Raw genomic sequence first — 71925 nt, 5'->3', positions numbered from 1 at the left:
TTCAAGCGAAAACTCAAACCGTGTGCGTGTGTGAAGGAGTGGGACTGAAAATGGCCAAAGAGGTGTTGGAACTCAATGGTATTGATGAAAAAGAATTTGCCCAAGCTGTTTACACGAACCTCGAACTGAGGAGGGGAAATTTAGAAATATAATCTTGGTTGGGGGCACAAACCGGGCCAAAACGCTTTTATTGAAACCGATAAGTTTTATCTATGAAAGATTCCTGTTCGAGAACCCCGCAGGTCACAAATTTGGTTGGGGCGGCTGCAAGGATAGGACTGTATTCCTTTTACAAGATTTTAGGTGGAACCTTAAGCTCATTAAATGGTCAGACTTTCCGCTTTTGCTTGACGCAGATGGTCAAACTACCCGCTCCCCGAAACTTGTACAGCGAAGACATTGTCATAAAAAAACAAATTTCTATTTTCGCAACCAGCGTAGCTGAAATACAGCAGAAAATGCCTTACAATCCTCGCAAACAGAATAGGGTGAGGGAAGAAAAGATGATGCACTCCCGCTGGAGAGTGTTCCGCTTTGACCACGAGTTTGCCCAGGAAGATCAAATAAAAGTGCAGCCGTGCCCACACTGTTTCGCCCGATTGATCTTGCGATCGTAAAAACAGTTGGGATTATAACTTTTTGACATGCGTTACCATGAGTTACCCCACGCGTTACCCCATGAGTTACACCAATTTGTAAGGTTTAGCAGGCAAAACTATATAGTATTATATTTTATATATTATTTTTTTACAAAGGGGTTACGCAGTAACGCGTATAATTTACGCGTATAATTTACCTTGGAAAACCTTATGAAATGAGGTAACTCATGGGGTAACGCGTGGTAACACAACCAAAATTTTGTTTATATTAATAGTAGGAAAGCTTTTTCTAGCCTTTTTGATTGAAAAAGGGGGCTCTGCCATGCCAAAAACTATATTATCCCTTGTTTGGAGTTTAAACCAAGACCTGTTTGAACTATAAAAGGTTTTTGGTTCTATGAATTTTCACGACACTCAGTTCCTGCCTGTCCAAAAAAAAACAACTATGCTATGTTTTTTTCTGGCCGGGAAACAGGAGAGTTTGTCGTCCGGTGGGAAATTAAGAAGGGTTTGCCTAACTCTTTCGGAGAATTGTTCAAAGCTTTCATGTTCAATTTGGTGATCCAGGGCTTGTTGTCGAAGTCTCTTCTTGATGTTATTGAACAAATTCTCAATGGGATTTGGATCCGGTGATCGTGCAGGAATTTTGAAAACTTTTACCTTGTGTCGGTCGCAAGCGTCAAGTGCAACTCTTGAGTTTTGCCTGGGGCAGCCGTCTTGAAGGATCCGTCATGCGCACGGTTCAACACTTCTCTCTAACGATAAGTTTGATCTATGAAAGATTCCTGTTCGAGAACCCTGCAGGTCACAAATTTGGTTGGGGCGGCTGCAAGGATAAGACTGTATTCCTTTTACAAGATTTTAGGTGGAGCCTTAAGCTCACCTTAAACTCCTCGTCTGTGATTGTAGCCATCTTTTTACCGGTGAGATCTGGTGATGGTTGATTTGGTTTGGACAAGTAGAAAATTACAAGCAGTCTCAACTTTGATAATTTTGAGGTGAGAGTTACTTATTTATGTTAAGATTTATTGATTCCTTTTCAAAGTTATTTTCAAAAAAGATAGCAGCAAGCGTACACGGGTACATCTACCTCACTTGCAAGTTATGAAAAATATAGCATTAAGCTTGTCTGTTATATATATAATCAAAGAAGTATTGAACCTTCAACTGCACTCATATTTTTATAAGCATAACGTTTATAAGCATACTAAAGCTCAAATTTCCAGAAAAATTAAGCATATGCTAGACATACCTTGAGGCTCAGCCAAAGAAATTTTTAGAATCATAATGTCCTAAACTTCAGGAAATAACAGAAGAATGAAGAAGAGAATTACAAACAAAATTGATGATTTTATTTTGTTTAATCTCTTATAAATAACACAACTTGGTCTCTTTAGAATATCTTTCTAAACTTACAATAAGCTATTCGTTTTTGTGAACGCAAAAATCTTTACCCCCCCCCCTTCATAATTTTTTTACCAAGCATAGGGTTAAGCATAAGTAGAGGCTCAAAATTGAGCTTTACTTAAGTATAGTGAGCTTCAGCCGCAATTTACCGTATGCTTATAAAAACAAATGAGTGTATTCAAAAAATGTACTAAACAAAAAGAGACAAAACAATACCAACGAGAGGACACAACAACACAACATGCTCAGGATGAATATTCATGAAATGAAAAACAGGTGTGTATCAAATGATGACAAAAGATCTAAACTATTTGTACAGAATTCTGATGTAACAGAAAAACAGAAATAGGACAATGGTGTATTCTTCGGAAGTATCTCAAAAGCAAAAATGCACAGGATGATCTAAATCGACCAAAAGGAAAGAAGCAACTCAATGTGAGAAATATCCTGGATATCCAGGCTGTAAATGAATACCTCTGTACATGTTTTCACCACCATGTGCTGCTCGGTTCGCGTTTCCACCACCACGTGCTGCTCAGTTCGCGTTTCCACCACCACTATGTGCTGCTTGGTTTGCGTTTCCACCACCACAATTAGTTAGGGGAATATAGAAGATTTACTCAAAGAAATTTAAAATTCATTGCTTTGTTCCCTTTACAGAGAACACACAGGAGAGGATGAATCAGCTGAAAATTGAAATTTGAATACTTCTGTGCAAAAGAGAGACACAATGCAATCTCAAACCAATTAGCTGGTGCTGGTTCGTTATTGAGGAGCTCATCTAAAAGCTCACTTTCTGCGTACAATCTATTCATTATATATTTATTATTATACAATGTATAGCAATGTGCCCTCCCGGTTATTACCATAATGGCTTTATGGCAACTCCTGAACTTGGGCACAGGATGTACGGTATATTTATCATAATATTTTCATATTTATATGGTGAAGATCAGAGATCTGACCTCAAGGAGAGAAAGTGTTGAAAATACTAAATAAAATAAAGATTTTCATAATTATACGTTTTTTTCCATTTTTTTAAATTTTTCTAAATATATAAATCAAACCAATCAAACATTCTGTCAAGAAATGAGAATTTTATGGAAAAAGAACCAACAAACCAATAGACATAAAGTTTAAAAAGCCAAGCAGAAAAACACAAACACCAAAAACCACTCAAAAACCCAACCAATGCAATCTGGAGTCCCCGACTTGGGACAGGCGCAGCGGCTTTAAACATGTTTTAAGGACGTCTATATATTATTTACTAAGTTTTAAAATGCATTGAAATTTTAGAAAAGTATTTAAGTTCAAATATTTATAAATTATACAAGTATTCATCCAAACTATTTTGCATTAATAATGAACTTGAAAAATTAATCAATGTGAGAGCCGCCCCTCCACGCGACCTCAAGTCCACCAACTTATATTGGTGGTCCTTTTTTAGTTTAAATTTATCAGTAGGGAGCAAAATGAATTTACATTAATAGGGATGCACACATGAAAGTTTTAAATTTCGAAATAAATCTCTCATTTTTCATTCAAATAGTAGAGAAGTCAAAGTTTGGGACAATACCTTTTAATTAAGTTCACCTAGATATAGAAATATTACTCAGTTGAGGTCTTTTCATTTGAAAAACCTTTAAACAGTGATTTCATTTACCACAGGTGATTCTCAGGTTTTAAGGTACAATTTAATTTATTGTGACCATCTCCTTGTAGGTATGTAAGATCAGAGAGAGGATAAACTTAAAAATTTTAAGTTTGGTTTGATAGTTCAAACAATGTGTGTAACAACCCAAATTCAAAATTCATTCTTCTAATCCTACTACACATTCTAGAAACCTTACACGTCCATTCAAATACAACTCTATCAAAGGCTCCAGAAAATATTCCTTTTCAACAATCTCTTCTTCACTGACCTCATCCAAATCGTAATAAACATAGAAATCAGGATTTTCCATGTTTTACTTTCCAGATCAATATCTGCAACTTCTCCCTCCCACCACTTATCAACATTATCCTCAGAGTAAAGAGTAGAGATTTTTACATCAACAAAATTTGAAGAAACTACATTTACTAGAGTCAAGTCTCCGTTTAAAAAATCCTCATACAAGTTTGCAGTTAAAGTGTCTTTTCCTTCTGAGTCACAGTCATGATATTGAATTAAAAATTTAGGGTTTTTGACTGCCCGCCCTACTTGTTGGATAACTACACCCTTGTGCCACCCAACTTCGTCATCTCTTTCTGTGTTGTGGACAACAAGCTTTCGAATCAAATCAGAGGGAGAAGAAATAATTGGTGAATGCAAATCATGAGTTATATCACTATTTTCAGAGACTTTCTGTTTTTTGGAAATATTTTTCTTAGTTTTTGTTGCAGGTCTTTTTTTACTTTTTGATTGATCGCTGCTTGTCTTTCTTGGCTTTCCGTTTTCCTTGTGATTTTTTATTTTTTCCCCATTCATTAGTATCCCTTTTTTTTTTCACAACATCGTTAGACAAAATGACTGGTTCAGAAAAATCAAGATCTGGGGTTATCAGTTCTGTGTTGTTTTGAGCTTCATTTTCTGCGATTATTTTCAACAGATTGTTTTTTAGTTCTTCTATAGTTTTATTTTTTCCTTGCGAGCTAAGGAAGAAAAGTGTCTATCACATTTTGTTTGTAATACTTTATTTCTAAAGTCCAATTGAATTTTCAAACATTACCCCTTGATTTTATCATTTTCGAGTTTTTCTTTTAAGTTGGCTAAATTTTGAGCTTTTTGCTCTTTTCACATGCTGCTTGCTTGCTTTTCTCTACTTTTTTATTGTGAATCTGTTGTTTTCTCTGAAAGTAAAGCCTTTTTTGTTCTTTGACACTAATTCTGGCTCTTTCCATAACCACTTCAAGATCAGACACTGAGAGACTATCCCTCCAGGCTTTTGTTTTATTCAGATTGAACATGATGATACCTTCATAAGCCATATCAATCGCTTTAGGTTTAGCACGTTTGAGCCAATCAAGCATACTCAGTTTCTTTAAGTGCGTGTTGTCACGCCTCAGTAACTTTTTACTTTGCAAGAAGACGCTTCTCGAAATTGTATATTGGAAGTTCTCATTTTGTTTACTAGAGATGTTTACTACTCAATTTGTTAAACAAGTCTTTTGTATTAAATTCAATTAGTGCTGCATACTGTAAAGAGAAAATCACAAAACGTATTTTCAAACATGGAAAGGGAGATTATATGAAATGACCACTCAAAAAGGTAGGGTACATACTTATACCCTGTCTTCCGCTAGTCAAATCTTAAGATATTTCAATTTTTTTTTGGTCATTCAGGTAGCCAATTATTTAATTTTTACGAATCTAACTGGCGAACTCAAAAAATATATTTTAAAAGAGTCGAAAAAAGCTGTTTTATGTCGCCTAATTGCATTATCATGACCTTTGTCCCTCTATATTTGACTGGAGTCAATATTTTTTTTGTGTTCGCCAGTTTGATTCAATAACCTACACATCTATAGAATAACTTGTGAAAATATATAAGCATAAAACAAAAAATTAGGGTAGCGGAACAGCCAAAATATCGAAAAAATGTATGTTTTTTGACTTAAAAGCCATTTCCTGGAGTAAATAAAAACAATAATACAAATATTTTTAAAGCAAAAGTAACTTCGTCATATTATTTGTCGATAGCTAAAAAAAATAAACCAAAAAATAATATGACTCAAAAGTTATAGGGTTTTCAAAATTGCTAGTAAATTGATATTCTCAAAGAGATGAAAACGCACTTAAAGCAACTGAGTACCAAATGTTCTTTCATTCAAAGTATTGGATGTTGGCACAGCCGCTGCTTCTTGGCAAATTTCCTCTGAAGGATTATCATATTTGCCCCCGACTAAATGGTCTGCTGACATTCTTTTAGAGACCACTGTGAAACTGGCAAATATCATTTCAAGCAAAGGTTTTGTCATGGACTCATCATGTTCAAATTGAGAAGTCAAAGACTCAAAAATAGCATCTTTATGAAGGTGTTTAGGAAAGAGGCTATCAGAGCCAAATAAAAAATCAGAGGAATCAACAATCCATTCTTCAAACTTTTTAACCATGCTTTGGTAATTCTTAGACATGTTAAGGGCAGTTTTAGATTCTTCCATTTGTCTCCTAAATGGATCTGTTACCTTTTTGTGTATCAGCCCAAAGCTTTACAAGCTACAATCAAGTTCAAAATATATGGGACTTTTTTGAAATCCACACAATTCTTTAGAAAAACCCTTCTCCCCAGTCTACAAAGCTGGTTCCTGCGCAGAGGAAAAACAACCACCACAGCTTTGTAGACAGGGGGAGGATTTTCACTTGTTCTGAGCTCAACTAGATAGAAAAAGTCTCATTATATTATGCACTACATTGTCTGAATTAAAAAAAAACAAGCAACATGCTGAGTGGACCTACCTAATGATTAACATCATATGAAAATAAGAAAAAAGTGACAATAATTGTACAAAAATTCAGAATGGAAAAATAAAGCTTGTTTGTTGAATAATGTAAAATGGTAAAAAGGAATTTCCCCAAATACGAAAATCACTTAAACCATTCAGGCCCAAAAAAACCTTTTAAGCTGTTTTTGGCCCAAATTTGCCCAAAAAAATTTTCCTTAAAAATCTGGCTCCGTCACATTTTGGGCATTGCCATTTTGCATCATTGTGCAAAAAATCAGAAAAAAATTATGAGTCAACATTGAGAAAAGCTATATTTTCTTATTTGGTTAAAGGGAATTTCCCCAAAATACGAAAATCCGTTGTTTAAGGCGATTAAGAATTTTCCGGGAAAAACCACTTCAGCCATTCTTTAAAGAATCTTGCCCTCCATCTTTGTACAAAAAATCAGAAAAAAGTAACAACAGGATTTTGCACAAAGTCCAAAAAACTCTATTTTTAGGTAGTTTTTGGCCCAAATTTGCCCAAATAATTTTTTTCTCAAAAATCGGGCTCCGTCACGTTCTGGGCATTGCCATTTAGCATCATTGTGCAAAAAATCAGAAAAAACTAATGAGCCAATCCTGAGAAAAGCTGGTAACAGACGGACGGACGAACGAACGAACGAACGAACGAACGAACGGACATGGGTTAATTTATAGAACCTCTGCCATTTTGCATCATTGTGCAAAAAATCAGAAAAAAATTATGAGTCAACATTGAGAAAAGCTATATTTTCTTATTTGGTTAAAGGGAATTTCCCCAAAATACGAAAATCCGTTTTTTAAGGCGATTAAGAATTTTCCGGGAAAAACCACTTCAGCCATTCTTTAGAGAATCTTGCCCTCCATCTTTGTACAAAAAATCAGAAAAAAGTAACAACAGGATTTTGCACAAAGTCCAAAAAACTCTATTTTTAGGTAGTTTTTGGCCCAAATTTGCCCAAATAATTTTTTTCTCAAAAATCGGGCTCCGTCACGTTCTGGGCATTGCCATTTAGCATCATTGTGCAAAAAATCAGAAAAAACTAATGAGCCAATCCTGAGAAAAGCTGGTAACAGACGGACGGACGAACGAACGAACGAACGGACATGGGTTAATTTATAGAACCTCCACCGGGGACCCGGAGTTAGGTCCAAAATTTTGAAAGAGCTTTCCCCACCACATGCTAATTTTTTTTTTTAATGGCTTCCATGGCTTCTTCCCGCCAGAAAAAAAGCCGTGTGCTTGCATAGCAACGAAATTAGAGTCCCTAGCAACAAGATGGCAGACTAAAAATGGCGGGAAAAAATGTAAACAAAGAGTAATCTAATCCTTTCTGAAGAGGTTGTGGAAATTTTACAAACCTTTTACACGTAAAAAAAATTCAATAAATTTCTCTGTATTTGTATATAACTAAAAATTACAAATGGATGACACAAGTGATTTAGCTCTAGTTTAGACGGCCCACTTTTTGCCCTGCCTATTCTAATTGTTAGAGCAGGCAGAAAGTGGGCTCAAAGTTTGCAGTTAAAACCTTTGCTGGGAAAAGATTGAAAGAAGTCATTGCATTGACGTCAAAAGGTGGCAATGCATCGACTTTAGACAGCCCACTTTATGCCAACTTTAACTCACAATTAGAATAGGCAGGGCGAAAAGTGGGCCGTCTAAACCAGAGCTTATCGCAATGCGTGGTCAACTTAAATGCCTCTACCCCTGTACCGAACCGACAACTTGAATCGTATGATGCTGCCCTTGGACGTGACAGTGATTCCCAGGTTTCCACAACATCAGCGCAAGGGTTAGACATCAGCGACCCTGCAAGAAGTTCCCGTTCCAAGAATCCAAACAAAACAAAATGAAAAGATGAAAATAGCAATAGGAACAAAAAGAAAAACCCACGTGAAGCATACTTGATTACATACTCTCAGGCTGATGTTGTGAAAGTCCCGGGACGCGAGCACTTTGCCAATATGGTGGACCAAGAATTTGACCGAAATGATTCTGTTTCAGAGAAATGGGTTGTATCAGCGGAATTGGCCGAAATCATGGCATTCACTACCACCTCGCTTTGAAACTAAAAAAACCACGACACTTTAAGGAAGTTCGCAATACAATCAAAATATAACATTGATCTTGACTTTAAAGAATGGCATAGTAATTATCATGCCTTTTCATATGTTGTTAAGTTTGATTCCCACTGCGTAACAAGTCCTGGACACGTTATTTTGTCAAACTCACCTAGAAGCACCTCCGAAGCGAAGGAAGAGTAATGTGCCACCCAAGTTAGGCCAGGAAGATGTGGGAAATATCATCCGAGAAAATAGTATCAAGTCGGTTAAAGAACTGTTCTCTCTAGCCGCCCATGCCCAAGCAAAGGAGGGTAAAACTGATTTGAGCGGGTATCTTTATACTCATCCTAACCAAAGTTTTATGACCAAGCAAATTTCAACAGTAGTAGGTATAGAACTGGTTGAGGATGAGGCAATCCGTGAGAATATTTCAAGGCTTGAAATTTTACGTCAAGCAAAAGATGGTGAGTGCGCTAAACATCCTGTCACTAGGGAAATATGCAACGGTCTTTGGCTTTCCAGTGCATTGGAGGTGCTACGATTGAATGATTTCTACAATTACGTGCTAGGTTTACAGAGCTTGTACTGAACGCCCTGTGGTATGGCAGAAGCAAAGACTATAATCTGATGATACGTGGAAAAAGTAATTGTGCTAAGTCCTTCATGTTAATGCCGTTGATTAAAATCTTTGATTGTTTTATGACACCGTCCCCTGGAAATTATAACTGGGTGGGTGCTCCTGAGAAAGAAATTGTATTCTTGAACGATTTAAGGTATGAAAAGGATGGGGAACAAAAGGTAATGGCATGGAATCTTTTTCTAAATCTTCTTGAAGGTTTCCCTGTCAATATTGCCAGGCCTAAAAATCGATTTTCAACGTACCTCCTTTGGACAAAAAGACAACCCATTTTTTGCAACTGTTGACAAGAAAATTGTTCGAATTATCAAAGGAGAATTTGATGAGGGGCAAACCAACCAAATGGACATGCGGTGGAATATTTTAAGTTTCAAACATGTATTTGACCGAGCTGCTGCCAATTAGAACATTACTCCTTGTGGGGAGTTGGCTTGAGGCATAATTTACTTCTATTGCTTGACCCATAATTAATTTTGCATAATCTCCTGTTTTCCGAAAACTATTGCGTTTTCTTATAATTTCCCTAAATATCGTGTGTTTTATAATTTTCACAAAACTATGGCGTTTTCTTATAGTTTCCTGAAACGGCTGTGTCTTTTATAATTTTCCTAAGTTCTGCGTTTTCTTATAATTTCCCTAAACAGTCGTGTATTTTATAAATTTCCAAAACTTCATAGTTTTCTTATAATTTCCTGGAAATGTTCGTGATTTTTCTAATTTCAAAGATCGGTTGGCTTTTTTTAGCTCAGAGCCAAAGATGGAATTCTAAATGCATGGAATTCTAAATGCATAGAATTCCCTCCTAAAGAATTTGAGCCAAAAAATTGTTAAAAATAGATCAATCAAGCAATATTAATAAAAATGTAAATAAACTTTGTGTCTATTGGTTTGTTGGTTCTTTTTCGCATAAAATTCTCGTTTCTTGACAGAATGTTTGATTGGTTTGATTTATATATTTAGAAAAATTCAAAAAAATGGAAAAAACGTATAATTATAAAAATATTAGTGCCTTTTCATGTTTCATCTTTATTTTATTTAGTATTTTCAACACTTTCTCTCCTTGAGGTCAGATCTCTGATCTTCACTATATATAATCATAAATAGATAAGATATGTAATATCTGTCATTTTAGAAAAAGAAAAGTATTGATATATATATAACTCAAACTGATAAAAACGAAAAAAGTTAAGAATATTTTTCTTTATTATGTATATTTACGATTTTTTTGGTATTTTTAATTTTTTAATCATTCCGAAACAGAGTGTAATTTAGCAAAAAGTTAAAGGGAATTTAAATAGTGGTATGTGTAAGAAAAACAGATCTGAAGTTTTCAACAATTTCTATGGGTCTATTGCAGAGAAAACAAAACAACAAATCCCTAGGACTGCTAAAACATTTTCAGATTATTTAGGTGTTCAGAAATTATACTCTATTTATCTCAACAGGATTACTCCTGAATCTGTTCTTAAGTTGATCAATGAACTTGACGGACTTAAAGCTTCAGGCCCATCCAGTATCCCAACTTCTTTCCTAAAGATGATAGCTCCTACAGCAAGCACTGTCCTTGCGCACATTTTCAATTTTCTATCCATGAAGGAGTTTATCCAGACTGTTTGAAGAGAGCAACAGTCAAACCTCTACACAAAAAAGACTCTAAACTTGATGTTGGCAATTACAGGCCTATTTCTTTACTTTCTAATATAAATAAATTTTTTGAAAAACTTCTACATTTTAGACTTTCTCGCTTCTTCGAAGATAATAATATTTTTTCATCTAAACAATTCGGCTTTAGGAAAGGCCACAGTACTAATCATGCTGTAGTTGCTCTCACTGAACTGGTAAGAAAAGCTTTGGACTCTGGACAGATTGCTGCAGGGGTTTACATTGATTTAAAAAAAGCATTTGACACTGTTGATCACGATATCCTCCTTTGCAAACTTGAACACTATGGAATAAGAGGGCCTGCCCTAAATATTCTCAAATCATACCTATCAGGTCGAGAGCAATGTGTGGAAATCAGAAATACATCATCAAAATACATACCAATAAGACATGGGGTGCCTCAGGGCTCTGTCTTGGGTCCTTTACTTTTTACAATCTACATAAATGATCTCCAACTTTCTCTTGAAAATTCAACAGCCATTCACTTTGCAGACGATACAAGTCTGATTTGCTGCGACGAATCCATTAAATAGCTTAACAGAAAAGTTAATCGTGACCTTGCGCTCCTTGTTCACTGGTTAAGGGCAAACAAAATCAGCTTGAATACATCGAAAACTGAACTTATTTTATTTCGATCGTCTAGAAATTCTTTCACAAAAAACTTAATTTTAGACTTAGTGGACAGAAGCTGCTTCCCACAACAAAGGCTAAGTATCTAGGTATAATTCTTGATGAACACCTTTCTTGGGACTATCAGGTTCAAGACCAACTAAGAAACTTTCACGCACAGTAGGATTCCTGTCTAAATTGAGACACTTTGTTGATTTTAAAACCCTTATATCTATTTACTACGCACTGTTTGAGTCCCATGTCAGCTATTGTCTTCAAACTCTTGGTTATATAACACAACAATCTCTTGAAAAAATCGAAGTTCTCCAAAACAAAGCTTTAAGAACCATTCACTTTAAGAAACCAAGACAATCTGCTCGTCCTCTGTTTATCAAATCTGCAATCCTACCCATCAGTAAACTTCTTAAGGTAAAAAATTGCCTCCTTGCGTTTGTCAACAAAACAATACCTAACTATTTTTGTCTTGATTTTCTTAGATTAACACCTAACCAGGAAGCAACACGTCAATCTTCTTTGCGTCCTGAACCCCCTACAACAACGACAGTAAGATATGGATCCCTTAGTGTAGGAACTCTAGTCACCAGGGACTGGAATGAACTCCACACTAAACTAAAAATCACAGACTTTAAATCAATTTCTAAGTCTACCTTTAAGTCACACCTACAACGTTATCAATTAACTAAACTTGCTGAATCTTGATTCTGGCCTACACCCCCCCCCTCCTCTCCAATAAATAACCCACTTTCTCTTCCTCGGTTTTCTCTCTTTCCATTTCTCACTTCTTCCTTCTTCCTTTTCTCTTCATATCTTCGTCTTCTGTTACCTTGTCTCGTTCAGAAACAGAACAGTACCATCTCCATTTATAGCTACCTCTGCATTTGTTTGCACTTGTGAATACTATACCTTAGCTTACTCCGAGTCCACTGGTTCTCTGAACTATTCTTCGTGTGTTTCCCTTCCGTTTTCTCATTCACTGACTACTAAACTAATTAGGGAGGAAATATTACTTTACTTATTTCTAGTTTCTATCAGCACATAGTATTATTAGTACATAACTTGAGCTAACATTCTATTTTCATCGTCAAATGAGACATGTACATATTTTATCTGTCACCCTGTATATATTCAACAGTAAAGTATAAACCGGTAAATATATTTATCTATCTATCTTCTATCTATATCTATCTCACACAAAAATAGAAAAAATCACAAAAAACTGTCAAACACAGAATTAACAGTTGGGCGAGAACCCGGTTCGGCGTGCCGCGACGGGACGACCGTACGGGAAATTGAAAGCAGAAAATGAATAATTCCGTCGCTAATAGCGAGGTTAAGCAAGAAGCCATCTATTACGTACGGAATCTATTACGTGAGTTTTTAGACTGGATCCGAGGCATTTTAGCCTGATTCCTAAAGCTTCACGGCATAGAGTAAAAAGAGGTTAAGCAAAAAAGGCGATCTATTACGTATGACGTAATGTTTATTTTTCCGTATCGCACTTTCGGCCCCAACTTCGAAAATTTTCTTTTTCTTTCTTTCTTTTCCAGCTTTCTTGTTGGTGGTTTGGTCTATAAAATCCCCTTACTTTCAATCTTAATCTAAGTTTTTTCCCAATACAACTGTTTTCACAAAAATTAAAACTAGACAAGCATAGTCAGAGTTTTCTCTATATTACTTTTACTATTTTTATTCAACATTTTTATAAACAAAAAATATGTCTATGGACTTATCATTTCAATGAATTCTTAACATTGCAATAAATATATAATTTCATAATGTCATTCCTAGTTTACATAGGTACCAATCAGAAATTACTGCTTTATTTATAAACAAAAAAATAATCTGTAAGAGCATAGTGTATAGTATGTCATCCTTATTTAGCTAAATTTCTATATATGAATGCTTCACCATTAGCATTATTCAATAAAAACACTCTAATAAAAAAGTGTGCAAACCCAGTATCGTGTTTCATATATGGCAGGTGTTCCTTCTTCTACTTTTTTGCATTCCAAGGTATCAATATATCTATTTTAGGAAGGGAGATGTCTCTTTAGAATCAAACCAAACTTTCTGGAACGCTATAATGTTATAATGTCGAAGAAGTTGAAGGATGACCAGTCAATTAAAATTTTTCAGTAAAGGATTGAGAACTTAAAGCTGAAGCGGTTGTCCAGAAGATAGAGCTTTATATAATTTTTGAGAACGGTTTGAAGTTCAGCAGTTGTGCGACATCAGGTTCTTTAGCAGGCTGATTTGTACGTACAATATATAGTTGATGATGAAGAGCAGAAATTGAATCTCGTTGCTTAGTTGTAGCAGTAGAAATTTGAACAATAAATAAAGATTTCTTCTGTTATGCTTCGGGTCGTGGAAGGGTAAATTTATTTGAGCTTGGCAGAGCAGTCTTTTTCGTGTTTTTGTTGCTTTGGGTGGGTGACATTATAACTTTGGCTTCTTCGCACTTGATGATGGCACCAAAGAAACACTGAAAAAAATGAAAAAGAAATATGGTTACATGCTGTTCATTGTAATGGGTACTTTGGATGTATTTGTAATTTGAGAGCATATAAAAAGCAAGATAAAGAAGAGAAGAAAAACTAAACACTAAAGAACAAGAAAGAAACTTCTGTTATTGTTTTAGTTTATAGGTTTGATAAAAAATTCAGCAAAGATTATATTATTACACTTACATCTTGACCTTCTTTTGTGCAATAAATCCTTTCACTTTGTTTGTATGCATCATAGTTTCCACAGATGAGATGCAAAAACTTTCTTCTGTTAGTTTTCTCAGCTCAAACTTGTCAGAAAGCAAAAAAAATTTCTGTTTACATTTTTTTCGGTTGATTTTTGGTCCTAAACGATTCAGCCCAATCTCCGTAAGGTAAATTTCCCGTTATCATGCTTATATCCTAATCGATATCTATTACGTGAGATTGGAGAATTTCGCGCAATAGATCCACTCCCCAAAATACGACGTACGGGTCAAATTTCACGGGACAGAGTTAGCCTTGAGATTCGGGCTCTAGCCCGCGAAAAACTCACGTAATAGATTCCGTACGTAATAGATAGCTTCTTGCTTAACCTCGCTATTAATTTGCGAGATATTCTATTCGCCGCGCGAGCGCACTTTTCGTAGACTAGTCGGAATACTTTTTTTTACTCGCGGGATTGATGGTAACTTTTCATCTTCGTTATTTTTAAAATGAAGCACAACCGAAAAAAAACAAAACTTCAGAAAGTTGCGTATTTCCAGTGAGTAAACAATTCTGAAAATTAACAAAATTGATGATGATGATTTTTTTTCGGTCAGGCAAATGTCTCGTATTGGGGGTTCTAGTCTTGAACCCTAAGCCTACGCGGGATTGCAGCGTTTGGATAAACGAGACAAAACTCTAAAAAAGCTGGTATTTTGACGCGCTTCCGTGTTCTCGAAATATCGCGGTTTGTGGCGCACTGTGCATACTAAATCAAGTCTGAGACTTTGAGTATGCATATGAGACAAATCATACATTTCGCATACTTGATGCAGACTTGCGCATACTTCAGTTATTTTCTTAAGGGATTTGGAGAATCTTTAAATGATTTTTTTAGCGCAACTGCATTTTTGAAAAATTGAAACATTTTTATATTATGTACTGTAGTTTTCTTAGTCATTTTCTTTTTCGTTGCCGCACGGCATTTCGGACTTTAGGTGTCGAACCGGGTTCTTGAAAATTTGTGTTTTTTTGAGACTTGTCTTTTTTTCTTTTTTTTTATCACCAATTTATGGTAATAACTAATAAAAATGTACAGTTAAGAAATTTCTTTTTTTTAATTATCTTTTATGATATATAAAAAGGAATCCCCAATCTAAGGCCTAGGACACACTATGAGGCCTAGTCGAATCACCCAGGGGAAAGGAGTTTTCTGATATGGGGCCTTTCCTCAGAGAGACTACAGCCGCCATCTATAAAACAACAACACGGAATCGCCTAAAGTAGACAAGACTGCGAAAAAACAAAACAGACAGAAATTGAATTTAGAATTAAGGCTTAGGGCAAAAATTTGAAGTGGTGTAGGGGAAAACTTTTTGTCTACGTTTCACATAAATAAAATATATTGAATATTTACTTTGGCTAAAAAATAATATAAGTCTAAAAATACGAAAAGGTGATTCCTTTCGAAAAACTCGGCTCAGACTATCTGTGGGTGGGGAATCACCTTTGGGTTATACTCAAACTAGGGAAATTAGGCTGCCCACAAGTTAGGAAAGTCTAAGGATTGAAGATTGAAAATTGGAAATGAAAGCAAAAGGAAAGCAATATGTATCACTAGTGCAAAATTGCAAATGTGTTGAGGGAGCTGTACCTATGGAGAACGACTAGCTCCAGTTATCAAAGTTAAATTATGTTATATCCTGTATTACATCAAAAATATTTTCTTAAATGATACCCTTTTATCATGCAAGTGCCAGTTCAGAATACAGTCATGTATTGCATGTGTTAATTTCAACGTCACAAGTGGTAAGGTATTGAGTTGACTTTCCAGTGCGATTAAAAGAAAAACATAGAAGGTTCTTATCATACGCCATACAAGTACCAAGCAGACTATTCAATATTGAAAATGATCGGTCACGGTTTGGGATGGATAGAAGGTGAATGATGTATTTTGATGTGTTCTTGTTTTGAAAGAGTTGGTGCACGAGTTCTAGCCTACGATTGTCTAGAAGTGTTGTTATATCATTGAGTCTGTAATAGGGGCTTATGAGGTTTTTGGAATGTTTTGAGACTCCAAGCAGTTGCTTCAGCGAACAGCGTGCCTGTCTGTTGAGATAATTGTCTGTCAGTGTTTGTTAAGTTGACGATTTCCAGGACATATATCAGTTTTAGAACAACTAAAGATCGATACAACGTAGTCAGAAAATCTGCCGTATACTATTGCTTTCTGATTTGAATGGTGGCGCTGCGATAGGACGTCAGAGGGAACCCCTCGACAGTTTTCTGTCGGCGCATGCGTCAACTTTTGAAAATAATTCAAAATTGCGCAATATCCGGGGTTGTTTAATTTAAAATAAAATGGCCGTATTGTTTGTCTTTAAATAATGTTTTTTTATCTTAGTGAGGAAAACCACAGCTTAATTATTGATTTTGACTAACTGGCGTTCTAAACCAAATCTAATTCCGAGAATCTGAAAGTTTATGAAGAATTCTACAGTGAAGATCTTAAAGAAGAAAGCCAATCTAATCACATTGAGAAAATAATGGAAGTCTTTCCTTTTGCCATTAAGAAAAAGTAATATTCGATGATGTTGCTAATATGGTAATATGTATACTCGCTTTCTTTTTCATACGGCTGTCCTCCTATAATTATCTACTTTTATCTATGTTGGAATGCAATTTCTACACTAATACGGCAAAAAGTATATTGAATAGAATGCTCTCTCATTCCCTGTGTTAAAAACAAAATAGAGAGAGTTTCGTGGTCGTACGGCTTTTTTAAAATATCCTCTCAATATCTTGATTTTGTTTGAGATATAGATCTTTAGTAGATACAACCAAGGGGATGTAAATAAACCTTCGAGAAGTCAAAGGCAAAATGTTAGATAAGATACGGTAGAAATGAACGAAGATCTTAGTCACTAAAGTAGGATCAGTGGTAAAAGATGCTTGTTTATTTTCAAATTGGGTGATTAATTTTACACTTTTTGAACAAAATCTTTTAGTTTTTACATCTGAAAACACAAGTGAGGAAGACATTGCTGTTCATTATGTTTTATATACAACAGGAAAAGAAAAAACACTTATAAAATAGTGATTTCTCTTCTCTTTTTAAAAATAAAAGTTTATATTAAAGTTTTTTTCTGCCACTTTAGAATGAATAATTATGGTGTCAGCCCCTCTAATTATGCAAAGACCTTAGTTATAAATTAAAAAAAGAGGGGATTCTGATTGGTTTTAAATTCAAATTTGGTGTGACAGTTAATAGTTTCAGTTACATAATTTGTGGGTTCCACTGGACTCTCTACTTTTTCCCCATCAGAATTAGTAAAGGCAAAAAGTAGTTGAGCTCCAGCTCCTGGACTAGATACAACGTGGCAATTTCCCTTAAGAAAATTATTGAAGTATGCAAAGTATGCAGCCAAGTATGCATCAAGTATGAGTATTTAAATGCATACTTTAATTTCCACACTTGATTTAGTATGAAATCTGCATACTTAAAATGCATACTTGATTTGTGGTATCATACTTGATTTTGGCATACTTGCTATCAAGTATGCTAAAAAATGGCATACTTGGAATCAAGTCTGATTAAGTCTGCATTTGAGACAAATCATACTTCAAGTCTGCAATATAAAAAGTGCATAAGTATGCAAAAGTACATTGCCTTGACTTGTTCCTCAAACCTCATATCAGACTTGCATGAATTTATAGTGCATACTTCGAGTCTGGCAAAGCTCCAATCAATGCATACTTACTTGCATATTTTCAGAAAATGGAAAAGAACTGAGACTTAGCAATAATTTTGAGAAATTTATCATTTATATTTTGTTTCTATAGTGATGCTTGAACTCTGGATATAAACAAATGAGAAGACAAAAGACAAATAAATGAAAGATCCACACAAACCAAGTCTGTCTATATTACAAATACCTAAGCTAAACTGAAATTATAAAAATAATAAATCATTGACTTCCCTCATCGGCGTCTTCGTCATCTGGGCTACCTTCATTACCTTTCTTCGACTTAGAGCACACCTTCGACTTCGAGCTTCCTGCAATGAAAAAATTTGTTGAATTGTATCAATTATCAAGATAATAAGGCCTAGGCGCAGCCTAAAATGAGGCCAGACTACGGCTGTTTAGCGCTCGTTGCTTTAGAGTTCTTTGAACGGCGGGCGGCTGTAGAACGCTGCCGCCGGCAGCTGTAGAACGCTGCGGCGGGCGCCATTCTAACTATTTTGCAGAAGGGTGCTGTAGTAATACCGTTCTGCAAATTTTTGGTTTCGTAATTTACTAGCATCAAAATCGAATGTTTACATCGTCCTTAGTCCACTGGCCAAGCTTGGGCAAGTCTCTACAAAAGTTCCTATTTACCAGAAGAGCTTTGAAACGTAGAGGAGAGAAATCTTAACTTATCTCATCAATTTTTCAGTATCTGCTGTTCCAAACAAGTTTATTTACAAGTACTGGCAAACTTTTTTCACTGAGGTGGCCATTAAAAAATTTGGCCATTCCAGAATTTGTCTGTAAGGGGAGCCTTCCAATCTCAGACTTGCAACGGGAAACGCCAAATCGACATTTTGGGGGTGGGGTATAATTTGTTGACATTCTTTCTTGGCAAAGAAATTTTCACCAGGAAAATCAATTTTAGAGAAGTTCATTCCATGCCAAATGTTACTATGTCATGTTTGTTTTTGATTGCTTCGGCTGTTTTGAAAACCATAAGAAACAGCCCAAAGTTTAAACCTCAGGTTCTCTTTGTTTGACAGCCTGCGCAGCCCACAAATTTTTGCAGACGGGCAGTTTTTTCTGTCGCTCTATATTATGAAGATGAAAAATTCTTGGATTATTGGTTAAAAAGTTTACCCCGGTGACCCTTCAAATCTGTTCCGCGATTTTTTCCCGCTGGTCGTCGTCGTTAAGACTCCTCAGTCTAATTCCGATTTTCCCGATTTGACTTAGAAAATCCGAAACAAGAATGTGTATGCGCAGAGCTGCGCTTTAATTATTACATCAGCCGTTATCTCCCTTATATTGCGCCACCTCTTCCGAAGCGTACTGTGAACTATTTTATGAAATGTTAAAGCAGCTTCGCACTAGTAGCTGGCTAAGTTGTTTCAAATCTCATGACCCTCATGGACAAGAAGCAAGAGGATCTCGATCAGTCTCAACTTTCATCATCTTCTACACCCCTGTCTTTGTGCCCCAGTGGGTGTGAAACATCCAGTGGGATGGGATGTGAAAAATCTGAAATTCACTGGGGTGCAAGATATTTCGCGAAAAATTGAGTGGGGTGACCAAATTTTGCTTGATTATCACTGGGGTGACGAAAATCTTTCTGAAAGTTTATTCTGAGGTAGAGTAGCTAGCAGCTCAAGTGTGTCAATGAGGTGAATTTTCTGGTCTGTAAAATTTATCAAATTTTGCGATTTTCATAATAAAGAGTATTGAGCTCAAATTTAAACGTATAAACAAGTTCAGAATATTGTGTAATTGATCTATTGTAAAAATATAACCTTTTAACTGAAGTTTAGGGCAAACTCTTTTGTTAAAACTGTCAAAAACCGCGAGTAAACGACCACTGAAGTAAGGTCCCAAAATTGCTGTTTATCAAAAAAAGCAACGACTCGGCCGAGAGTTAAGGGTCATAAACAACTGTTTAGGGTGGCCTGCACATAGGGGCACCTGATCTAGGGTCGGGGCTAATTTTATGGCTTAAATATTTTCTTCAGGAAGTTATTTTGTCAAAGGAATTTTCGAAGTCCAGACTTTGATCTCCTGTTATTCGAGATAGGGACCATAAAAAAATAGCCCCGACCCACGGTTCGGTCCGCAATTTATCTGGCTTTCAAGAAAATCTAAAATGGCTTTTTGATAGCCAATACAATCGCTGCATTTGCAGGTTTAGTGGGCCCCATTACTCTGCTAAAGAAAATTCATTGGATTCGAGGAAACATCAAAATTACAGACCAGACAAAAAATTACGCAATGTCCTCTACAAACCATTGTGATTGGCTGATCGGGAAAAAGACGTGAGATCTGATTGGCGTAGAAAAAATTGAATTTTTTTTAAGAAGGAGGCGGGGAAGAAAAAGAGGCGAAATGTCTCAAAATGAACTTCAAAAATCAAGAAAATGAATTTTATTCTTCTTGTGAAATACATTATTTTATAGCTCATTCATAGGACGGGATGTATCTAAACTAGAAGGACTAGACATCAGATTTAGAAGAACGAGACAAGGTGTCTTTTTGATACACAATGCACCAGAATGCACAATATATTTTAAACTTTCTGTAGCTCAGACATAAAAAATCCAGAAAAAAATGACTCCAAAACCATCTGAAATCCATTTTTTCTACATCCTGAAGAAAAAGAAAGAATATAAATAAATCTAATATAAATCAAGATTTGTGTCATCAATCCATAACCTTAGAGATAAAACTTTCAGTGAGACAGGGATGGTTAGCATAAAATACCCATCTTTTACTTCCATTCTCTTTAAATACCATAATAGCATAACATAGCATTTTAATCTACATTCTGCCAGAACAGGGATTTTAGAAAACGAAAGAGCCTTAGCTCTTATGTAGGGAAATTAAATATCTAAAGTGAGGAGAGTGAAGGGGGTTTAGCATTTGCCAGCAAATAATAATGAGCTGAGTCAGGCTGGATTCTCCATGAGTTTCGACCAATTTTGAGGTGGTACCACAACTCCTTCTTCAGTTGACAGTGAGAGAATTCTCTTGCTCTTGTCATCTGCGACTTGAATAATATCAAGAATCCACAATTAATAAAAGTTAACTAACCTTTGTTTTATTGTAGTTGAGCTCCAGCACGCATTTCAAATTCAAAAACATCTCAAAACTGAAGAAAGCTCGGTTTTTTCTTCTTCCCATCTTCTTCGTTCTTAAATTGCACTAACATCATCATCATTGACAACACCAAAAAAAATCTAAAGCTTTTTGGAGAATAAAATAAAGAATTGTAAACAACAAAGAAGTGAATAAAAATGAAAACTGAAGCTATAACTCTGGGCAAAAATAATGCCCTTCCAATAAACTTGTGCATCCAAAATACAGTCAAAATTACTAAGAAGTGTTTCCTGATTATAAATCATAATTCTTTGAAAGAAAATACATTTTGACTCTGTTAAATGAAAAGAATACCGGTATGCAACAGTTAGAAAAAGAAAATATCAGAGTCCTTCCCGTCTCAGAAAAAAAGATTTCAATGATTTCGAAAGATCGAGTGACAAATAACAATTTCCAGACTGTCCAGATTGAACGTACTTACTAAAATAAATTGTTTCAAAACATTCGAAAACATTTGCGCTCTCGTGTGAACACTCAAAAACATTCGATTTTCAAAGCGCTGTTTACATTTGAAAATTCGAATGTATTTTCGGCGTAAAGCTCTGTTTAGACTTAAACACGGAAAAAACTACAGACTCGCAAAATTCACCTCATTGATTTCCTCGAGAGTGCTAGTCAACTGTTAAATTACAAAATGTAAGTGCGGAGTCGTTGTTACACTATCTGAGGCTACTGATAGGGAATATATTTTTCAGACTTTTATTCATAAAAAAACGAAACATCATCCATTACTAACAATAGCAATATACCTCGATCGGGAGACGAATCCTGTTTGGGAGACCTCCCGGAAGGGAAACGATTTTGCAAGAGCGACATTCATTCAACGCCCATGCAACGTCAATCTTGAAGTGAAAAAGGGGGAAATTGGGGCAAAAGGGGAAGCTAAAAAAAACCTATGATAGTGAAATATATTTGGACTGTATATTTCAAAGACATTTTATTTACATATCAAATGCATTTCAAAAAGCATTCCATCTACAATCCGTCAAGCATTTCAAATACCATCCATGGATGGTATAGTTTGGATTGTATTCGAAATGTATATCCAAAAAACTTTTCACGCACAATCCAAATACATTTCAAAAGTGCATTTCAAAGGCATTCTACGGATGGTGGATGGTATTGTGTGGATTGTATTTGAAACGTGATCCAAGAAACTTGTCATGTACAATCCAATTACATTTCAAAAATGCATTTCAAAAGCATTCCACGAAATGTGTCTGGATGGTATCGTGTGGATGGTATTTGAAACGTGATCCAAGAAATTTGTTATGTACAATCCAATTACATTTCAAAAGCATTCCACGAAATGTGTCTGGACGGGATTGCTTGGATTATACTTGAAACGTATCCTAAAAACTTTTCATGCATATTCCAAATACATTTCAAAATTGGAATGTGTCTGGATGGTATCGTTTGGATTGTGCTTGAAACGTTTATTTATTGAAAAATCCTTTCATAATTGCACAATCCAAACACATTACAAAAAGTTCAAAAGCATTCCGCAAGGGGGCAGGAACAGCTAAAATTGGTTAGAATTGTTTAAAATTCACCAGGAAAAGTAGAAAATGTGTCTCCAGCCACCCTTCAGTCTATTCCAAGGCGGTGAAAGAGCTTTTTAGAGTAAGAAAAAAGTATTTAAAAATTTTTTCAAAAAAATATTACTTAATCGAAGACGAGAACTTGATGACAAGTGTTTTTCAAGAAATAAAAATCAGAACCAGTGCCACCAGTTAAAATTTTAGGATTTTGATTTTATTAATCAGCAAAATGATTAAACTTCAAATTTGAGAAATTTAGTATTGCAAAAGTTAATCCTACAAATCCTAGTATGTATCGTCATACCTAAATTTATTGCTTTCGTGAAAGTAAAAGAATATATTTCACTTACCATAAATGATTCAGATTTCTTTAAATCGGATTTTCAAGACAAAGCAACAATGAACCAGCCAAGAATCTCATGTTATTTCTTTTTTTACTTGATTAAAATTTCTCATTTCTTGATCTGTGGAAAAAGCAATTCAAATATATAGAAACGGTATGGCAAATAAATTAATATAACAAACCAAAGAATGAGAAGCTTGGTTGACCGAAATGTTCAAGATACCTCAAGGTGAATGAAGAAATTCTGTCAGAAAGAAAGTATGTTGCTTATATTGGACCTATACTCAAGATTGACAACACATACTCTCAAGTACCTAATAAACGGGTTAAGTCAGCGGTGAGTAGAAACATTCTCAAAAATTAATAAGGGGGCCATCCATATAGTACGTACGCAGTGAAGGGGGGAGAGGGGAGAGGGGGTTTAGCAAAAGCGTTCATCTATTGTTTAAATGACATCATTTCTATTGTTCTCTGTGTACAAGGGGAGGGGTACCAAATTTTAAGAAAATCTTTGCGTACATACTATATGGACGGCCCCAGGTGGGATGGAACGAAACATTTTTGAAAAAAAAGGCTAATAGAAGGATTAGGGCAAAAAGGGAACGTTCAAAATTATTTTCCCAAAAATTTAAATGATAAATAATATAAAATAATATGATATAATAAAGGAATTAATCAAAAATAAATTTTCTAGAAAACAATTAGCGGGAGTTATCTAGAAGTAGAGTAAAGGAACATGAAAATCCCATCCTTCAATTTTTTGGGGAAGTATAATTCCAATTTCCATGTCCAATTAGGGATTATAATAAAAAATTTTAAATTTAAAATATAAGAATAGTTATAGAAAGGTAATGAATAATTAATCGTTTCGATAGACATAAAGTAATAAATTATATATACAGGGTGTTCTAAAAATATTTTATCTTCGAATTAATACAGTTACTTTCAAAATTAAAACAAACTATAGACTAGACGGTTCCCGTCGTCGCAAACGCCGGTTAAGTGCGTTGTTTACGCGTGAAAAAGGATTAGATCTTACCTAAATATTTCGCTTAGACGAAAAGCTTCTAAATGACAAAGTTTTTCGTAAAATGAAGTATCGAACCCCAACTATGGCTGTTTATCTTTCAAGGCAAATGAATTTAAAAATTTGTTGAGGAAAACTTCGTCACTTGCTGAATTTGTATTGCGGGAAGGTGTACTGTATAGGTCCTCAAGACAATACTTTTCGCATTACTACTCAAAAATATTTTTTTTGATTTTTTTTGTTTGGACGCTCAAAAAATAAACTTTATTTCTTGCTATCTAACATTGTCTTTATTGCTGAGAAAGAAGAAAAAGTAGAAGTTCAAGTTTTCCAAAATACGTCACCGCCAAAATTAATTAGCAGCAAAACGTTAAAGTGTTGCATTGTGCGGTTCATTTTTCTCTTCTTCTTCTTCTTCGGATTGGATTAGCCACTTTTTGCCGAATTTCAAATAGTGGCGGGCAGATTGAGCAACATTTGTGCACATTTCATTAATGCGGCTTTAGTCGATTTCGGTCCTTGTTTTATCGTAGCGACTGACTACGTCGTACGTGTTTGCTTTACAAAAGACTGAAAACATAAAATAATCAAAACCTTATTGTATAGCATAATCAAAAAAAATTCAAATTTATTTGTTAGTCAGATTTGAGTATCCATGTTTTTAGAAACCATTGATAACAGGTGCTTGTTAAGATTTTTAAATTTCACAATATCATTGTAATAATCCATCCAAAAGAATTTGGGAGCCATAGGCTAATTTTTCTACTGAATTCCATGGTTAGTTCAGATGCATCACTAATATAATCTTTTTAGGAACAGAGAAACTGATGGTTCATATGAAAATGACATTCAACAAATCTTTGGGAAATTCATCCATCCCATTTACCCATGTGTGGTTCAGGGTAACCAGCTCACGTTGGGAAAACAATCTAGAAGGAAATAAAGCACATTTTATCACGGTAAATCTTAGCGGATAACAAGCAGATTTTTTATTGGAAATTTCTCACCCCTTCAAAAACATAAAAATAGAATAAAGAAACCCAACCTTTTAAGTAGGTAAGGAAAACATTTTCCAAACTCTGGAAGAAGGTGCGCCTGACAAATGGTGTCCTTCTTCAGGAAGATCCCACTTCTTTTGACGAGCTCCATCTGAAAAAAGGAGAAAAATTATATAATAGGCTCTTCCAGAAAATGTTTGTTTGTTCACCCCGTTTGGAAGATATTGTCCTGGGGGTAGCAAAAATTCGTCAAAATTTGACTTGTTCGGGGTGTAGATTTGCTCTGCCCAGGGGTAATTTTTGGTCTCTGAGGGTCAGGTGATGCTTGTTTGGGGGGGGGGGGTGAAACCCGTTGTCCTAGGGGTATAAAAACAAAGGAAAATTCGTAGCTGCAAAGTTTATTTATTAGGTACCCAATAGTATTACCTTTTGGAATGAGTTGAAATTCCGATTTAATTTCTGCTTCACTAAAAAGAAATTTATTAAAATTAGGCTTTAACAAGGTTTGTTTACTGATACCCTGCATAGTGTGAGCCCCCTTTTTAACAGGGAGTCAAACTTTTCTGTCCTTATAGGGATCCTTATCCCCTATCTATCCCCTATCCCCTAAGATTTTCTGAAGAAAATGGGGTTTTTTGGAGGGATCAAGTAAAGAGAGGGGGGGATAACAACTTTGGGTCAAAATCTGTATCATATTTTAGTTAAATACAATTGTTTTTTTTAAGTTGGACCGCTGCTGTAAATAGTGGTAGGGTTGGAATATGAAACATACATGCTGTTACTTCTTTCTTCAAGTTTTTTATCATCAGATCTTTCTTTGAACATTCTGTGCAAAGTTTTTTGCAAGAGACATCTAAAAATACAAAATGATGAGCTAGAAGCCTCCATTTCATTTAAAACAAAATATCCGATAACATGTCTGGTTGGTATGGTTTCAAATTACCTTAAGGGAACTAATTTTCGCAGCGCAACTCTAAACAATTAAGCAAGATAGAAAGTTCAATGCAGTACCTGTAGGCTGTAAGTAAGGAATTTCTGGTGATGGCTCGTCTGCTCTTGGTCTTACGCCTGAGATTTCTAAATAATTACATATTAAAATCATTATTTTGAAATTAATGCTCAAAGCAGAGATTCTCAGAGAAAATTAGGCTTTACACACAACTCCAAGCCAGATTCTTCTGTTTTTGAGATCGCGGAAATGCATCTTTCTAAACCTCTGAGAGAAAATCTGTCTGAGATGGAAGAATTTTGAACACTGTTAAATAGGACCTACTAGAACAGTATAAACCACAGTCATTGAATAGAGAGATTCAGATGAGTTTATGTTTGTAAATAATCACTTGAGTGTCTCAAAAGAAATTACATTGTTTTAAACAATAGAATGTTAACAAACAAAAACATAAAATCAATAGAATATACCCTCTAACCAAGCTGCATTCACTGTGCTGGAATTCAAAAGTCCTGAACAAAAAAAAAAAAAAGAGAAGTGTACTCAAGTAAGGTCTCTAATCATCACCTTACATTTACAAAGTAATAGCATTTCCCCTCCAATATTTTTTTAATAATATTTTTTTTGGCTCCAAATTTCATAACTTTCCATACCCTGTTCTTGGCATCTACCAAACTTGAAAAATGCCTATCTGGGAAACACTGTGCTTCGACTGCCTCCCACTCAAATAATTGCCACAAAAATTGCCTTTAAAATGGGAAATTCATTGTAAATTGGACTAAATTCCCTTTCTGAAGTAAAAAAGTAGAGGAAAACACTCAAATCTCATAATAGACAGGGTATACATTGAATAGAAATAACTGTCCTGGGTGGAAAAAACCCAAGAAGAATCAAAATTTTAAGAAAAACCTAAGAACTAAGGGTAAATACCTGTGAAATATCCTTCACCACCACTTGTTTGAAGAGTTGCGTAACTTTTTGGAATGCATCTGGTGTGAGTGCTTGATACAATTCAAAGACATTTCATTTTTATCTTAAATTTTGAATTGTATTTGAAATGTATGAAAGAGATTTTATATCATGAAATGTGTTTGTAATGCCCATCAAATGCTTTTGAAATGTCCTGGAGTTCATAAGGGAATGGATCAATTTGACCGAATGATTTTAAAATTGACCGACAAAATTTTAAAATATTCTACTTTGAAAATCTTTCATAAGCTTTTCCAAGTAAGAATATTTTTACGCGAATTCACGGAGCAAGTATCACCACAGAGTTTGATACAAGATTGTCTCCCAATCGGGAGACTTTGCCCTACTGACTAGAATTAACTGCATAAAGTAAAAGGATTTTCTCATATACTCATACTTGTATATTCTTTGGATAAAGTAAAAGTGGAGTATGTAAGGACATTTCTCTGAAATTAATGGATACTATATACGAACTTAATTTTTAAAAGATGTAGTGACTAAGGAGGCGCAACCATGGTTTGCGCCGGCGAGGAAAATTTTTGATTTTCGACTCTCTTGTGTAGGCTAAAATCACTCCTTTATTACGAATTTTTCAACTTTGAAAAAAAAAACAATTTCAACTAATTTATTTATGTCCTACACTTGTCCTCCACTTTCATGCTTCATTTTTATTTAACCCAGTAACTTGCATATTCATTAATTTTTCTCTAGTCATCAAGCCTACCTGAAGGTCATCATTATTTTTGCTTCTGATTTACGAACTTGAATGATCGACCCACGACCGACCTATTTTTTGAGAAAAGCTTGACTGAAAAACGTGAAAACATTTTGCTCTTGCCTTTTTATTAAAGATAAGGACTTTCATACATATTGGATATATTCTAGATCATCTGTTTAGATCATAACTTGCTACTACTTTTGACGACGCGGTGATATGGACAATTATAATTGTATAGTTTTGATTACGAGCGAAGCGATCAAAAAAATTTAACCTTTTTGTGCATTTCGTTAATTCAAAAAGTGAAATTCCATAAGAGAAGGGGATATTATAGTGGAGTGAACCTTTTGATGTGAGAATTCTACTGGGGTACGTCAAAAGCATAAAATTTTCAGTGGGGTATGTGCGGATTCTACGTATCTTTCAATGTTACAGTATTCCAGTGGGGTGAGTGATTTATCTACTGGGATGAAAAAATGGGCGATGTTTGGGAATATTTTTCACTGGGGTGACGAGTGAAAAAATGAAACCAAATCAAAATGATTAGCAAAAGGTGTGTCAAGATCGGTGAAGTTTGATTGATGAAGCGGATCTGAGGGGGTTCAAATGGTTCAGCTGAACCACCCCAACCCTTTTAGTAAACAGAAAATACAAAGACCCTTTCTTCAAGTGAAATCTAGTTTTCTGATCGGAACTGATTCTTCTTCTTGGTCATATCTCGATATTATTTTACCAGGGGTTGTATGCATGTGGCTTATCTGATATTCCGATGGCGTATTGGCGGCCGCCCATCGGAGAGAAATAGTAGTCGTCCATTGATGTACCGACATAAGTTTAGCCCTCATTTTTGGGGCCGTGTATTTTGAAAAACTGAAAGAAGGTCAAGAAAGGTTACTTTTCAATTACATTAGTGGCCATGATTGTGTTGGTGTGCTCCCTACTAATTATGGAAAATCTTTGATTTTCCATCTTGTTCCTGCTGTCTTCAAATACTTTCATCCACAGGAAGAAGCTCCTATTTTGATTGTAATTTTCCCAATTACTGCTTTGGTTGAAGACCAAATTAAAAGGTGTACAGAGCTAGGTGTAAAGGCTATTTATCTGACCAAGGGAAATATCGGAGAAGCTGCATGTGGAAATTTTGACTTATTGTGTTCAAGTCCAGAATCCTTGCTCGAGGAGAGATGCCGTGAAACTCTCCTCGCTCTTTCTCCAAGAGTAGTTGGAGTTGTTATCGATGAAGTTCATGTTGTCGTTAAATGGCGAGACCTTTATTATGCAGAAAGTTTCAAATATATTACTGAACAGACCTTTTATCAATAAAGCAAAGGATGACGTATTTTGAATCGACTGATTAGTCCAATTATAGAAAAATAATGAAACAGCCATGCATAATTACTACATTGTGCATGTGTTAATATTCAAATATGTATATATGGCTGTGTCATTGTTTTTCTATAATTGGACTAATCAGTTTATTCAAAATAACGTCATCCTTCTTGCTGTTGATAAAATCATATCATACCGTGTTCTGAGATAAATATGAAAACTTTTGATCCCAAAGTAAATTTTTTGGAACACATCAAATTTCATTGCTTTTCATTTCCATTGCCCCCGAAAGTATCTAAGAATTCCTGTTGTTTGGAAATGATAAAAATTGTAACACTTTTTATAAAACAAAAATACAAGCATGTGACATACATTTTAATCAAAAGATCACCATTCAATGAATGATATCAGCCATTATTTATGATTTAAAGCTATTCAAGGTAAAGTTTGTATGATAAATAAATATACAGTACACAAAAAAATACAAAATCTATAAATAAAACTTGATAAAAAAATACAAACAATAGAATGCAATTTGGATAATAATAATAATAATAATAATAAGCCTTAACTCGTGAACGAGCATAAATTAGTAATAATACATGATTATGGATTTAAATAAATATTAAAAATAGATATTCTATCTTTTTCTTCTGTCTTTCTTCTTTTGATATCGTTCCAATCTCAGAGCATTTAAACTTTCACAAACAGCTTGAATCTTTGACCGCCATAATGGGCGATCCATTGCAATAACAGTCCAATCGAGTAAATCGATTTTCTTTAAGAGTTGTTTACAGTTGTCTTTGTATCTCAATTTTGGTTGTCCAATAGAACGTGAACCATGTTCAAGCTCTCCAAACAAAATCATTTTTGCTGCTCTAACATTTTGCATTCTCCCAATGTGACCAAGCCATCTCAAACGACTTTTTGGATAATTTGGATAAAAAGTTAGTAAAACAGTCTATGTTAGCCTGGATATCCAAGCTCAAAAGTTTTACCTCAGCCAGACAAAGTTCTAAAATTATAGAGCTTGGTTCACCTAGAAACCAGGTGAACCCCTGTTGACAGATTTTCCTGCATGAATCCCATGGCTGCAAATTAATATATGCACATAATGACATGCATAATTTCAAGATGGTACCCCAGCAGTGATAAATCAATTTAGAATGGCAGCCTTGACCATAAAATATAGACAGTGTGGTGGAAAGTCTGTTTAGACAAAAAGTGCAAAGTGAATTTTGAAGAAATTTTTTTTTTTCAAAATCCAACCCAAAACAGCAATACAAAATTGGCAAACAGAAAAGAAGAATTGAAGCAAAATAAAGATATACCTTTTCAGTTCTTTCCACGATGCAACCAAGTCATTATAAAGATTAAAACATAAATATCTAAGCAAGTGAAATTGAAAAGAAAACAACCAGAACATCTAAAAATTCCCATGTTTTGATCTTCCCGCTTCTTCCCTACCATTATTGTTATTTTTATTTGGATGCGTGGTCAAACACCCAAGGGAGACAATTAGATATTCTATTGTTATTTGCTTCGAAGAAGAAAAGTCAGGGAGATATGCAAAGCAGCGTATGCGCCTTGCTGATCGTCCGCGCGGTCCACCTAAATATTTAGGCGAACACTTCAAGTCGGCTCGCATAATTTCTTATACGCGCGCCACCATTCAGATCTCTGATTCGCTTGGACCAACCAATCAGAATATCCGCATAATCATCCTCAGATGAGAATGCAGACGATCTAGGTAAACCAGACCGTAAACATAAGAAATATCAAAATCAAAAAAAAGTTTACGGGCTGGATATCCAGGCTAAGTCTATGTCTATAACAAAAGTATATAAACAAACAAACAGTATAACATATTTTTGTAGAATGCCATACCGGCAGAGAAAAATTATAGGAAATATAAACATCCGGGGAGAAGCAAGCAACTTTATGATTGGCTTTCAGGTAAAAATGTAGGTGCCAGAATTAAAACAGAGGTGACAACAACATTACAACGTCGCACGATAGTTACTATTTTGAGGGAGAACAAACTATCAGGACTTTACTGAAGCATTAAAGCATTATCAAAAATTGTATTCCTTGCCCTGACTAACTAACTTGGAACAGCAGAACATGGATTCGATTATGAGCAGAGTTGAAATGAATATTGAGATTTGTTTATTTTATTCTACCAATTTCAGGGGCCTGTCTTCCACCCAGAAAAGCGCATTTCGAAGTTGGAAATTTGAGAGCGTTCTTCAACAAACCATTCTTGTGCCTGACTGCCAACGCAAACAGCAAAACAACAAGAAAAATTGTAAAGTTGGTCAAACTCAGGAATTACAAGGTTGAAAGATTCTCTCCTGAGAACCAAATGTAAAGATTCACGTGCAAAAATTGAAAACAACTTCAGACTTTTCTGAGGTCATGGTGTACATGAGACCTATTCTTTCTGAATTTGATTTGAATGGCCAATGTGAAAAAACCATCATATACTGTCATAATATTGGTCGCTGTGGTAAGCTCTTCTTGTTGTTCGATCCAAAGTATCGTGGTAAAACTGTCCGGGTGTTTCATGGAAAGACTCTACCCCACCACAGGGCAGAGATCATGGAGGAGTTCATCAAACCATAAGGTGGTGAATGTTTTATTATTATTGCAACAGCTGCTCTGGGGATGGGGGTTAACATAAAGAACATCAGGCATGTTATTCATGTAGGGTTGCCAAAGGACGTTGAAGGATACATACAAGAGATTGGTAGAGCTGACAGAGATGGTAAACAGAGCTCGGCAATGTTATTTTATCGTCCTGCTTGTGACATTTCTCACTGCAAAGATGATGATTTGGTTAGGGTAATAAAAAACAAAGAAGATGTTTGCAGAAGATTTGCTCTTTTGAAATGTTTCAACGTTGTGCCAGATAATTCACTAGAAAAACATGAATGTTGTGACATTTGTGATAAATTATGTGTTTGTGAAACGTGCTCAGTAACAGTAGCTTTTGAACAAGTTACCAATGAACTACCTGAACCTTTACCAATTATAAGATCAACCAGTGAAAAAGAAAAGAAAGTGGTGTTGGAGTGTCTAAAACAACTTAGATTGAGTAAAGCGGGTGAAAAGCTGGTGATGGAGAATGTCGATTGTATCAAAACAGAAGGAGATGTAATAAGTTTGGGTATTGAAGAATCTGTCATTGTCTTTGTTAGGAGGATCTTTGAAGAAGTTTTTGATTGGGAAAACATAATAGACAATAAAAATGATGACAATGATGACGATAATGCTAAATCAACAGAGATTGGAACTGAAGACAAGACAGATTTTTGTGATAATGCTCAATTGGCAGAGGCTAGTGACTCTGATTTACTATCCTTGAATCAGCCATACGAGAAAGCCAAAGAAAATTATTTTTATTTCGATTCGGATAATGACTTCTGGCAAGACCTTTTCTATTGGTTCGATTTCTTATTGCTACAGGATTAATTTTTGCGGGAATTATATTTTGCGAAAATTAATCCTCGTGAAAATTTTAAAAACCTTTGGATTAGCGAAATTTGCGAAATATAATCACCACAAAAATTTGAGTTTTTTAGATATAACTAATTTTAAGGGTTTTTTAACATAAGTTCCCTTTGTTTTCAAAATAATAAGCCCACTTCTGGCAAAACTCCCGTCCTGGCAAAAATAAGTCCCACAAAAATTAATTTTGCGAGAAAATTGCCTCGCGAAAATTAACCCCCTTACTTACACAATAACACAGCATAACACCAAAAGTCACTGAATTAAAAACCTGCTAAAAGATTCATCCCGCAAAAATTTGTCCTTGTTAAATTAAACACAACTTAATATTAAGGAAAACCCTGATTTCAATTGTCCTCTTCACAGTTGTATTCAAAGTCTTGGTTATGCCACTTTTTAGTCAATCTTTTCAGCCATTTCAACAATGATCCTTTGTTAAGCTTTCCAAAGATATCACTGTCAAAGCTTTTAAAACACTCAAGTTTTCTTCCCTCTCTTTTCTTAAAGTTTTTGTTGTTCATGTGAATCTCTTTGAAAAGTGATTGGAACATGTCTTGCTTGTGGGTATTTGAGTGGTGTCCAGATCTCTTTGTGACCCCAGCATCTGTTAGCTGAGATTCCACTAGCTCTTCCATGCCTCCAATGGCTTTTGAAATGTCTTCGACACGTCGTCTGTCAAGTTCTGCATTCCCTGGGACTTGATTAGGGCTTTTGTAACCTTGTTGATGTGCTCCAGTCTGAGGTCTAACGAGATATTCTGGGCACGTCCACCGTGATTGTTGACAAAACGATTCCACTTCAGGCGATGAAAATCTCTTGGTGACATCAAAGCAAGCTCTCTTGCTTTCAACCTCAAGCAGATGTATGCATATTTGTCATTACCATTCATCCTAAAGATGAATGTGTAGATATTATAAAATCGAATCAGCCTGTCACCATCTCCTTCTTTCACTGGATCATTTGCGTTAAGCAACAACAAACCAACATAAAGTCGAGAGCAGCTATATTTGTACAGGTCGTCTCTGATGTTTTCTTTTGGTTCTTCCAACGATGCCGTAGGAGCAAGACCGTGAGCCAATTCCTCATGTAAATTCTTTGCAGCCAGAAAGAAAAATCTCTGTGAAAAGAAAATGATAAAATATTATGTAATATAACCTCATACCATCCTCATTTTTTTATTTTTCAAATTCAGGTGCAAGCTTTTGCTTAGTAAATAGTACAGCTTTGATAGAAAACACTGATTAAATCAGTTAACAGCTCTTCAACCTTTCTCAAATAAGTGTCATTATTGTAAATAGAGATTTTAAACATCTCATTAACTTTGAACCCCTTGATTTTCCTAACATCAATTTTTTTAAATCTTACTTTGGTACAGTTTTTGTCACGACATTTGTGAGTTTGTTGCTCAGGTAGCATCTTTGTTAGTGATTTCAAAGAATCCAGAACATGGTTTTTAAAGAATAAATGTATCCTTCCATGGAGCCATCTTCACCTTTGTTTTTGGATCATTGTTCTTAATATTTGTAGGTGGTTCATACTCTTCAATGCTTTCTGCACCTGAAATGAATTCAAAAAACATTGGACAGAGAGTTTATTTGAGGCCTGCGACCGACGACTTTCGTCGACCTCAACGCCTAATATGAGCTCAAAGTCTGAATAAATGTGCTTATGGCCCTTTGTTAAGTTTTAGATTTTTTTCTAAATGTGTTTAATTTCTAGCATAAGACTTTTGTCAAGTTTGTTTTAAATACCTTCTTGTTCAAGAAATCCAGAAACCAATAAAGCCTTAGTTTCGATGTCAAAGAACTCCTTGACTTCTTGGAATTTGTCCTCTACTTTTCTTAGTGCGTTCTTGTTTCCAGTCTTTAGCGCATTGGGTAGATAGGTTCCAGCATCACCGATTGCATCTTTATTTTTGAACATTTTGAGAGCAGACTGAAAGTAGTGAAAAATATATAATTCTGTTTAAAAGATATTAAATTATTTTCCTTTTTCGTCAACTTGAAAAATATAAGCAATCTGATTGGCTAAGAGAGAAGCAATATATGCCGTATTTCATATTTTACACGTAAAAATACGAGACCGCGTTCAATATAAGAGGTCTGGTAAGCGAAAGATGAATTTGAGGCTCAGCATATGCTTAGACAATGATTAGGTTTTTCCAAAATTTGAGCCTCTGGATATGCTTATAAGTGTTATGCCTATAAAAAGAAAAACATTGTAAGTATCTATTTCAAAATAGAATTTTTACTAGTAGGGGGCCATTCTTTAGGACCTGTGACAACAATTTCTGGAGTGGAATTTTTTTTTGCTCATTCGAAAGAAGAAAATGTATTTAGAAACTTTTTTGAGAGGAAGTAAGGGAATTAGGTCCAGCTATTTTTTTATGGTCAAAAGACTTTGAGACCTGAAATTTAACAAAAATTATTTGTCACTAAAGCCCAAAACCACTTATACCATTGAAAAGCTCTTAAAAGCGATATCACTTTAAAGCGGGTATAGTCAATTTGTATAAAGTTTCCATAAATTGGAAAAAAATTATAGTAGAATTTTGCCCTTACATCCCCTTTGAGAATAAATGTTTACATCATATGCTGTTCTTATTGCACGCCAATCTTCAAATTTTGTAGTAACACGTTCTTCAGGTGTCTTTCCATCTGCCCGAGCATTCTGTACTGATCTTCCCCTTTCCTCGGTCAACTGGTCACCTCCGAAAAATGTCTTGTTTCTGCCTGATTCATCCTTTACCACATATCTAATAAATTTGAATTTGAAAATTTTGAAAAAAGTTAGAAAGTTCTTGTAGTTGAATGAAAACGAAATGGAATGAATGAAAAGTCCTCTATATTGCTTTTTAGATTTTCTAGGCATTCTTTTACATGAAAACGTTTTATATCATTTTAACCTGTTTTAACTAGCCTACTCTGTAAATTTTGTTTTTAGATTCTTTATTTTGTATTAGATTTTTTACTCTGATGATGACCTCTTGTAGTGAGGTCGAATATATAGTTTTTAATAAACAAAAATGAAGATTCTGGTGATTTTACTCGTCATTAAAATGGAAGATTTATATTCAAAGGTTGTATCTTTAAATACACATTATAAAAGATTACCTTTCTTGTATACGCTCTAAAATTTCGATCATGTCTTCAGAACAGTTTTCATTAAGTGCGCCCAGTGGAACCTGGAAAGTTTAAAATAAAATTAAAAGGATGTAGTTTTAAAGTTGAAATAAGTAGGTTTCAATATTTACTGTAATTATGCCTTTCATGGCCCTAAATTTTTTGACAAGATTATTATCACAATCAAAATGACAGTCAGGTCCACAACAAAGAAAGGGCAAATATTGCCTTAACAGGAAATGTTGTAAAAGAGAGTGAATAAAAACCTTTCACTGGGTATTTAAGAAATTTACTGCATAATTCTTATTACATTTTTCCTAATTCTACTTCCTTCTACAAAAGATTGGTAAAAACACAAAATGGTAGCCATTTTTGAGGTAGCAGAATCAGGAAGTTCTTTACTTTTTGGACAACGCCACCTTCCGACTCAAGCAATAGTTCTCGTGAAGGTAATACTTAACATTTCCGTGTAGGTCTCCAGACCGATATTATTATTATTACTTGCTCAGACTTTTTTTCCATCACTTCAAAATATTCATGCTTGATATGGTGTACAATAACGTCTTTGAAAATCCCCATCGAGGGGATATATTTTACGAGAATCCTGGCAGCCAGCATAATAAACTCTTGTTCGACTGTTGGCATGAATTCCTCTGGGGAAACATCTTTCGTTTCCCCATAGTCAAAAGAAAAGAGATAGTCAGGAAACTCGGGCCGTTTTGTTTACATTTGAGCTCGAACTTGAATTTTTTCGACGGTCGTAGTGAGAGTGCATACTGGAATCAAGATGGCGGCTGCTGCAGGAGTAAATGTTGAATGTTTTGAAGATAATCTTGATGAAATTATGATTTTACTGACTGAAGATTTTGTTTTTGAGGAGGAAATCTCGTCAGAAACTTTAAAGAATGTTGATGAACAAGTCGAGGTGGAAGTAAAAGAGTTTAAGTGCGACCAGTGTACAAAAATCTGCAAATCCAAGCAAGGACTTTCAAGGCACAAGAATGCCAAACACAATGACAATAAAATTAATCATGCTGAAAAGAAACAGACTCTTGAAGAAAAAGCCAAAGCAAAGCTTCACCCTTTTGATTTCTTTAAAATTGGGACAGAATGTGCATTGAAACTTTCACAAGATGACTGTTATTCGGATGCCACGAAGACATCATTTTCAACTTTCAGCTGGACTCTTGAAGAAGCTATTGAGTCTCATAAATTGATTTTGAAAATCCTTGCTGCATACAATGGGAATGCTGAAAAATTCTACCCTATGTTTTATGACATTTTTTGCCAAAACACAATGTTTTTCCTCGGTTAACTAAAAAATGTGAACGCTTACTTGGTGCTGAAGTTGCAAATCATGTGTTGGCACATCTCAATAAGGCAAACTCTTCTTCTTCTCAAAAAAAAATCCTGCTAATCTCACTGCCAATAAAAATCTAATCACATTTACTGATAAGCAAAAGAACTCAATAGCATATTTATCTGGTGCAGTTTTTAAAACAATTCACAAAAGATTAGCTATGCGCAACAATGTCTCGTCAAAATCCACCGAAGTAAAGGAAAAATATTTTGCACTTTTGGAAGCTGGAAAAAAACGACCTGATGCTCCTTCCCTCCCTAATGAACGCCTAATTGAAGCAAGAGATCGTGGTGGTTTTGTGGACGATGAAACCTTTTGTGTACAGCATTTTTGATGAAATTGAGAGATACTTTCATGTGAACATTATTGATAAATTTCAACACAAAATTGATGGTGCAGAAATGGTGGAAAAATTTATGGCTAACAATCTGATTTTAACTTGTTGGTCAAAAGTGAGAAATGACTGTGCTATTCCTGTTGAAAAAGAGTTGTCATTGAATCTTTTACGTGAAATTCTTACCTTGATTGTTAGAGCTCGCACTTTCTCGCATGTCAAACAGATAAAAGACAAACACAAGATGGACACCAAGAAACAGAAGATGGATTCATTGATCAAGAGTATCAAGAAGGCATCAACAACACTTGATATGGGTCACTGATGAGATGAGATGTCATGAAATCTTTGGAAAAAAAACAGCTTTTTTTAAAGCTACAAATCTATTAAAAAACAAACATACTTATTATCACCTGGATAGCTATGCTTTCCAACCCCTTATCCCCATCCCCCATCCCCATCCCCCACCCTATGAGTAGTGCATTTTTGAGGTTTTGAATTAAATTTTCTAAAGATTTATTCAAAACAGGATTTTGTTTTTCAACCTGTAAGATTTTTTGGCATTTTCCTTTTAAAAACTTTTTCAAAAATCCCTGTTCATTTGTACAAAGCCAGACTTTTCAAGAATTCTATCCAATGCTTTGGACAGTTTTCTAGAAATCTAAGAGGTTCGACTCCTCTGTCTGGAAATATAATTCAAGGATGCTCAATTATCAACAAAAAAGCTGATGAGTTTTCTTTTTAGTCTATTATCTGTTTTTTTTACAGACAAAGAAAAGTTTGCTACATGGTTTCTGATTTCCTAAATACTTTAGAACAAAAATTCTCTCAAATCCGATGCCGGATTTTTGGTCTTTTTTGCTCAAATTTTATGAAAAGGGGTCATCCTCATAGTACGTACGCAAAAATTTTCCAAATATCTGATACCCCCTCCCCCCTTGTACGCAGAGAACAATAGAAATGACTTCACTTAAACAATAGACATACGCTTTTGTTAAACCCCCCTCTCCCCCCTTTCTTGCGTACATACTATATGGATGGCCCCAAAATATTTTGTTCCTGAAAAGAAATAAAAGACCCTAATTTTTGGGTGGTTACAAAAGAAAAGAAGAATGTCATTTGGTTGTCACTTCTCATACTAATTCTTTGGTCAAATATGAAAAAGAAAACAAACAAAACAACCTGACAGAGATTGGCCAACAAGACTCAGGCCAGGGGGGGGTCAAGCCAGTTAGTACAAGACAGTATGCCTACTAACCGCCTTTTTCACAAAAGGTACATACAGTTAGTACTAACTGACTTTTGGATCAAATTTACATACACCACCCTTGAGAATGCCTTTTAGACCAACATTACAACAATAAAATCACGTAAAACAATATCCAATACCTTCAATGTTTCAATTCTTGATCTTTTAATAGGAGATAACAACATTTCCAGAAATATTTTGGTTAATCATATTATCAGATATAACAAACAGAAAATATACCTACCATGAATCTTGTCTGGGTGTTTGTTTTTATCTTCTTTCTTCGTCAATTTAAAATTGACAGTGGTGTAGTTTATAACTACAATGTACAAGTAAGTTTTGTTTTTTAAGAGATTTGTGGTTTTAAAAAAAACCGTTGGGGAAGGGGGAGTTTAAAGTGTTAATTCTTCTTCTTCATTATCTTTTTTCTTCTTAGCAGGACGACATGGTACAGGCTCATCTGATACAGTGAACAGATCAGAGTTGTCACGTGAATTTCCATCTTTGATTGGCTTGAATGTTTTGATTCTTCGAATTCCATTATCATTGTATCGGGCTTTATAATATGATGGATTGTCACTTCTAAACCCCATTGCGCGTTGACGACCAAAGTAGTTCTCCAGTGGATCTTGGCAGAAGTGTTCGGTGTAAACGTATTGGACAGCATTTGTATGTAAGAATTCGACCATGTCAATGACGGAGTAGGTTGTGATTTGTAGGGCTTCATACGTTTGCCAGGATATGAACATTTTGGCTTTTTCAGTAGCTGTGAAATTGCCAGGACGGTTCTCAATTGAATCTTTCCATTTCGAGAAATATGGCAAGAATTCTGTGAGTAGCCATTTCTTGCGTTCGTCTTCTTTACCTGAAGTCAAAAACAAAATTGACACTTGATTTAAAAGGAGGTTTTAAATAAAATAATTAAGTTTTTGTAATTTGCTCCTTAATAATATTCCATTACAGTGTGTAATCAAGCCCTCCTCCATTGAAAATAAGTTTTTTAAGTCACTAGCCCTCCTACTTTGAGAAAAAATACTGTAGATAATTTTTTTGGGCAATATACAGAAGATGAACTTCTAATACCTGGCTCTGGTGGAGTGAAAGGCTTTTTGAAGGGTTTGATCTTTATGACAGCTTCTTTATGATTTCTAACGTTCATGCAATCGAAGAATTGGTCAAACATCAAGCAATAATCTGCAGTGGCTTGTTCTTCAGGTTTACCTACTGCCTTGATACATGTGCTGACAGATTCACTCAAAACTTGAGCTGCAAGGAGGACATTCATTCGTGAATATGGGGTTAATTCAACATGATCAACGGATAGACTGAAGCAACTTTTAGCACCAGATTTCAAATCATCTTTCACAAGTTCTGATATGTGATTCCAGGTTAAGTATTTACCATTATTCCACAACAACCTTGATGATTTTTCAAAAGAAGAATGAGAAAGATTATTTCGAGCTGTTTTAACAATGTGTGGTTGGTCACAGATGAAATAAATGAAACGGTCGTCATCAGAAAAAATGTTCTTTGTTTTGTAAACAACAGGTCTTCCCTCAACTACACTTTCGGCCATTTTACTGTGCATTCGATAAAACGTACGATTGGCACTAGCACCGTCACTGGTGACTGCAAGAATTTTGAGATTGCAATTGTCCTCTAAAATTCCAACAGCTTTCCAAAATAAAGGGAAAAGATTAACAGCGGTGATATCTTTTGTTGCGAAATTTGCAAAAGAATATTTCAAAGGATTGACAATACCCCGAACAAGAAAAACAAGTATGTGTGAAGCAATTGCTTCTGAGTTTTTTAAAGTTGCAGCATTGATCTCACCATCTCCAAGATCAACATAACCAATAAGCTCCCCAGAGTGTTTATCCCAGACAAGGTCCTCTTGAATTTTCATTTCGTCGATGAGAATAGTGCAATATCGTTCTTGGGCACTGTAATTTTGGACCATACCTTTCAACTCCTGAACAATTTTTGGATTGAATCCAGTTTGAGGACATATGTAATTTTTGTAGTCCCGTAGTCTACGTTGACTGGGTAGCATCAACAGTCCGGTTTTAGTTTTATCATCGTATCTCAAATCATCATAAGCAGCCGGTGATTTTGAAGCCAAGTGTAGAGCGAATTTAATAATGGAGGGGTGATACCTGATACCATTTCGGTTCACATTTAAGTATTTTTGCTGTTCCTCCCAAAAGAATTTCATAAAAGGAGGTAAATTATCATTATTTGCTGACATTATGGTGACCATGTCCTTATTGAGCTCTTTGTCAACTGGAATGTTATTTAATTCAATCATTTGTTTCATTTGCTCAATCTCTTCTTTCAGGGACTTGTTTTCTATTCTATACTGCTGTACTGTTACTGCAAGTTTTTCAGGAGCAGTATGTTTGAGTGGAGCATTCAATTTTGCTGGTTGAGTGAGAGAACTGTGTTTTCTTTTCAATGAAACATTTTCTTTTGATTGAAGGTTCAAACAGCTGGAGCAGAGGGAAGAATTGTTTGATATGAGCACCTTGCATAATTCTGATCGATTGAACTCGGTTTGAAACAAGGGAAATTGAGATGTCGTGACATTTGATGGAGAAAATATTTTGGGTACGTTGTGTTTAACAAATGAATGATTCGAAGTAAACATGGATACATCAACACCAGGACATACTTTTAATGATTGCAGTGATTTTATCAAGTCTGAAAGAAACACATTTTCAAGTGTACCTCGAGAATTTAATATCAAATCATTGTCATTGGGCAATCTCCACAAAAAAACACGAACCATAAACTGTAAATCCTGGGAAACAAAGATTTCAAATTTTGGTACCATGTGAATTTCGTCCATAAAAGTGATAGAGTTTCTATTTGGGATTTCATAGTTCAATTTCCACCCACTTGGTAATTTTAACTGGGACGTACGTTTTTGGAATTCCTCCAGTGACTTATAATTTGCAGAAGTATTAGTTGACGATGATTGTTGTTGTTGTTGTTGGAACAGGTTCCTTTTTGAGGCTGAAATGATTGAAGATGAACGAGGGGTAACAGGTGGGCTTTTGATTGATTTACCCAAATCCAAAAAAAGTGATGGTAGCTCTCCTGGTTTTGGATAGGTACGGTCTCCTTTGTTCAATTGGTGAGATTGATAATGTCTCTCGCAAATGAAAAGTCTCTTTTTCTCTATCATTTCTTTGAGATTGTCATCGATCACCCTTCCCTTAGTGATAATCCCAATAAGCTTTTTCCTCCATTCTATTTCCATTGGTGAATCGCCAGATGGTATTTTCATGATTCCAATGCCCTTATACTTCGATTTTCTAGATACTGGACATCCATAAATGGAACAGTTGGAACCAGGCATTGTTGAATATTACTACTTGAATGTTGAATATATATACGTATTTTTTCAATTTTAATCTAGAGAATAAAAACATCAAAACATTTTAATATCACATTTCACATTTATTATTAAGAGTACTGGATCATAAAAGTACAGAGATATAAGCAGATACAGCCCAAATAGAAAAGAATTCAGAAATATAATGCTATAAATCAACAACAAAAAGGCTTTTATAATATTTTAAATTTTGTTTTGAAATAATTTTACACCAGATAGTGTTTTTAAGACATTAATAGCTCATTAATTCGCAAACAGACTTCTACACCATATCAAAATATCATAAAACATGGATATAAAGATAAAATCTGCATGTAAAAGAACCAAAACAATCCAAAAATCTGTCATAAAGCATGGATAAACACAAAAAAGCCCACAGAGTACCACCAAAACGTCTACCATTTTGAAAGATGTGTGCACCTAAAGGGCTGGGCCCGAGTCAAAAAGTTCTTGCAAAGAGTTCGAACAAAAGAAATCGCCGTTGCCATGACAGTTTCCAGACTATCTCTTTTCTTTTGACTATGGTTTCCCTTGTTCGAGTATCGCTTAACTTTTCGAGGTCAACCTTAGAAAAAAATAACATGTTTCAGATCGAATTTGGCCTTGTGGCACATTTTTTGTGCGGCAATTAATTTTTGGGGTGTGTGCACTGATTTTGAGATTTTTTGTGAAACCTAATTTTGCAGTTTGAGACCGATTCCGGAAAAACTGCAATATTTAATTCTCAGAAGTTTTTTGCTCATTTTCTGAAAAATATGTTTTGACCACCCTTGGGTCAAGGGCTATTGTTTGCCATAGTTAGACTATCTAAAAAGCTGTTACTTTACGAGATTGTGAAAAGAGCAACCTGGTTGATGATGATTAGAATTTCAAATGATTTTATACCTTTTTGATCTAAATATGAATTGAAATAGGGTAAAAATGGCCCAAAAAAGTGCCAGTTTATTGTTAAAATGCAAAGTTTGGGCTTTTTCTTTCCACTGAAGCTAAGGTCAAAAAGAGTGAGAAAGTTAATAGTCTTTAATTTTATTTCAGGTGACTCACCTTTTCTTTAACTGCAAAAATGTTAAAATAATGGAATGATCTGTTTGTGTTCGTTTCAGTTTGATGTTTCGTGTTTACTTCTCCATCTAAGTTATCTCCAACATAAATGGTGTTATTTTTACTAGGTTCACCTTTCATTATTGCTTCTAAAAATGAAAAGTTCCATTTTTGGACTAACCAGAGATTGAGAATATTTACATACAACAATGAAAGTATAAATCTTCGGAATTTTGGTTTTTTATCTTGCTTTTTATAAAAGTTGTGTCAAAAATCCCTGTGAAAGTGCATAGTGTGAATCCTCCTTTTAAAGTGGGGGATAAAGCCTTCCCAAAAATCACCAAATTTTGAACCTGAAAATTCTTTACAAGGCAAATTAAATTCCCTGACTGCAAAAATTATAATTCCAGATTCCAGATCCTCTCAACATCAGATTTCAATTTCCAATGAAGAAAGGTTGTTATGATCACCTCCTTTTTCCATTCCAAAACTTTGGCGTCATGATCAGTTTCCATTTCAATCAATTTCTTTCTTGCTCACGTGGGATGGGTAGAAATCTTCATTTTGCAAAGCACCTCTTGCCCTTATATAAATTACAAACCCTGTCATATTCAATACATTTCTTGCAAAGAGGTGATTCAAATAGTATGTAAACAAAATGTTTCAAAGATTTGACCCCTTTTCCCCTTGTACAGAGAGAAAAATAGAAATGACGTCATTTAAAAATTAAACATACACTTTTGCTAAGCCCCTTCTATTCCCTTCACAGCGTACGTACCCATTACTTTTAGTAGGTATTTGCTTTGAATGTAATCTTGTAAATCTATGCCTTTTACATATACACGTGCTTCCCAATTTTTGTACAAATACACTTTATACTTGTCTTACCTTTCTTAATAATCCACATTGGCGAAAGAATAAGCCATTTTTGTATCACAATGCACTCAAAAGCTGGTTGTGGGAGGAAGCTATAGTATTACAAACTTGAGTTGTAATGTAGTTGTTGTTTGTGATACTTTTGATTGCTCTAGTGAGATAAGGAATTTCCTTGTAAAATCCTTCCAAAACATCATTTGTTTTTAAATCCTTGATTGACTTGGCGTCTGTTTTCCTCAATATCGAGTTTGTTGGCATTGATGAAAGATTGACTAGCTCGCCTTTGCAATTTTAGACAAAGGATTCAATAAAATGACTTTTATATTCAGCAAGTTTAATAAGGGTCATCATTGCTTCTAAAATAGATATAAAAAAATTATTTTTGACTTACCTTGTGGTCCAGTATGCTTTACATTATTAGATTCGAGCAGTTAGAAAACTAGACAATAAATAGTAAATTTTTATTATTTATTTAGCTTCAAAGCCCTGATGGTCTAGTGGTATGATAATCATACTTTTAAGTATGATGGCCTAGGTTCGATTCCTAGTTAGGGCAAAATTCTTTTTATGACATTTTTATTAGACTTAGGAGAAACAGTTGAAAAGCAAGACCGTAAAAAGTAATATTTTCCAATCTAATGATTTTCTTTGAAAAATGTTGACTTTGTCCTCTATAGGCCGAGGGAATTAACATACCAGTTTAGCGTCACCAGCATGCCTGAAACTAGATGCGGCATATTTTCATTTTTCATTATTCATTATTTTTCCATTACAGGCTCTACAGCAACAAATCCACACTGTACAAACACCACCACACCACAGACGATCAACCTTTTGAAAACATCTTCTCGGGTATGTATTGCGCATGTGCAGTTACAGAAATTGAAGTATCCGTGACCGGAAAAAGAATCGATTCCAGAGGCCGCGGCGGTAAAATTAAAGACTTACGCGGACATTTGGATTTCAAGATACAAAATCAAATCAGTAGCCAAGCAAGAAGGGGGTCAACTCGAGTAAAGTCCATGATTGCGACGATGAAGAATTTTGAGAAGATGAGTAACCAGAAGTCTCTATGTGTTTCAAACAACGAAGCGATCTTAAGAAGATTATATTCCATGAAACAAAACTATATAATGTATAATATCGATATAATATTTACATATATAATATTTACTTTTTGGACCTACCTAAGGTAGTCCTTTAAATTAACCCTTGTCCGTTCGTTCGTCCGTTCGTTCGTCCGTTCGTCTGTTGCCAGCTTTTCTTGGGATCGGCTCATTAATTTTTTCTAATTTTTTGCACAATGATGCAAAATGGCAATGCCCAAAATGTGACGGAGCCCGATTTTCGAAAAAAAAATTTTTCCGGCCGAAAATGGCGGAATTATGCCGGAAAAACTGGTTTTTGAGCATTTTCTCGAGATTTCATCATTAGTTTTTTCTAATTTTTTGCTCAAAGATGCGTATTAACAATGTCCAAAACATGGTCCAGTCCGATTTTTGAGAAAAAATTTTTTGCGGCCGAAAATGCCGGAAATATGCCGGAAATCGCCGTTTTTCTGGATTTTCATTTGACTTTTCCTATAAATTGGTGTTTTTTTCATTCAAAAACATTATTAATAGCAATGTCCACCATCAAGCATGTTTTAATTTTCAATAAAATTGATTTTTGAAGCCGGAACTTTCTAAAAATCGCCGGAACAGCCGATTTTCGCCGGAAAAACGGTATTTCTTGAATTTCTTGAGCTGTACTTAATATTTTTTCATGAAATTTTGCACACTGATGCAAAATGTCAATACCTAAATTGTGACGGAGACCGATTTTCGAAAAAAATTCATTTCCGGCCGAAAATGGCGGAAATATGCCGGAAAAACTGGTTTTTTGGCATTTTCTCGATATTTTATCATTCGTTTTTTCTGACTTTTTGCTCAAAGATGTGTATAAACAATGCCCAAAACATGGCCGAGTCCGATCTTTGAGAAAAAATTTTTTCCTGCAGGAAATGCCTGAAATATGCCGGAAATCGCCGTTTTTCTAGATTTTCATTGGACTTTTTCCTTATAATTGGTTGTTTTTTTTCATTCAAAAACACTTTAAATAGCAATGCCCACCATCAAGCGTGTTTCAATTTTCAATAAACTTGATTTTTGAAGCCGGAACTATTTTAAAAGTCGCTGGAACAACCTATTTTCGCCGGAAAGACAGTATTTCTTGAATTTCTCGAGCTGTACTTTATATATTTTTATGAAATTTTGCACACTGATGCAATATGACAATACCTAAAATGTGACGAAGCCCGATTTTCGAAAAACATTTTCTTCCGGCCGAAAATGCAGGAAATATGCCGGAAAACCGGTTTTTTGACTTTTTCTCGAATTTTCAGTTTTAGTTCTTTCTGATTTTTTGCAGAAAGATGCGTATTCGCAATGCTCATAAAATAGCCGAGTTCAATTTTTGAGAAAAAATTTTTTCCGGTTGAAAATGCCGGAAATCGTCGTTTTTGCAGATTTTCATTGGATTTTTTCCTTATATTTCTATGTTTTTCACACGAAAACATTATTGATAACAATGCTCACCATCAAGCATGATTCAAATTAATAAAACTGATTTTTGGGACCAGAACTTCCTATTTATTTTTTCCCTACAACCCTTCCCCCCTATCAACAATCAATGATGAATTTATTGTGTTGTGTATTTTCGCTAAACGCTATATTTTCGGACTGATTTTTTTCATTTTTCTTTTCGCATTGCTATCTAACTTTCATCATCAGGTAGGTCCATTCAGCATGTTGCTTGTTACGTTTTGGAATCTCAGGCCCATCGCAATCGACACATTGAGGGTACGTGTCGGCGTTCTCGTCGGCGTCAGATAAATACCAGCCACAGTAGATGCAAATGGGCTCGTAGCCACATGAATAGTAGAGCTTTTCCACAAGGTCCAAACAATCGTGATCTCTGACAAAGACCTCTACGCCGTGTGGAAGTTGAACATTATCTAAAAATTATCGAAAAAAAACCATTACAGTTAAGTGTTTTCATAACTAAAACAACCTGAGGGAAAAAATTAAAATGCTTGAGCGATAGATTGTTCCGAGTAAAAGGGGGCAGAAATGGCCTATATATGCTAAGAAAGGGCTGAAAAAATCGTCAGTCAGCAAAATATTAGTGAAAAATCTAAAACTAACCAAACAAAAAGCCACATGAATAGCCAAAACCTTCCAAAAACTCATTGATAGCTTTCCGTTGGGTTGCCTTGATCTTCTTTTTTGAAAACACTAATCGCCATTTTTCACATTCTTCACACTGTAACATTATATCCGTATTTTTGGCATGTTGGACTGACGGTGAAAATGTCAATTTCTTCCTCTTATTTGCCGGACGTGCATTCAAACTAGGACGACTCTATAAAGTAAATAAAATTACGGACTTGAGATTCAAATACTTTGACGGAAACAGAATCTGATACCTCCAGCATTGTCTTTTACTTCTTTCAAGCAGTTTAAGATTTTACTTTAAAGAAAAAAAATTGACTTAGATCTTTCGTGACTTTGCCGTACATTTGGCTGAACGTTTTGTAGTGACCATTTTCACCAAGCTGGGGATCGGGGAGAAACGGCAGGGCTTTGTAGTTTTTATCGCGAAAAGGTCTAAAGAGAATAAATTGCCGAGGTTAACAATATTATAGTCACTCATAATATCCCCTTTGGTAAAAATAGATCTCACTGCAATCTACGACAGAAATGAGCAATGTTTAGTAGTTTATAAAAGATGATTTCTTACCCACAAAAATCGCAAGATTCTGAAGAACATTTCTTTATCTGGAACGTGTAGTGCGTTTCTTTACAATGATTCTTCAAAAACGACTTCAAAGAGTGATAGTTTTTCAGGTCCTTTTTCGTTGTCTTGTCTCTCTGAAAAAAGAAGTACAAGCTTACAGTATAGCTTAATGGGGGTATCATTAAAAATTAGCAACAGAAAAATTTTGTTGAAAATTGAATCATGTCAACTTGAGGTAATGAGGAATTATCTAATGCCAATAGTCACTCAATTTTCTAAGGAAATCTATTCGCCACTTAAAACATGAGACAGGGATTTACGCAATCTTTGTTATAAAAAAAGCCTTCAAGTCACGATCGATTTCTTGACACTTTGTCCACAAATCGTCAATAGATGTGCCAGAAGCAGCGTCAAAGACCTGAAAACTTTTTCCCTTCAATGCGAGGCGTTTCATTTGTGAGTTTAAGAGCTCTTTAGGAAAAGCCATGGTTTCTTTCATTTCTTGGCGTAATTCATCAGTCTTGACGGCTTCTCTGACCTCTTTCACACTACTTGCTTTAGCTGTAAGTATACAAAAATAAAAACATTCTAATTTACTGACATAATGTCATTCTTCATTTATTCCCTAGTATATTCCTTTGTATTACTTTTTTGTGATTCAAGATATCAGAGCAGTAAATTTAACTATTAAAGCCAGTTTTAATAATTCTGAAAATCATAGCTTCTTTTTGATACTCACATACTACCCTTTCAAATTCATCGGACATTTTGCGCCTCATCATCCCAACACCCTGAAGTCCTATGTTTACTATGCTCATGATTCGTTCCACGGGATTGGCCCAAGAATTACTGGGCGCCGTTCTCAAAGCAATCAGCAGGTCAAGATCGAGGTCACGAAAAAAGGCGATCAGCGCAACCTTAACAGAAAGGTAGTTAACCCGATGGTCTGGACCACCGTCTGTATACAAAAGAAGAGCTGGAGGGACTGGACCTGTAATCAAAAAAGAAAAAGACAGATACAGAATAGGGTGATCGGTAAAACCTTACAAGTCGTTCATCCAAAGGTCTTGGCCACCGTCTGTATACATGAAACAGGGTCCCTACATGAAAAGAGCTGGAAAGATTGACCTCTATAATAAAAGGGGGAAAACACAATAGAAATACGCAGTGTTCAAGTTCAGTGTTCAGATAATTACTCATAGAATTTACCTTCGCGTTGAATAATCAGTTCTTTCAATTCAGTACTATGCCTCAATGCTGATGATGGTTCGAAAGCAGATTCCTTGAAACCGATATGTACGTCACCACGGTAAAAAGATTGGCTTATGTCATCAGGTATGTCAATCTAAAATTGAATACAGAAATGAGAATAATGATCCAAAAAATGTCTTTCATTAATTAGTGATATAGGTTGATAGGTTCTCTCTTCTCATTTGGTGCTGCTTCCTTAAAAACATTTTAAATTAAAATGAACCAGGTGATAAAACTTTTCACTCGTACTTTGACAGTTGAGGAAACTAGGAAAGCAAAATTTTTATCAAAAAGTAGACTCACAAACAAGTGCACAGATGGTACCAGTGAAAACTTCGTAAAATCATGATCGGCTGCTGACATAACCTGGTTTTTGCCAACAATCACCTTCTTCCCCCTTTCTGCGGCCGCGACTGGGTACGAAGATTCTCTGCACTTGATCTTGTGCTTGTCGTCCATACTAACTAGATTGACCAGATCTCGGTGCTTGACAGCGTATTCTCTCAAATACTTCCAACTGGCGACACAGTAATGTGCGTCGACGTGCTGGACTCTGATCTGATTAAGAATTTACAAAAGCGTAATTATAGACACTAAAAAAGAATCTCGAATCAATGAGGGACTTTCAAAAAAATCTTTGAAGTAGAGAAAGTTCAATTCACTGAGATGAATTACGATATATGAAGCTCTTAAAATATCCAAAGGACCTAGACTTAAAAGATTACATACATATGCTAGTCTTCATCCTGCTTTAAAGAGAGTTACAAAATTAGTTTGAATTATACAAAGAATAAGTAACTACTTAACTACTGTAACTTAGCCGAAATTATAACTTACTTGTCGTTTTTGCACCATCATTTTGATTTGTATGCGTCCTTTGTAGTAAATACTCGTCTTGGCATATTCATTGAGAGGTTGAAATTGGTATCGAAGCCATTTTACGCTTGGTACATCAGTGCCATCAGGAACTAATTCTTTAACTCTGTCTCGTAGATCTCTGAAACTAATTGCTTTGGCAAGATAAAGTTGCTCCCCGTGACGGCGGTCCTGACAGGCAACTCCAACATCATTTGAAAGATACTTTTCGGTTTCCTCAAAGAAGAGCTTGAATTTGTCAACTTTGTGGCGGCTTTTGGTTGGTTTCTTAAATCAACCAGAATCCCACTGTCCTCATTGAAAGGAGCAAAATCCATTCTCTCGTCGATCTCTTTTTCTCCTAGATTCAGTGGCGCTGATTTGTCACCCGTCAAATCTCGAAACATTGCCCTCAGGGCAACTTTGGAAGCTGCGAAGCCGAATGTAGCTTTGAAGGTTTTCATCGCGACACGACGCTCGTAACGTGGTATATCAGATTCAATTTGTCGAATGACGTTGACACATTTTTGGATAATATCATCGGACTTTTCTGGTACTGACCAAACAAAATGCAAAGCCGGCTTTTGGCCTCCAGGAATATAGCTGTAATGTACAGATTTGATTGTGAGTCCACCAAGATGTAGTTTATCGTGGATAAGTTTATAAATCTCTTTACGATCGAATGCACCTTCAAGAAATTCTCGTACATTAATTGGTGTATACATTTCAACACTTTGGAGTTTAATGTCCAAGGGTTGCAGTACCTTTGCAGGATGTTCAGTCACTGGCAACTCTTTGACGTTAGCATTCTTCTCAAGACTTGATTGAGGTGTTGCATGAAGTTTCAGCATCTTGTTTTTTTGTTACGGAAAGGTAACGGGCGTAGTCGTCCATCACTTCGGCCAATTTCAAACATTCTATTTTTAAGGTACTCCAGTCATGGGAAGACGCGAAGCTCAAGGCTTGCACTGCTTCTTTCAACGCATCAGCTAATTGTGAAAGCTTGTCGCCAGATAGGTTTCCAATTTCTCTTTTTCTGTGTTTTGATTTCTCCGCCCAACAGGCCTTTAAACGAGGGAGGAAAGACACGACTAGACTCTTTTTCTAAACGATCTGTGTGGCCATCCACGTACCACAATGCATTAGCTAACTTTTCTACAAAACGTGCAGAAGCGGTAGCTGCATTAGGATCAAAAACACAGTTTTTTTCTGCGATATGACGAATAATTTTGTTGTGTTGCTCCTCTTTTCCGTTCTTCGGACTTTCGATCTCCTTCGGTACGGAATCCTTGTATTGAGCCCTGCCATGATCAACTCTAAGGCATTTGGTCCCTTTGAAGCAGCATTTTCGACAGGCTTTTTGCATAGTTCGCAATCATCTGGGTGTTCAACTTAGGTAGAAAAATAAAGTATACCAAAAAGTTAAGCTTTCTGTACAACGTCTGATGAAGGAAAAGCATTGACCTCTTGCAGTAATTTGTGATCGGTAGAAGTTTTACATCCTGTCACAGTCAGGTTTAAACAGTCCTTTTTTTTCCATTTAACGTGTGGAAACTCACCCTTTGTAATGTCTAAAAACAATTCTCTTACGGAGAAAGCATCTTTCTCTAAGTCGATGAATGTCCAAGAGACGATTACATCTTTTTGCTTCAAAATTCTTATGCTGATCGTCGTAGTCATGTTTTGAATTGGAACTAAAAAAAACAATGTCAACGTGGTTGATTCGTCTTGTTAACAATTCGAATGTTTTTCTTGTTTTTGCGCGTGCGTCACACATTCGATCGCTCGATTTGAAAGAAAACTTTTAGTGTAGAGCAGGTTTAATTTTTTGTAGTGTGATGGGGATACGGGGACTAAAGTCCCGATCGAACAGAAGCTATGACGCACGCGCAGGAAATTGTTATTTTTCGCACTTTAGGCGACAATGATGATAGCTGTAGGAGATGGAGTTCAATTTTCAGGTTTATCTGTGAAATAATGAAATTTTCTTAAAATAATGAAATTTTTACGCGGCTACACAAAACACACGCGGGCGGGTGACGCTAAACTGGTATGTCAATTCCCTCGGCCATATTACAATAAGCATATTTTAAAGATTCGAATCTTTAATAATTGATATAATTATTGACGCCTAAAAAAGCCCAAATAATCTGATGATTACAAATTACAAGAAGGTGAACAAATTTTTACGAGGACAAAGTCAGTCTTTCTTTATCCTTACCTTTATGCATTTGAAGGGAAATAAGTTTTACAACAATTGCTTCTGTACCATCCAGAATGCGAGTTTTTACTGCGCCACTCTCTATAGTTTGAATTGACACCTAAAGTTAACAGTAATTCAGTCGGATTTAGTTTTTTTCAATGTATTATGCCAAATCAGCCAATTTACTGTCATGAATGTCACAACCAAGTATTGTCATCCACTTCTAGTCATCCTTTTTCAGGGGAAGAAGGTATGAACATACCTAAGGTATGAACATACCCTCACTGTGCAATGCATTTATGCAGAGATGAAAAAGTCAATAGAAAACCACAATCACTCTTTCCAGAAAGTTCAAGGAACATGTATAGAGGTTATAAATATCCAATGACTTTGTGGTCAGAGAAATAGAACATTGACATGTGATTGTATTTTAAGGGATTTTATTGTTGATAATGATAATGGTAATGACTTGTAAAATGTCAAAATACATCCACAAAACTTGACATTATTTTCATGATGCACTTTAACTGTTTTAAATTTCTGTGCTACAATTAACTAATTAACACAGCCGAGAAAAAAGTCACATTTTTTACGCGCGCAGCGCGTCTCCTTTGGTATAATGTGCGCGCGGTCGACTAAGTTCCTATATATCGCTCAACCACTTTCAAAATTCAGACTTCGTGTATGACTACATGACATCAATTTTCGTATCAATTTTTAAATCCTCAGATCACTCCGATCGCAAGTGAAGGATCCTCAGTGCTTTATATTTTAAATAATGAGATTGCTCCAAAACCAAAATCTTCCAACCCCCAAACCTTGTTAGGACCCCCCATCGTTTATTTAATTTGTAAAAATATTTTCAGCTGACAGAGGGAAGGAAGGCTCCTTATTTTTCTCTATAATGCCTGATTTTAGCTTATTTTTGGGTTTTTAGAATTAAAATTTCCAACCCCTCCAACAATGAGCCCTCCCCCTACTAAGAACCTAATTAATAAGAGTAAGATACAGTTTGTTTGTTGGTTCTTGGTTTTAACCAAAGACATTACTGTGGTTTAATTGTGAAGACAAAATTTCAAGGTAAAGAGTTTCATATTCAAGTTAAAATCTTCATACAGTACTCAACAACAATAGACAGGCCTGTCTGAGAAAAATCAAATCAAAAACAGTCTAAAAGATGACTTCCGGAGTAGGGAAGTGTCAAAGACAAAGGGAAAGGGGGAAAACGCAACAAAAATATTTTCAGATGAACTTTTAATTTGGAGTTCTTCCATAAAATACACTAAAATCAAATCTGATGAACTAAGAAATTTATAAAACTACTTGACATGATCCAAATATTTTCAGTTTTTGGTATTGTCCGTGTGAAGCAAAACAGTTTTTCATCACTGCATACAAATAATTTGAGATTCTTGAATGTTTGCCAATATGCGAGATTTCTGATAACATAATAAGGGAAATGTAACTGAATGTAATGTCTTGTAATTAAAAACCATATGACGAGCGATATTTATAAAAGTTCTCTCCCAATTCTCTCGTTTGCGACAAAGGTACGTCCTTGACTTTTTAAGAATCTCAACAATCATTAACGGCTTGACGATAATCAAGAAATTATTCACATTGTTTTACTGTTTCAAAAATGTTGTCTTTTTTAACCATTATTACAACCAACGCATATGTTTCAATCATGGAACTCCTTTCCTCTACTTTTCTTTTTCATGCATATCGAAACAAAAACATAGAAACTCAGTGCTCAGTGACTCAGTGCTTTCAATCTGATTAATCCAATGATGAAGGGTGGTTTCTTCTCTATCGAAATAATACTGTACATCATCTGCATTTTCAATTATCAATCTAGAAACTTTCAAATACATCTCTGAAAAATCTGCAACACCCCTCACTGCGAAACAAAACTTCTGGGATCGAAAAATGCTTCTCTATTTTGTCATTAGACGATCCTATTTTTGTCATCAAAAGATGGAAACACTAAAATCGAATATTTTCGTTCAAATCTATAACGTTCGAATTAGATTTTCGAATAAAAACATTCGAAACTACAAGGCGGAAGTAAAAGGGCGCTATCAGTAAAGCATAAAAAAACTGATAATACGACGCAGGGAACGAGGTTGGTAAAAGGGCTGCTCCGTACCGTGAAAAGCACAGCTCAAAATCATATATTTACGCTGTGCCGACGAATCGAGATTCTATTCATCGCGCAATCAGCGAAGACAAAAGTAACCATGACGACCATCCAAGATCTTGGATGAGCGTCATAGTCGATATTTTTATTCCCGTCGTTGAAAACACAACTTACAAAAAGTCATCAATGCTTTGTAAAAAGAGTCAGCGATAGAGAATCATAACATAAAGTCTGTCTATTATTTCGACTCAATTAAAGTGACATTTCTATAATTAATAGTTTAGTAATTACTGTTATACATTTGGCGATCATGTAAAAGATTTCTTTCGAAAGAAACTCACTCTGATTACACTTGGAGGTTTCTGGGGAATTCGTAAATAGTAAACTGCATACTGATACAGTCTGCTAGACATTAATAGTCTTAATATGGTAATATTTGCTCTTCATCTTTGATTTTTTCTACAGTGATTAGATTGACACATGCGCGATAAAATTTCTATTATTTGTCTTCAGAGGTTACTATTTTCTTTGAAAACTTAACCTCTGATACTCAGGGTAGCTGCTCCGGTCTCTCAGCGAGAGGTTCGAAAAATTGACTCTTCGTTCGTGGGACTCTCGTTTGAAAAAAAGTGACCTGAATGGGACTGAAATATGTTTTTGCGGCATTTACCTGGCACTCGGGAACGCGCTTGTGAGTGAAGGTGAAAAAAGGTACCCCCGCTCCCTGGGCCCGTGCAATATACTCGATTTTCGGGATTTTTTTAAAGTTTTAGAATTTTGGTATTTATTTTGGAATTTCTTTTTACATTCCCGACATTCCCTTTGGGCCAATGTGTTTTTCAGATATTTTGGACTTTATAGATCCTGAGGCTGTTGTAAAATTTTCGGCCGGGGATAAAAAACAGGTAAATAAAAGTTTTTTCAACTAGGAAAAATGTCGTCGCCTTAATTCTTATAATTTTCGTCACTTTCCCCCGACATATTTACCCAGAAAAGGCACTCTAGTTTTGTCTAACAGATTCCCCGCAAAAAGAATATCCAATTAAAAAGCTGTTGTTTTCACCTTTCACTAGTGCTTCTCAAGACTCTACACTCTAAATATTTGTGAGGTTAACTAGCAAGTCGGCATAATCACGAAAACGGCCGAAAAATGTAGCAGGCTAGTGAGTTTCAACCAATAAAATAACGTATTTTCACTAGCCTTAAATTTTTCGCCGATCGTCGTGATTATGCTGCTGGCGCGGATTACCTCAATATTATTTGCAACGCAAACAGAGTGGAGGAACGTACTTAAACGTTCTGGAGCGCGCGTAACCCCTTTTTCTAAACATTGATAAATATTTCCTATCTATATAGGAAATATTTGTTAAAACGGTAATTGTTCTTCTCCTTCTCCTTCTCCTTCTCCAAGTCTAACACTCGGTTTTGGTCAATTTCGTGAGTTTGTACATGAGTCTCTTTTTAAATCAAGCTCCGGCGGTAAAAACAGTAGGATGTTCTTTTTTCGGGGCGGAAGACGTCATTTCTTCGAGAAACGTCTGTGGTAAATATCCGTACGGCGCTCTATTCTCCTTGTCGATCGGGCATAACGTCCACTGACCTTTAAAGGTCGGCCGTTTTAGAAGCGTATTGTTGATCGGACCATACTGCTTTGTTTCTAACTGTCAAAACAAAGATGGCAGAAAATAGACTCTCTTGCCTTTCGCTACTTTTCTTTGCTTTGGTTACATACCCTGACTTGCTTGTAACCAAAGGTCTGTCGAGGAGTTTGCTTTTTGTTTGATTGATCTTTTAGGACATCCTATACAGAAAAACGGAAAATGTATCTAGATATTCCAGATCATGATTACGTACCTACTCCTCTATTCTTAACTGTGAGGGATATTATTTAAGTGAGGGGTCATACAAAGAAAAAAATTTTCTAGGTGAGAGGGTTAATAGTGATTTAAAGTGTTGCTCTCACTGAAGGCGTTTCAAAACTGAGTTTTCAAATAAACTTAAAAGATCTTTTGTAGTACTTTCTAGGTCAAAAATGGCACATAAGTATGGACATAAAAATCTATAACTACACGACTAAAAAAGTATGTTATAGATTTCAATTTTTAAGAATACACTTTACTTTATACACATTTGTGGCCTCTGGGATGGATCTGACGTTTCAAATATATAGATAACAGTATAGAGAAGTACTAACCAAAATCCAACCTACCTTCACCTGTTTAGAATTAGTTGTCTTCTCTGATGGTGTTTTCTTTGATACTGAAGCAGCTGCCAATGTGTTCTATAATAAAAAATCAGAAGCATTATCAACTACATATATTTTTAAAATTCAAAATTGAAAACACAATGCACTTTCAACTCACCGTAATACTATATGATAAATTCAGGATACGGCTCAAAAGGTCCAAAATTTTCCCATCTCTTTATGATTTCCCTCAATTTTATTTGAAAATTGGTTTCAGTAAAGAGAAATAAGAACTTCAAGTTGTTTTGGTTATTGAGAAAAGTATATCAGTCAAAGTTTTCTGTAATATTTTCAGAGCTTCCAGTATCTCAGCCTGAAGTTACACCAATTTTTTTCAAATTTTGGCTTTAAAGTATGCCCATGAAGCATTGTGCTTCTATTTAGAGTTATTCTCATTGTATGCAGTTTTTGTTAATTTCCAATAGAAATATAGAAAAGAGTGTAGCCTCACCTGTTTAGAGGTAGTTGCATGATCATAACTTCTTTTCAATATGGTCGATTCTGTTTGTGATCGTTTCTATAAAGGTGAAGAATGTATCCATTTTTCCATCATTGGGCATTTCGACATAAAGATCTGTTCATAGGTAGGGGGGACAGTGAAAATTTTAAATTGGTTTTAGCCAAATGAGACCAAGTTTTTCTGAAAGCCCTTCTCGTTAGAAAAAAAATGAGGGGTCACCCAACTTCATAGCTCAAGCGGTTCTCGAGATATGCTCGTTCAAAGTTGCTTAAAATATGCCTTTTTTGGTACAATTTGGAAATAAATCCACAACCTTTTTCAAGCAAGACCTCAAATCCAGAACGGCACCAAAAGATGCCAAAAACTGCTTTTAACGAATTGAATTCAAAGACAAAAATGATTATAACTTTCCATCTAATAAAGCTTTTGACTTGAAATTTTCAGGAGCTCCTCAGCAATTTCATCCAGTTTTATTACATTGAAATCAATACCAATTAAGAAATATTTAAAATGCATAAATTAAGAAATAATTAGTTAAATTATGCAAAAAATTGATGAGATAATTTATGCGAGAAAAAAGAAAAGGCTGTAATTCCAGTTCTGGTAACCTTTTTTCGCTCAAATTTTCAGAAATGCTTCACATAACTGAAAGACATCTCATAAAAACGTTTTCATATATAACTTCATACTTAATTTATGCAAAACGACATTCTGGGAGATAATTTATGCAAGACAAAAAGAAAAGACCGTAATTCCAGTTCTGGTAACCGTTTTTCACTCAAATTTTCAGGGATGCTTCACATAACTGGAAGATATTTCACAAAAACATTTTCATGTATAAATTCATTTTTAATTTATGCAAAACGACATTCTGAGAGATAATTTATGCGAGAAAAAAGAAAAAAACTGTAACTCCTGTTCTGGTGACCGTTTTTCGCTCAAATTTTCAGGGATGCTTCACATAACTGGAAGATATTTCACAAAAACATTTTCATGTACAAATTCATTTTTAATTTATGCAAAACGACATTCTGAGAGATAATTTATGCGAGAAAAAAAGAAAAAAACTGTAACTCCTGTTCTGGTGACCGTTTTTCGCTCAAATTTTTTGTTATAGCTGAAGATGTGCCAGTGGGGCCTGAATTCAAAGTTTGAAAATTTTCGGACCACCCCATGGTATTTTACAGACCAGTCTGTGATTGGGAAAATCATTCAATTAACGCAATGAAATTGGAAAAAAAGAGCTTACTCCCTTTTGTTTGTCACTTCCAATTTGATTCCAATCATGAAATATCCAGGCATATCTTGATTTTTTAACTTCCTTTTTTGCTTGGATATGACCATTAGGTTGTAATAACTTTATTCATTTTATTATTTCACTGTAACAAGAAAAACAGTTACGTTAATGTTATTGATAATTAACATCAATACAAACACAAACCATTTACCTTAAGTGGATTAATATTGGCATGGGCTAAATTTGGGGGAATTCGGACAAAATTTTCCAAATTAAATCCTCGCTAAAATTAATCCACTTAAGGTATGCTTTATGCAGCACAACCACTCAAGTATGATGTTTTTCAAAACTTAAAATTATCCTAATGAAAAGGAAAGGTTTTATGTTTCTGTCCGAAATGTTCTAAATTATTCATTTGAATTGTTGCTCTAAAATAAGATGCAGAAAGAGGTAATCGAACAAAAATGTGAGAAATTAAATGATATCACAGTATTTAACGGCTTACAATTTTTTTTTTCAGGTAGCAAAAAAAATACAAAAATACAAAAATACAAAGGAGTAACATGTGACAAATCCATTCTGAAAAAGTTTAATCTTTAAAAGAAGTTATTGATGGTCGTCAATAATAAGTGCACCATTTGAACTGGGCTTAACTGTTGTTGGGCTTGTTGTTGGTGGTATGGGTCGAACCCCCCACGTCCACGATAATTATATCCATTACCACCGCCCCGTGCAATACCCTGTGCATGACCGTTACCACGACCTCGTGCAGGACCGTTACCACGACCTCGTGCAGGACCGTTACCACGACCTCGTGCAGGACCGTTACCACGACCTCGTGCAGGACCGTTGCCATCGCCTCTTGCGTTACCGTTTCCACCGCCTCGTGCGTTACCGTTTCCACCGCCTTGTCCGTTACCATTTCCACCATTAACTATTCCTTGAACCTGATTTAGTAGATTCAATTCTGGTTCCTGATTCAATTCTGGTTCCTGATTCAATTCTAGTTCCTGATTCAATTCTAGTTCCGGATTCAATTCTAGTTCCTGATTCAATTCTGGTTCCTGATTCAATTCTAGTTCCTGATTCAATTCTAGTTCCTGATTCAATTCTGGTTCCTGATTCAATTCTGGTTCCTGATTCAATTCTAGTTCTTGATTAACACCATTAACAACTCCTTGATTCTGTAAAAGCTGTTCATCCTCTTGCCCAATCTCTAAAATATGATTGACTACTTGATTAATCTGCTTAGCTGGTTCTTCAAAACTTCCATCGAGTGATTGAGTGAGGTCATCGTCCTCCGAAACCTGTTTGGTATCTTGGACGATGACCACGACGTGCTCCGCTGTTACCCCACCTTCTTCATCATTATCTAAACCGTGATAAAAAAAGATAAATACAGTGAAGCTATATTGTACAGAAAAGTCTGAAAACTACAAAACAACCACTTATAAGAAAGAATATTGTAGCCTTGCAATACAACTGTCAACCATTGTTAAGGAACTGATTGGATAATTAAAAGTTGTGTCATATGACCTGTCAAAATTTTACGTTGCGACAAGCTATAAATTTGACTAAAAACTTGATTTTCACGATATAGAACAATAGAATACACATTGTGTTAATAATCGATTATTACCATAATCAAAGTGAATTTTTAAAGATTCAACTCTTACGTAAGCGACAGTTGATGCTGGCGAAGGTGGAGGGGGGAGGTTCATCTCTTCATCCATTTATTTATTATAATTTTGCTAGAAAAGAAAAATACAAAAATGAAGGAAATAAGAGTGTAACAGAGGGCAAGGGGTTGACAAAATCATATAAAACAAAATTGCTTTTCTATGGCCACTTCTCTCCTTTCAATCAGTCTGAACATCAATATATAAAAGTTTTCTGCTACTAAAGTAATAGAAATTGCATGACTTCCATTATCTTCTGAAAATTTCTATGCCAAAAATGGCTTACATCTTTGTAAAAACAAAGTATGAATTTTGAAGTACTGCCCCTCCTCGCAGACCTCGAGTCCATCACATCCACATAAAATTGATGTTCCTTGTGTATTTTGCAGATGTTTAAAACATGCTGACATATCAATTTGAAATTTCGTCTTTTGATAATGGTTCCGTCAATAGCAAATTCATTCATTGTAGCTTTGTAAATTACTTCCAAATTACTTGCAAATTTTTATAGATCGATAGAAGAGATTTAGCCATAATGAAACATGATTGGTCAAGGGAGTGACTATTTTTGGAAATGAAGTTTAACATTTTTTTATGAAAGTTTCCAGGCTTTTTGACGATCGGAGAGTTGCCCCTCCACGCGACCTCAAGTCCACCACTCCAGCTATAATATTGGTGGTCCTTAGGTTTTAATCAGTAGGGGAGTCAATGAATTTAGAATCTGTAGCCACACATAATCAACAATTATATTTTAAATTTCGAGACAAATATCTCTAAATGCAAACACTTGGAGAAATCAACATTTTTACTTAGAGAGTACCTTTTAGTAATAAAAGCTCACCAAGATATAGAAATTTTACTCAAATGCAGGTTTCATTTGAAACAATAATTATTTCATTTATCAATAGGTGATATTTCTGTTTTTTAAGGTACATATCAATCACTGACAATGTATTATCTCCTTTTATGTAAGACTAGAGGATTTGAAAATAAATTGTTTACAAACCAACTGGTTTCTGCGAGTAAATAAGTATGGGTACATAGCAACACAAATCTAAATTCATTATTCTAATCCCACTACACATTCAAGAAACCTTACACGCCCATTCAAATATAATTCTATCAAAGGCTCAAGAAAATATTCTTTCTCTGTGATTTCATCTTCACTCCCCTCGTTCAACTCGAAATAGACATAGAAATCAGGGTTTTCAGGGTCTTTACTTTCCTGATCGACATCTGCGACTTCACCTTCCCACCATTTATCAATGCTGTCTTCCTCATAGAGGACTTCTATTTTGGAATCGATTAAATCTGATGTAACAATATTTATGAGAGTCAAGTCACCACTTAAAAAATCTTCATGGAGGTTAGCAGTACATGTATCATTTCCTTCTGAGTCAGAATGATGATATTGAATGAGAAATTTTGGGTTTTTGACTGCCCGTCCTACCTGTCGAATAACTACACCCTTATTCCACCCAAGTTCTCCATCTATTTCAGTGTTATGACTAACAAGTTTTCCAATCAAATCAGAAGCAACGGAAATTATTGGTGATTGCGATTCAGAACTTTTAGCAACTTTTTGCTTCTTAGAGACGTTCTTTTTAGGATTTGTTGCAACTCTTTTTTTACTTTTGGGTTGAATTTTGGCACTTGCTTTTTGCTTTCCCTGTTTTTTATTTTTTTCCCCGTTTGCAAGTATCTCTTCTTTTCTTTGTTTGACAATTTCATTAGACAAAATTACTGGCTCTGAAAAGTCAAGATTAACAGATTCGGGTTCTTCTTCAGTATTTTCGACTTCCTTTTCTTCAATAAATTTCAAAAGGTTGTTTGTAAGTTCCTCTATGCTTTTGTTTTTTCCTTGTGATGTAAGAAAGAAAAGAGATTTATCACATATTGTATTCATTTGGAGAACAGTTTTGCGAAAGTCTAATTGGTCCTTTAATGCTTCTCTTTTGCTCTTAACAGTTTCAAGTTTACTTAGCTCCTCTTCAATGGTTTTTTTGTCAGTCCACAATCCATTGCATTTCTCTTGAATTTGAATAGTCAATTGCTCCTTTAATGATGCTAAGTTTTCAGCTTTTCTTTGTTTTTCAAGTGCTGCTTGTTTAGATTTTTCTACTTTTTCATTGTGAATCTGTTGCTTTCTCTGGAAATAAAGCTTTTTTTGCTCTTTTACATTTGTTCTAGCTCTTTCCATAACCACTTCAAGATCAGATTTAGACAGACTATCTCTCCAGGCTTTTGTCTTATTCAAATTAAACACGATGATACCTTCATAAACCATGTCAAGCGCTTTAGGTTTGGCACATTTAAGCCAATCAAGCATGCCAAATGTTCTTTCATTCAGAGCATTGGATGTTGGCACAGACACTGCTTCTTGACAAATTTCCTCTGAAGGATTATCATATCTGCCTCCTACTAAATGGTCTGCTAACATTCTTTTTGAGACCACCGTGAAACTGGCAAATATCATTTCAAGCAAGGGTTTTGTCATGGATTCATCATGTTCAAATTGAGAAGTCAAAGTTTCAAAAACAGCATCCTTGTGAAGGTGTTTAGGAAAGAGACAATCTGAACCGAATAAAAAATTAGACGAATCAACACTCCATTCTTCAAATTTTTCGACCATTTTTTGGTAATTCTTTGACATGTTCAGAGCAGTTTTAGATTCCACCATCTGTCGCCAAAAAGGACCTGTCACCTTTTTATGTATCAGGCCTAGAGCTCTACAACTCACCTTATAAGCTAAAACATTCAAGTCATGAAAGACAGCTGTTAAAAGCCTATTCTCATCACAGAATTCAGAAAAAAAAGCTTGAAGTAGCGATTGTAGATGGAATACCCCAGCTGCGTTCAAAAATATGATATTAAATCTATTACCCAAAAATGGGTAAAGAGGAATTTCATCAATGTTGTGCTCACTTTTTAAAAAGGTGGAAAATTGAACCATACGTCCGCTTTTGTCACAACCCCTTTCTTGTACAGATTTGCACACTGTGCACACTTGCACACTAATAGTACGCACACATCCTGATTCTCCATTCGAATAGCCACCATGTGCAAGGGACCCTATTTTTTTGTCTTTATCATAAAGTAAACCCTCCCAAACTTTCAACGTGGCTTCAGCTTGATCTGCAAGTCCCACCAATAATGGAGCCCACAAAAAAATTCATTAATATTCTTAAGTTTTGACTTTTCTTTATCTGATAGAGTTTCCCATCCCTCCTTAATTTGTGGTAAAACAGTGGCTCGGTACTGCTGAAAGAGGGTGTTAAATTTTTTTTGTGTGGTGCAGCGGTCACTTATAAGATTTTTTATCGAGCCAAACACCTTATTGCTGAAAGATTTATCAGAGGACTTTTTAGATAAATCGTCAAGAATATTTTGAAGGACTTTTAATTGCATTTCAGCATCCCCAGAATAAGTCTCTCGAAGGCCTGCATTTAAGGTTTTTCCACTTTTTGTGGTGATGTCATATGTTAAATAAGACCGACCTTTTTTTGAAGTGCCGTCAGAGTGAAGAGTATTTAAATCAGAAAAACTTGCAGGGCTTTCACTTTCAGAAATCTTTTCTCCAGACAATTCATGCACCAAATGTTGGTGAGCAAGGCAGCGAGCCTCAAGAAGCATCCCTTTTGCAAAGGTTTGACTTGGCAAAACAGGAGCCTCACGTTTTGCAATGTTTTTTAAGACAGTCTTAATGACATCCTTAAGCTTACCCGTGCTCACACCCATACATAAAAGATCTTCGTAAACTGCCCTGATTTCACTTTTATAGCGCCCATTTTGAAAAACCTTAATTTCCTTGTTTTCCATGAAGTCTTGAAGTTCATCTTCAACTATGTTTTTCTCATTTTCCAAATACTTAATTTCAACCTTAAGATTTTTAATTTCAGCTTTAAGATTTTTTGAGTGGCACTGAAAACCATTCTCATCAGTTTCATTAATTTTTTCATACTTATCAAGCTTACGTTTCCAGCGATAACCTCTCCTTCGATATTTTGTAGATTTTTCTAATGATTTTTTTAATTTTTCTGTGATTGTCTGTACATACTTATCATTTTCTGATATTGTTGTTGAAAGAGAAGTCTCAAGAGAACTCAAAATCTCAAGAGAACTCAAAATCTCATCTTTTTCAGAGAACTCAAAATCTCATCTTTTTCAGAGAACTCAAAATCTCATCTTTTTCAGATATCTCCTCACTTAGATATTCGACTTTATTCTTTTGGCGTTTAATACGTTTGTTAACATTACGTGTTGATAAATGAGACAACTTTGATAGTGCTTTGTTAAGGTCTGACAAAGTTTTCTCACTTTCTTTTTGTAGGGAATTTAGTTTATTTGAAAATTTGAGCTTATCCTTACTCTCTTCCTGTAAGCTTTCACGTAATATAAAGATTTCTGATTCCAAATCATTAATTTTTTCAAGTAGAGATGTCATTGACATCTCAAATTCTTTAGGATCAATTACAATTGTAATGTCATTATTGGAACTGTTTTCATTTTTGCTGGTATCATGTGAGCTCTGAGCAGGAAGAGGTAAACAAAAAGGCTCGTTTAAAAATTTTTTTAACTTGTCACCACGTAAAGTTTTTCTCTTGTTACTCAGTTTTTCAACATACTTCCTAAATCTGTCAATAGAATCGGCACATTCAGGAAAAAGAGGAATTATACATTGATGGAAATTGATCCATGTTGAATGAATATTGCCCAGATAATAGGACTTCGACTCTAAAAGTATTCCATTTGTTATTAAGGCTATCTGATCTTTCTTTTGAATTTTATTCATTGCATTCTTTAAAGGAATAGTGTATTGCTACGCAAATCAAAATATTATGGTCACGTGTCTGGAATTTGATTGGTCGAGCGCGATAAAAGTTTACAATTTGATTGGTCGAACGGGAGTTTCACTTTCGTTTTCGTAATCTAAACAAACCGAAAAATACTTTGCGACATAAAAAAGTTGGGAGGGGAATGAAAAATCTTTCGTGTAATTTCTTCTGTCTTGTATCATACTTATATGAAGGAAATTTTCTGTTTTGCTATGCCAAAATTGATTCACAAATGTAAATACTACACAAGAGTTTTTCTATACACAAAGAGATTGTGAGATGAGAAGATATAAACCGTTCCTTTTTGTTTTCCTGTGTTCTTTGATGTTCATCAAGAGCAGATGAACATAATAACAAATAGTAAATAATGCATAAAACATTTTTTGAAAAAAATAACATCACATTACAAAATTCCTGTATATACATTTGGATTTTGAAAACTATATAAGTATTTACAAATTCTTTATGGCTTCACTTCTATCAAGAGTGATGCAAAAGTATTTGAATAATAATATGACCTCATCTTTTGTCTTTGAAGTTGCCTTCCAAAATATTTCTTTCCATTCAAAAAAAAATTCTCAATTAAAGCACCCTCAGAATTTTTCACACAGTAGCACTTCATAGGGAAAAAAGTTGCCTAGAAAATAAAATTTTATCAAAACTGTTGGTGAAAAAATACTTCCTTTTTTTAGCAGAAAATGTTTTAATAACTTAAAATTTTATCATTGAGTATAATATGTATTTATCGTCACTTCATACAACACCAGTCACAATATTCCACATTCACTCAAGTTAACAACGTAAATAAAATGTAAACAGTTCTTCTTACAGCAGCATATCCATACCACTGTAAAAAATGCAGCTATGTCCATCCATAACGAAACAAACTGGTACATGAAAAATATGTTCAACTGTTCCTAAATCATAGCATGTACGAGGACTTTCAAAAAGGATGCATAGATATGTAGCTTCAGAGTCGAACCATGCCAGAAGCACAAGAAGACAAAGTTCCTTGATCGATGGTTTGATCTTAATTTTCAATGATAGTCACAGGATTTTAAATTTAATCAAATCAATGTGTCCTACTGCTACTTCCTCAATATTATTTCATAAAATTCCAAATCAGTACAATATGATGTTCAGAACCAGAGTTTTTTGTTCATCGTAAAGTTACTTTTCGCTTCATTTTATTTGGTTCGTGCAAAATCTCATTATACAGTGCTTTTATCGAGAAAATAATATCCGCGTTCCATGATTCTATCGAAGTATTCTGAAGTTATGTAGACTACATTCTCCAGAGTTGATTTTTCAAGTCATTGGATGAACAAAAATGTCCCATATTTTGAAGTACGAACCATGAAAATCTTCTTTGAACAAGACTTTCTTGTCTTGATGAGTTTCATTCACTTCTCAGATCCATATATGCACACTTTCGAGAGATGAACAAGTCTTTCTTGTCTTGTTGATGATTTTCATTTCACTTCTCAGATCCATATGCACACTTTCGAGAGAAAATAGAAATCTCTTTCTCCTCTTGAGTGTTCAAAATTGACTACATTGTTATTTAACTGAAAGCAAGAGAAGAGATAGTTCTGTATAAATTGGTTAGCAAAAGAATTCAATCTTGATATTAAATATCTTCTTGTATCTTCAGCATCATAGAAAAATAAACATTGAAACTTTGCACAAAGATAGATGAATAAAAACACTTTATGATTTTGGTGATTTACCTATTTGCTTGACACTTAAAAGTTTCACATTAAAAATCATATCCAGCTGAATCTCGAGCATCACTGAAAAATATGCTTTGAAACTTTCCATAATGATAGTTAAACTAGGTCAGCGTGTTTCAAACACACTGTTGGCGACCGCTGATTCCAAGATTTGTGGGAGTTTGATAAGAATTGTAATCTAGTTTTTAAACTTTTCCGATAAGTTGGACCATTCTTTGGATTCAATCACCTTTGGGTGAGAAATGTTTTTAAACAATCCTTTTTCATAGCCTGGGTCTGGTTGACCATTTTCATGTGAAAATATAGAGTCCAATTCTTCTAACAAGCTTTTATATCTATCTACAATCGGTGCCATAACATATTGGCACTTTTGGCTAATTTGCCATTTTTCGAGAATTGTCAATTTCATCTGGGAGGGATTTATTGGTTTCTAGGCTATATTTCAAGCCCTAATGGACCATTTTTGAACTTTTGGAGTCTTAAGTCTAGCGTTAAAACTCAGAGTTAAAACTCTACCCTTCCAACCTACTTTAGAGCCTTGCAAATCGATTGTGGTTTCAAAACACCCCGGTGGATTGCCTTTTCGTGCCAAGTATTTCGTAACCGATTGTAGAATTTTTTTACCGATCTAGCTTGAATTCAGAGCGTTTATTTATTTGATACCCATTTTCGGTGACACCTGAACAAAACTGGGTTTCTAAATGGGTCGCATCAGATTTTGGTTGTTTTGAACATAATAAATCATCAGAGATGACATTTTGGGATTGCCGTTTTAAAACTTTAGTAGACAAACTTTGAAGAAGATCATGAGAAAACTTTTGTAAAATGGCGAAAACCACACCTAATACACCACTCCCGCAATTCAAGTTTGCCCGGAAAGGCCCACGTTTCACCGATGTGGGTTAATAATGTTCGGAGGTTTAATAAAAGTCAGTTTGTTTCATCACTTTGGATGCTCGGTTTTGTTCGAAATGATATATATGGAGAATTTTGTATCATTGAAAGTGTAAGAAAATAGCACAGTGTCAAAAAATTCTATGAATTTAAAGAAGTTTTCAGCAAACTGAAGCAAAAAAATGTGGAGTGCCAAAAGGCCGGAGCTCCGGTCTGTAAAGAAAGGTGTGTTGGGCCCAGTAAAGATAGGGTTAAAAGAAAACAGTTCAGTGCAACTCAATGGAGTGAAAATAAAAAAAACTTGGTTTTAAATTTTGTTACCTTTTACCTAAAGACTAAACATAAAATTTACATCTTACCAGAAGCTTGTAAATATATGTATAAAAAATAAAGACTTTTAAATGTCTAAAAAATGTAACAAAAAATAAAGAAATATCACCTTAAAAAATCAAACGTGTAAATAAAAAAGACAGTTCACAATACTTCGTCTGCTTTCCTTTTGGAAATGTTTTTTTGGATGTTTCTGGCGTTGTAGGTTTGAACGACATATTGTATTTTGAACTGACTTCAGATGTTTTAGTTTAAAAATAATGTACATGAATAGTATTTACAGTTAAAAAAAAGCTCATTTACATAAAGTTGACATGGTTAGAGGAGTTTTTTTTCAAAATTGTGAAAAATGATTGATAAAAAAGTTGTCAAATTTCCAATAGAGCGTCTCATTATTTTACACGAAAGAGAAACCGTTGCAAGAATATAAAATAACTTTTTTGTTCTAGGAGTAAATAATATTAACAAAATGATAAAAGTGTGTTGTCAAATGAAAGTAACAACTTATGAGGAGTAGTGGTTAATTACAAATGTAACTTAAAACAAAAGAAAACTCATCTTTAGAGGGTTCCAAAGTTTCTATGGTTAAAAACTTGAATGAAAAATGAAAAATAAGATAGTGTTTAGCTGCTATCTTCTTTCTGAATGCGAATTTGATTGTTAAATATGGACTGGAGTCTTTTTTATGCTGAAACGGAAGCCATGATAACATTGACATGGAAATAATGAAATGCTAAGCAAATGGTTAACAAAACTAATGCATTGTCTATATACATTAATGTTTGTGTATTTTACAGATCTTCAGTTGTGATGCTCAAGATGTTCTTTTTCTGTTTGTGAAATTCAACAGTAAAATCTTTCAACGATAAAATGTGCATCTTTAGTTGCGGGACATTCTTCTTCATAACTCCAAAGATGGATGAAATTTCCTTGTCATGAATTGTGAAGGCCATTACATTACTATCGTCCACCATAACGTCGACATAGCACGTCATTGCCATGCTGTAATTATTCAACAAATTGGTGTGGAAGTCTCTCTTACACTGTGGACATTTGTATAAGCCTAGATCATGTGGAGATTGTTCCAATTTCTTCTTAGGGCAGAAGAAACACTCTCGTAGTGAACGGTCATGCTCTCGGATAACTGACGTGTCAAGGAAAAAGGGGCGTTTTGAATTTTATGGCTTAATCTTTTGGCTGGCTAATATTCTTGTGGTTTTTTTTTATTGTTATTTGGCTTGTTGTATTGATTGGTTTTGGTAATATGAGTCAAGCAAAGACAAGGAGTTCTACTGAAGTCACAAAAATGTTTGAAGCCATTGACAAAAAACTTGAAACTGTTGCTTCGAAGGATGATTTAGCTGAAATCAGAGATCTATTCCAAACTTTAAATGACAAAATTGTATACCAGGATGCAAAGATTGCCTCTTTAGAAAAGGAATCTACTAACCACGAAGAGAGAATTCTATACTTAGAGGAAAATTTACAGATCCTTCAGGATAAAAACGCAGTACTAAACAGTTCAGTAAACTTTTTAACAAAGCAAAATGATGCTCAGGAGCAATATTCACGCAGAAGCTGCCTGAGGATCAATGGAATTCCAAAAGATGTAAACGAGTCAAGTGCAGATTGTGTGACTAAGGTGACTGAGGTTTGTAAGGATTTGAATATCAACTTAGAGGCAAGTGACATTGACAGGGCCCATCGTGTGGGAAAAGATCGTAAAACTATGATTGTTAAATTTTACTCCTTCAATAAACGAACAAGTATCTACAAAAATAGGAAAAATGCTACGAACAAAAATATAAAAGTTTATTTGGATTTGACGAAACAGCGTCTCAAATTGTTGGATGAGGCCAGAGAGTTGATCACGAGAGATTGTAACGTTGAGTACGTATTTGGAGACATCAACTGCAATGTGGTTGCGAAATTGAAATCCTCCCAGTACAAGTTCTTCGACAACATTCACACGTTCAAAGATATGATTTTGCGTACAGAGTAGTCCTTCTTTCGTCATTGTCAACACCCTTGATGTATAGCATCTATGTATCTTTGGTGACATAATCTGACATAATCTTGAAAACATAGAGTTTTTTTCTGTTGTGTTTTTGTTTTGTTTTTCGTCAAACTCTATTTTTTCCCTTATAACATTTTTTAAACCATCTGCCGTTTTTGCATTTTATATAATGCCCTTTTTCTACACTGAAAGTGATTATTAATTGCTTTTCTTTTGTCTTTTTATCACCTGCACTTTGATTACGGGTGTGATTACCATTACATTTGTGTTCGAGTATTTTCTACCTAATTACTTTTTATCAACTCTTTTTTTTTCTATAATGTCTTGTCGTATCTTTTTTACTATTTTATGTGTATGTTGGAGCTACATCTGTAAGGTTTGTTTTGGTTTTGGATTTGTCGAACCGGATGGCTTGATATGGGAATAAGTCTACAGCAGTATAGAGCGTGCGTTGGAAATTTTAACTCTTGCAAATATCTTTTCGGGAGAGTAAGCCTGAGTCTATGTATTAATCTTATGTTTTGGGGGTTACCAAATCTTCTCCCCTATCGTTTCCATCTTTTCTGGTTACAATATTTTTATACACTTTTTCAGCTTAGCCTTCTCCTTTTGGCAGGAGATATTGAGTCTAACCCGGGGCCGAGAGAGAAAGATAACACCTTATCAATTTCTCATTGGAATCTAAACAGCGTTTGGGTTAATAAATTTTCAAAGATTGCTCAAATTACTGCCTTTCTGAGTGCTCACAAGTTTGATATCTTCTGCGTTGGTGAGTCGTTTCTCGATTCTTCTATCGAGAGCGATGATTCGAGGTTGAAGATAGAAAATTATGAGTTGCTCAGATGTGATCACCCATCTAACTCAAAAATAGGTGGTGTTTGTCTTTATTATAGAGAGGGTCTTTCTGTTGATAGAAGGCCTGAGTTGTCTTCTCTTGACGAGTGCCTTGTTTGTGAAGTTAAATCTGGTTCGAAAAAACTTCTTCTTTGTCTTCTCTACCGAACTCCTAGTCAAAATGCAGAAGAATTTTCTGCATTTAAACAAAAATTGGAGGAAACTATCAGAAAAATTTATAATGTTTCTCCTACTTTAGCTATTTTTCTCGGTGACTTTAACGCAAGAAACTCAGTTTGGTGGACTGGTGATATCACAAATTCTCAAGGAGAGGACATTAGCGAGTTAGCTTCACAATATGGGTTACATCAACTGATTGATGAGCCGACTCATCTTCGTCCTGGGTGTTCTCCTTCTTGCATTGATCTTATTTTTTCATCTTCGCGGACTCCTATTTTAGACTCCGGGGTTTTACCTTCACTTAATCCACGTTGCCACCACCAGATACCCTTCGTAAAACTAAACTTTCAAACTACATTCCCTCCAGCCTATAAACGCAAGATTTGGGACTTTTCTCGTGCTGATGAGAGGGGAATCGTGCTTGCCCTGAATGCCATTGATTGGGAAACCTCCTTTCTGGGACTCAACGTAGAAGATCGTGTTTCCCTTCTCTCTGAATATATACTTAATATTTTTTCTAATTTTGTTCCAAATAAAACTATCACCATCAGAGACAAAGATGCGTTATGGATGACTCCTGAGATAAAGCAGATGCTTTTGGATAAGGCTAAGATATATCGTCGTTGGAGAAAATGGGGAAATCCTTTAGATGGTCAGGCACTTGTTGACATGGTTGACAGGTGTAGATTGGCCATCAAGACTGCCAAGGATAACTATTTTTCTCGTCTTGGCAACTCTTTAAATGATCCAAACATAGGAAGTAAGAAATACTGGTCTACTCTGAAGCAGTTTCTGAACGTACGTAAAACCCCGAAAATTCCACCTATTCGAAATGAAAGAAACGTCCTTGTAAGCGATGTTTCTGAGAAGGCCGATATTTTCAACTCTTTTTTTTCAAACCAATGCTCACTTATCGATACTGGCAGTGTTTTGCCACCTGAACAATTTCTTACTAACTCCAGACTCGATAATCTTGTATTTGAAGAAGAAAAAATCGAGTCTATTATTAATTCTTTGAATGTTAACAAGGCCCATGGGTGGGATAATATTTCTACTCGTATGGTCAGAATCTGTGGTAAGTCTCTAGTAAAACCTTTGCTTAGTATATTCAATCTTTCTATCAACTCTGGCATCTTCCCATCACAGTGGAAGAAAGGAAACGTGGTTCCTGTCTATAAAAAGGGAGACAGGAGCATAGCCAAAAACTACAGACCAGTGTCTCTTCTTCCTGTGTTTGGAAAAATATATGAAAAGTGTATTTATGATACACTTTACAGATATTTTGAAAATAACAACTTATTTTCTCCTTGTCAGTCTGGTTTTCGGGAGGGGGATTCCTGCATTTCTCAGTTGTTATCCATAACGCATGATATTTATACAGGGTTTGACAAAGATCCTTCTCTAGATACCAGGGGGGTGTTTTTAGACATTTCAAAGGCATTCGATCGGGTGTGGCACGATGGCTTACTCTTTAAAC

General features: G+C 35.1%; 1 protein-coding gene, 1 long non-coding RNA gene and 1 other non-coding gene across 3 annotated transcripts; 1 reads left to right on the top strand and 2 right to left on the bottom strand.

Moving 5' to 3' along the window:
- Positions 1-13104: 13104 nt before the first annotated feature.
- On the bottom strand, positions 13105-14406 carry LOC136801398 (uncharacterized). The gene is made up of 2 exons (XR_010845850.1): positions 14135-14406; positions 13105-13929 (listed from the first exon to the last, which is right to left on the bottom strand). It is a non-coding gene; the product is annotated as an uncharacterized lncRNA (long non-coding RNA).
- A 29855-nt stretch (positions 14407-44261) lies between these two features.
- Trnak-uuu (transfer RNA lysine (anticodon UUU)) lies at positions 44262-44334 on the top strand. Its single transcript has one exon. It is a non-coding gene; the product is annotated as a tRNA-Lys (tRNA).
- A 2194-nt stretch (positions 44335-46528) lies between these two features.
- LOC136801470 (uncharacterized) lies at positions 46529-49664 on the bottom strand. The gene is made up of 8 exons (XM_067058115.1): positions 49644-49664; positions 49110-49364; positions 48765-48900; positions 48295-48546; positions 47899-48116; positions 47559-47689; positions 47221-47288; positions 46529-46773 (listed from the first exon to the last, which is right to left on the bottom strand). The coding sequence occupies exons 1-8, from the start codon at positions 49662-49664 to the stop codon at positions 46529-46531; spliced, it is 1326 nt and encodes a 441-aa protein (XP_066914216.1).
- Positions 49665-71925: the final 22261 nt, after the last annotated feature.

Source organism: Clytia hemisphaerica, unplaced genomic scaffold (genome assembly GCF_902728285.1).
Source record: "Clytia hemisphaerica strain Z4C2 unplaced genomic scaffold, Clytia hemisphaerica genome assembly, whole genome shotgun sequence".
Taxonomy (NCBI): domain Eukaryota; kingdom Metazoa; phylum Cnidaria; class Hydrozoa; order Leptothecata; family Clytiidae; genus Clytia; species Clytia hemisphaerica.
This window is presented reverse-complemented; position numbering and strand designations above follow the sequence as displayed.

Coding starts and splice junctions, on each gene's coding strand:
- LOC136801470 (XM_067058115.1), bottom strand. CDS start 49,664: ATGATGGTGCAAAAACGACAA. Junction 49,365..49,643: donor TGATGGTGCAAAAACGACAA/GTAAGTTATAAT, acceptor ATTCTTAATCAG/ATCAGAGTCCAGCACGTCGA. Junction 46,774..47,220: donor CAGATTCTGTTTCCGTCAAA/GTATTTGAATCT, acceptor GATAATTTTTAG/ATAATGTTCAACTTCCACAC.